General features: G+C 43.1%; 2 protein-coding genes across 2 annotated transcripts; one reads left to right on the top strand and one right to left on the bottom strand.

The window, feature by feature from the left end:
* Positions 1-25,343: 25,343 nt before the first annotated feature.
* gba3 (glucosidase, beta, acid 3) lies at positions 25,344-30,469 on the bottom strand. Its single transcript, XM_026161846.2, has 5 exons — positions 30,269-30,469; positions 28,907-29,131; positions 27,996-28,798; positions 27,180-27,303; positions 25,344-26,443 (listed from the first exon to the last, which is right to left on the bottom strand). The coding sequence occupies exons 1-5, from the start codon at positions 30,321-30,323 to the stop codon at positions 26,241-26,243; spliced, it is 1,410 nt and encodes a 469-aa protein (XP_026017631.1). The 5' UTR covers positions 30,324-30,469; the 3' UTR covers positions 25,344-26,240.
* Positions 30,470-31,670: 1,201 nt separating this feature from the next.
* On the top strand, positions 31,671-60,460 carry adgra3 (adhesion G protein-coupled receptor A3). Its single transcript, XM_026161847.2, has 19 exons — positions 31,671-32,684; positions 40,412-40,483; positions 46,240-46,311; positions 52,661-52,732; positions 52,824-52,895; positions 53,007-53,167; positions 53,682-53,895; positions 53,998-54,162; positions 54,439-54,640; positions 54,740-54,889; positions 55,004-55,162; positions 55,252-55,419; positions 55,591-55,798; positions 55,935-56,143; positions 56,264-56,388; positions 56,481-56,604; positions 57,076-57,221; positions 57,912-58,007; positions 58,668-60,460. The coding sequence occupies exons 1-19, from the start codon at positions 32,470-32,472 to the stop codon at positions 60,124-60,126; spliced, it is 4,089 nt and encodes a 1,362-aa protein (XP_026017632.2). The 5' UTR covers positions 31,671-32,469; the 3' UTR covers positions 60,127-60,460.
* Positions 60,461-60,948: the final 488 nt, after the last annotated feature.

Raw genomic sequence — 60,948 nt, forward strand, 5'->3', positions numbered from 1 at the left:
TTACATTAAGTTTCAGTCACGCTTTTATTGGTTTTCTGCACCAACTTTACCTGGTTAGGTTTAGGAGAAGATCATAGTTTAGCTTTAATGATGTAAGGGCTGGATGAATCCTGTACATTAATAAATGATCCAGTGTGTTAAAATGTAGCCAAAAATTTCTGTCCAAATGTTGATTGGTGATGAGTTGGTAGTGAGACCAATCTTGTTGAGCAACACACAACAAAGTTACCCACTACCTGTTAGATGTAGTGGACCAGCTTTTAAAGATAACTAGGCAGGTTGTTGCATTGCTCCCAAGATGCTAAATGATGAATTAATTTAATAATGCAATTAATGCAGTACACTTGGTATTAAACATGAATGTCTACTTTTTTGGCCCCATTACTCACTGACTGACTAATGTCTCTTTGTAATGTTTATTATTTGTGTCCAAAGATGAGGGAAGGTTTCACTGATGCAGTGTACCAAATTTTTAACAATGACAAGCAACTACCAGTGTGACCTGTTCATCTTCCAGTAGAGCGAGAGGAATGAAATGCAGAAGTATGATGAGGGGGGTTTGTTTCGTTTTTTTGCGTAACACCCATAATTTGCAAGAGAAGTTTCATTCAACACTCTGCAGTCTATCCTATAGTGTGTATACTACTATACTCCAGTCATTTGTCTTATTTAGCTTGCATCTATGTGCACTAAACCTTTTTTTTACTTTTATGTTAACATATACTCACAAGTACAATGTCTTCTACTTTCTTTTCCTGTTTTCCACTCAGATATTTTTTATTGTATTTTAAATTTGAGCTTCTTTTCGGACATGTTCCACTTTGTGATGATTGAATGGACACTGGATTATAAAAGCACTGGATTTTAATCAATATATGCAATGAACTGACCTGAGGACCTTACAAAGTAAGGATTCAGTTATAGAGGAATTGAAGCAGGCTCTTTGGGACTAAAAACTTTTACACCCCCTAGTGGATCTCATAGGAATATCACTCTGTTTCACCCACATGGATTGTACATTATGTTTGTTCCTATTTGCCTATACTTATTGAATCATAATGGAGAGCTCTTTAGTCATCCACATTAAAGACTTTACTTTCTCCGTGGTTCTGTGTGTGTGCGTGTCCGCTGCAATTCCTGCACACAGATTCCTCACAAATGATACTTCCGCTCTTTGCTTGGGCAGGGCGAGAAAATGATCTCATTGGGCAAGACTGCAGTAATTTGATGTCTGTTTTCAAATGAGTTTTCTCTTGTTTCATTTTGCACTATTTCTACGTGCTTTTGTCACTGCTTCATCTTGTTCAATAAAATGAAATAGACATTTCCACGTGCAACACGTAACGCTCGGCTCCCCCAATTTCCCTTTTTGCACAATCGCTGATTATCAAGGAACGACAAGAATTTCATCTGTATGTTGCGGAAGCGCTGATATTCTTTACTTCCAATGAGCACTATTCACCAGATATGATGGACTTTATTCGTAATGGGATGTTTGTTTCAATTATTCTGATGGTGGACACACATGGCTAGATCCATCCTGGTGGTAGTGGGGTGTCCAGTAAAAGCACTTTGCCACCTTAGCGTCACACCACAGGTGGTAGGGTAATGTAACCAAATATATTCACTATATTGCAAGATGCGTGGCAACACTCGCCATGCTTGTGGCAAAGTTAATTTAGAGCTCTAACAGGTATGACAGAGCAAGGGAGGGTGTGCAGGAACAACTCCTCTCATAAGGGGATCACGGGCCAACGTCTACATATGTATATGTCATATCGGCCTCTTCGATTTGGATTGGTATCTTTAATTAGAACACAGTTGCATTGCATGACAGACAAAATCAACCTTATGACTGATTCCTCATGGTCAGACAGAGCCAGTGAGGAAAACCAAGGCTAGAATTTGTCTCACCATCTTGAAGGAACCCTGTGAAAACTTGATACCGCCAACCCAACACCCATCCCTTCACCCTTTCCTTCCCCCCCCTCCTCACGATCCAATAGATGGAACGCTTCTTACGCCCGCAGGAAGCAGCAGAGGCCGTCTCGATAGCATCCGCCATCTATTTTATTTTTTCTTATTCTTATTTTTCAATTTGGTGTCTGGGGAAAGGTCAGGATTAGTTATCGACGTGGCTCTGTCTAAGCCAGAGACAGGGAACCACTGCCGCTGCCATGGGTCCCCTAAAGCCATTTTCCTCAGTCCCAGCAGTAGCCTAATCTGTGTGTAGGTGTGCGAGTGCACGTGTCCGGGACTGTGGGCATCAGTGAGTTTATGGACCTTTCTGTGTGTGCTCTTAATATGTAGAAGCGTATTTAAGTGAACGCTCACTTACGTTCATATTCTACCCTACATTATGTTTCGTAGACAAGTCTTCACATCGTGTACAATGTATATGTATCCCCTCACGAGGGTATATTTGCATGTATTTGCACAAAAATTGAATGAAGCCGCCCAGTGCCTCACTCTGCAACTTAGCATTCCAAATACATTTCAATTCAAGTGCTTCCAAATGCTGTTGTGTACTATTTCAATCAGTCTGTCAACTCACCCGCTGGCTTTGGCCGGTAGTTCTTTAAGTGGCAGAGTCCAGTCCACAAAACTGATTACATTCCACTTTCCTGTAGCATCCTACCTTTCTTCTTTTATCATCTCCCATCCATTCCCAAACTAGCAGTGATTCCCACTGCGAGAGACTGCTGTCTCACAGTCCCAGACCTGTGAAATGATGATAGAGGAGCAGGAGCTCTTTACCCATCAGTCTTTATCTCTCCCTCTTTGCCCTCCCCCACTTCCACGGCCGCCACCACAGTCACCTCTCGTATGCTAGGCCGAGTTCTGGTTGTGGTCAGTCTGATGGTGACGGATGTTCCTGGTCGGACGGGGCTGGAGAGCCCCCCTAAGGTCATCTCAGCCCTCACCTCAGCTTTCTGGCCTGCTGGTCCCCCAGCAATGACTCTGTAGGTTAGAGGTCAGAGAGTGATGGAAAAGGTATAAGAGAGAGAGAGAGAAAAGCGCTGGAATGGGGAAAAAAAAGTTTACTAAATCCTCCTCTTTAAAGGTTTTGTCTCCTCCGTGTTCTTCTCTGGGAGAATTTAAGCTGCGGGAGTGGTGTGATTTGTTTCATGTCATCAATTTATTTTGAGTAGTGCATTGCATTATTTAGATGATGCTTATCTCACCCTCAGAATTACTATCTTGTCTCGACTGGCACAGAATAGCATCCGTATCTCTTGTGCTCATCAAGGCATCTCATTTATTAACCAAAAGGAATTCTGAGCAGAGGAAGATATGCAAGAATGATTAGACGCTCAAAAATTTGATGCTATCTGTCAGCAGTTGGTTTTTCTTCATCTCCCTGTAGCCGCTAGATCTTTAAAAGACATTAGCCACATACTGTAAGAAATAAATCAAACAAATGGATTAGCAGAGCTAAATAGTTGTCAGGAGCCTCACAAGGCCTTATGAAGACAGATCTGCCTCTTATGGAGGCAATCAGGTATGGAACTTATCATAACAGAAATTAGGAGTGAGACCAATTTTTTATTCCACAACCCCAAGGCTATATTTCCATAAAAACTAATGGCCAAGTATATTACTCAACTATGCTGACTTATGTGCTGGCTCCCCTGTACTTTAAACATACATATATGTGTATATAATTTTAAAATTGTGAAGATTAATGCGGTGCTGCATTCAGAGATAAGGTGGAGCCGGGTAATACGATAGGCGTGCTATTAATGTGTGCCGTTGCGGCTTGGCATGGGAATAGCAGTGGAAGCGGCAGTCCGTGTTTGTGCTCTCTGAAGAAGGGCCGCATTACAGTAAAAACAGATGTGCAGTTCACTTCTGGGGACACAAAACTCACTTTAAACACTGACACACTGTAGTTTCCTGTTTAAAAAAAAGAAGAAGAAGCTATTATGATTTTCTTGTTAGTGGAATAGGAGACTTAGTGAGCCAGTAGACACAGCACAGCATCATGAATCCTGGGTTGTGAATCCTGGCAAAGGGCAGAATTCACTACTTTTATTCTTCTTGTGTTTTCCTGGAGGAAATATGTGGCTCAGAAGCTACGGTGCAAAATGCTCCTCTACTTTGTCTGTATCAGCTGCCTTGCTAGTGCTACCTGGTTTGTGAAAGGCAGTAGTAATTAATTAATCATTAGTTATTATTAATCTCAGGCTCTCTCCTCCTTCCTCCCCTAAACCTCAACCGGTTTCAGCAGATGGCCGCCCTTCCCTGAGCCTCGTTCTGCACGAGGTTTCTTCCTGTTAAAAGGGAGTTTTTCCTTCCCACTGTCACCAGGTGCTTTCTCACAGGGTCATGTCTGATTGATGGGGATTTTTTTTGTATAATTGTCGGGTCTTTACCTCACCCTATGGCAAATTTTGTCGTGATTTGGCGCTATATAAATAAAACAGAACGACCAATGAAAGTAGGGAATAGTTGGGAATAGTGGGCTGTAAGAGAAAAAGGCTAAAAAAGTTGTTGCTTTAAACTGAACTACAGAATCAGGCTCAAAGGAACTATTAACCAACTATATCATACACTCTGTAATATTTCACTCATTGCAAGTATGGGAAATATTGATTATTGCAGCTTTGCTAAGATGACAAAGAAATGGAGATGTTGGACATGCAGGAGACCACATTCTCTTAAGGTGCCTAGAGACCACATGAGATTTTAGCAATCTCGTATGACACGACTTTCTTCGTTGTTGGAATCCCAGTCGTTTTGCTTTGTGGATACCTATTAGTTGATGAGGTGTAAGTTGTCACATCGTGAGTCTTATTACAACTTTTGCAAACCCTGTCAAGATTCTGCCAACCTTGAAAAGTGAACTACAGTTTTAGAGCCATGGGCAAGGCAAATTAGCACAATTGTTAGCGATCATTTGTCTATGAAAATCAAGCACTGCATACACGCATTTAGCAAAGTTTCTAAAGACTTTACTATATGTAACTCTTTACTATCCTTTTGATAAATTATCAGCAAGTCTTGCTACGCCAGAGGTTTTGAGGTGGTTATTTGGGCAGTTAATTTGAAGGTCTTCTAAATAAAGTAGAAGAGCACTAGTTGGATCTGGTAAAAATGCCTTAAAAGACACGTTTTTCCCAGTCGTTGTTTCTTTTTTTTTTACTACAGCCAAAACTACTGTGAACTTCTACTGTCCACATGTGTCAGTGCAATAACACGATTGGCTCATAGGTTTCCTGGTTCAGCTGTTGATAGGCTCTTTGGGAACAAGGAAGGATAACAATCACCTTTGCTTTTCTATTTCTATTCACCGCCACGTCTCTCTGTTACATCTCTTGATGCAGCCCTAATTGTAGCCGATAGGACCCGGTGTTGTAAATCATAGAAACGCCTGACTGTAGTAGCAATTGCCTGTTTGTTCCTTTGTGCAAATTCTAGCAGAGCATAATGAAGTAAATTTTAGACTCTTCTCACTCTGTATAATCACCTCCGGAATGGTTGCCGTTGCACAAGCACCCTCATTTGTATAGTTTACGTTTGTGTACTACATGCTTGGATGCAAATTTCATCGAGCCTCGCATCTGTAACTGGAAGAGGGTGATGATTGTTTTAGAGAGTTAAACTTCAAAAGCTAGACAGGTGGCATGTAAAAATGTCATCACTGTAAAACTCCCCGCACGTGAAAATGGGAAGGGGAGGGAGGGGGGGGGGGGATAATGCGGGGTGGGGCACAGCACAGCAAGCCAAAAGGCCATTAAAATCTGCGATCATTTATTTCCACTCCTTTGTCTAATCCATCTCTCTGGGGAATGGTTCTGTCCTTATCCACCCAAGGCTACCAATCTATTCTCCTGTCTGTCTCCATGCATCAGAATTAACCTGTGAAACAGTCAGACATGCTCACTTTCTCTTTTACCCCTTTCTCTTCTTCTGTCGCTGTCTCTCGTCGGCTCAACCTCCTTTCCTGATTTGTTTCCTTTTATCTCTCCTCTTACTCATTCCCACAGTCTGTGATTGCGCCAGTGTCTTCTTGTTCTCACCTTTCCCTTCCCTTCCCTACCCAGCACCTGTTCTTCCTCTCCCCCCCCCCTCGCTCCCTTCCTCTCTCGGTGTCAGAAATGCCTGCACAAATTCAATTCAAATCATATCCAGAAAAGAGCGAGCAACAAGACTTTGTCAATGGCAATTTAATCCATGGTGAGCAAGGTGTATGCAATGCTGTGCATGTTCCAGGAAGCTGTCTGATTGCATTTGGATTTGTGCAGATCTGTCTGCTGCTCGCTTATTGAGAGAGGAAAATTATACAGAAAGAGACACCTGACTCATTTTTCACAATGTACTTTAATTTAGTTCTCTGTGTATTTTTGAGAGGGATGTTTGTTTAAGTTTTTGATAGATTTGTTTTTCCAAAAGAATGGATGGACTTTTGTGCACAGGGAGAGTGGGGTGGGGCACTTCCCTCGCTAACCTTGTGTTTTGGGATAATAAGAATAAGAGGTCTGAAGCATGCAGCTCATCATTCATTGCCTCACTGGTCATGAAAAGCCAGAGAATAAAAGAAGTGCCTCAAACCAAGGTCCAATTCCCCATCAGGCTACATCCCCAAGGTTAGCTACACCATTGCGCTGTCACGTCAAGAAATAAAAAACTCCCGTCTGGCTCCCTGCCCGACACAAACGTCTTTTCCTAATGGCTGCCACAAAGTCCCACTAAACATCAAGTGAATATTTATAGACTATTAATAACCTATGTGTAAACGGCTAGTGTCACCAACCGGCTGAAGCAGATGATGGGGAATCATAGTCAGGGAATTGATATTGGCTCAGACTTCCCCAAAGGTAGATAAATGGGCCTTAGTAACTCAGACTCGTGTGCACATGGGATTGGCTGCCAGGAATCCCAGACGGAGAGGTCTGTGATCTGAGCCCGTCCAAATTCCTGCAATATAATTGGTGTAATCGTGTGATGAATTGCAGCCATTTAGCTTCCCTTTTACTATCTGCAAGCTTCAGCAATTTTTCTTATAAAGGTATAACCAACTGAGTTCATGGGGCATTTTCTTATAGGAGAGTTGGGAAAGGACCGGGGCGACGTTAAATATGTACAATTGGGCAAGTAATTAGATTAATAAGGCCTAAATGAGCAGCAGGCCAGAAAGTGAAACCCAAAATCCCTCATCCTTTGAGAGTCTGGGGTGAAACACATTCTGCTCTAAGTTTAAATGAAGCCTGAAAAAAGTTTCCACGCTGCGGTTGCTTCGCTCATTTTCTCCCCTGGACCGACTTTAATTCCTCCCCCTGTTCATCTCTCTGTTCACGAAAGAGATGTTCAGCAGAAGTAATAATGAAGCAAAACTTGTGAAGCTCTGAGGGGAGAAAGAAGTGTGAGAGAAGACGAGGCACTTTAGGGTTACTTAACTCTATTCATTCGCAGGCTGCATAAGTCTCGTGTCAGATCTCTGATTCAGGTAGTTACAGCATCATATAGATTCTTTTCATACCTGAAGGTTTTATTGATTAAAATGTATGGGCCAGCCATGCTGAATGCACAATCTCAATCAGCAGTGAATGGCCTAGGAAACCCCATAGATGCTTCAGAATTTTCTTCTATGAGCAATATTATAATATAAACTCTTTATATAATTATAAAGAGTTTATGAAAAGATTACGAGACACACACACACTATCACGCAGGTGAGGCCAAAGCTGCATAGTAGCAAATAAGTCCAAAAATGTTGCTGTTCATTGACTCACAATGACAAATTTCAAATGAGCTGCTGGTGGCACTACAGGACAAATCAGAGGATCACTAAAATGATTATAGATTCACCCTTTGGGGCAATGCGAATATATTTGCCAAATTTAATACCAAACCAACAAACAGTCCATAGAGCATATCAGTATTCATGAAGCTAAAAATGTCCATCTGCTAATGTCATAGAAGGTATCATCACAATTATTAGGATGCTTTAGGGGAATGTAGTTATGAAACAAACGGCTGCATAAAACTTTCTGCCTGATTAAACCAATAACTCCCAAGAGCCACAAATAGGGCTGAAAAAGACAAAGATATTTAACTTATATGTGCCTATCACATTAGTAAATGCTTCTACTGGGGGCATCACCAGAACTGGTACTTGGAGTATCTTTCAATACCAAAATTCTAAATGTAATACAGGTATACCTAGTGGGGTTGTCAGGAAAAAAATAGATACTCAGAAACCAATCAATAGGAAAAATGATGGGAAAAATGATCGGATTAGATACTCATTTATTACTGTATGGACACCAAAAAGGCGCTTTCGCACAACTTAATGCAGGACCGCAGAAGACAGGGAGTCATTAGCAGATGAACACATGAACAGTAACACAGCAACCTTGGCGATGCACCTTAAAAACTGACACCCCAGTCTTTATAAAGAATTTTGTTAGGCCGAAGTAGTAAACAGATTTATAATCATAAATGTTAACCTAGGCGTTGCACACGTTCACGCTAGCTATTAGCATCTTTGTAACAGCAGTCTGGCGAGGAAGGAGCGGCTAGCAGGTTCAGCGAGCGTGTGGTATGGAGGTTAGGCGGATAACTCGAAACCAGTTGGTTAAATCAAACAACAGACCTTTATTCGCTGTCAGCAACATTACACCTTACGAGCCAGGTCTCCACGGCTGTACTCGTGCATGCATACATGCGCGGAGATCGGTATTGCCGGCGCCAGCCCGTTACAACAGTACGGTTTTTCCTGAGAATGTAACACGAGCAGCATGGAATGGCTACCGCTAAAAACACACACCCACTAGGAGAGTCCCACAACTATTACAGTAGTAGGGCAAACCCCCCCCCCCCCCAATAGTGCTATAACCCAATAAGGGTTGTTACACTAGCCGTTGCACACGTTCACGCTAGCTATTAGCGTTTACCAGCATTAGCCACTATCATTAAGGTAGCAGCCTGCAGACTGGCTAATAATAATGAAACAACAAGTTTAACGTGGGAGACAGACAATACAAAATTAACACGACAGTTAATTGTGCCTAAAAATTCCTGGTTTGAAGCTGAGAAAAGTCAACCAGCAACTGCTCAGGAACAGTGGCAGCCATTATATCAACCAAAGATAGGAAGGTAATGAACGTTTCACCTCCATTACACCTGAAAATTGGCTGTAGACACTTTTATTCTCCAAACTTAACTTTTTGTAGCAGGGCAGCAGATTCTTAAAAAATTTATTTGGATCACACATTTTAATTTCAGTTATTTCTACACTCATGATTTGATTACCCCAGTTGAAATTAAGGTTATACTGTGGCCATATACTATATGAGCCCAGCAAGCTATAGAGTGAATACAGATATATAAATATTTTGTTCCACCCACACTAAAAGGCCGCTTCTGTTCTATATTGGAGAAAGAGCACAATGGGACAAATGGAGCTTTAGCAGGCTTTAGAAACATGAAAGTACTGTAGGAGGACCCCGGCTCCTTGGGGGTTCCAGATTTCCTTCATGAATGCAAAACAATGTACCACAGCCGTGTGTGTAGCATGAAGTGGAGCGGGATGGGAAGAGGGGTGCTATCATCAAAGGCACCTCATACTTCAGCTCGTTTCCCTTCGTTTTTCCTTCTTCTTCGTCTCTGACCTGACATGGATTAATTACAGCCCTGTGCAATTTACACCCTGCTGTAACTGTGGCGGAGAATAAAGAATGGTTGAAATGTGAGCCCAGTGACAGGGCGTTAGAATGCTGAATTGCTTTGCGCTGCACGTGCCGCGCCTCTATTGCTTTTGCAGGGAGCATGTTTACGAGGCCCGGCTCAGAGGTGAACTCCCAGGCCTTAAAGTGACAAAATGCCCTCACTTAGATCAAGACAGCCAAAGAGGTTTATGTACTACATGGGATCTGTTCCATTTTTGTCTTCTACCAGCTGTGACTTGACCAACCTTATCTAGAAATTACAGCATGTATCTTAAATCATAAATGCAGCTTGTTTCTGCAATCCTCCATAGGCTACATTATTTACATATCCAGTTGACAGTATATTTCAAATACTATCAACTAGTACATATAGAATAGGAAGTAAATGTATTCTTATTGGGAAGGCGGCATCAGCAGACACTTCAACTAGTGCCAGCCTGGCGCTGCCAAGGAGATGTCAGCAACAACTGGCAAAGTGGGCACCCTGCCAGTCCGCCTGGCTGCCCTGACTATGAATGGTGCTTTTGTCAAAGGTGGCAGTGAGGACACTTGAGAGGGCTGCAATTAACACTATCTAAAATTAGAAAGCATAACCCCGTGCATCTGGTTTGGAAGAAAAGCCGCCGTTCCTTTTTTCCCCCATCATTATTTAAGGCAATTTTTAAAAGCAATATTTTCAACAGGGCCATGCACAGAGCTGCCAGAGGGCTAGGGCCCAGGTGGTCACCAAGTGCTCAGGTGAGCAGGGTGGGAGCAAGCAAGACGAAGGAGCCCATCTTGGACTAAAGTGTCCGGTGGATCAATGCACTAAAAGGCAGAGCCAAAGGTCACGCTGTTCAGTCGTAGCTCTGGGATTCAGTGTGACAGCCACCAGGATGAGGGAGAGTCTCCACTTTCATGTGACCACACTCTTAACAGACCACTGTGAAAAAAACTGCCTTAAAAACTATGAATGCACAGGCATAAACATTACTGCAATCACATAACGGTGCATGTATTTTTTTTATTAATCAGGTTTGTAGTATACGGCTGGCCAAAGGCCTCTCACTACCTGTGATTTTAAATTGCTGATTTGCTTCCAAATGGGATGCGTAAAAGCAACAGCTTCTTCTTAGAAATACTCATCTCCCTCCAAAGGTTCTTTTGGCTTGAGGACAAAGCTGTCCATATGCTGGTCTGAATACCTGCTTTGAAAACCACTTCTGTTGAGTGGCATAGTTGGCAGACCACTCCCAAAGCCAAAGTGGGCAAACGGACAAAGGAGCATCTTTTACACAAAACCTAACCCTTCAACTCTGAACAGTTGTTTGGCAGGGTAAGCCTTAATCTTTTATCTCATGTACTGTATATTGCTTAATACTATAACCCTATTCAGCTTCTTTTCATAAGTTTCAGTTCCTCTGTGTATGACTTTGATTGTCCCCTTTTCTTTCTCCCTCTCACGGTCACCCTTTTCCCCACTTTCCTCCTTTAGCAGACTATAACATCAGACTCTCTTTCTCGCTTCCATCTGAATTATGTCGGTGTGGTTGGCAATGAGATGCAGCTTTAAAGCATGAAATAAACAAGATGCACACCAAATTGAGAGGAAGGGAGTCCCCCTGCTGTGCATTCAAATTGGTCTACGCATTTTGACAGGCAACTGTCGAGCACATCTGTGAGATTAGAAGGCCCAAGACGATGTTTGTGTCCGCTTTGTTTCCACTTTCATCCACAGCAGATCAGTCTCTCCCTCGACCACCGCAGTCACTTAATTATACTGCTGCTGGCTACAGGACTTGTATCAGGATCGAGCAGCAAGCTTCGGGACAAAAAACTGCAGTTCTTAAAATTGCCACTTGAATATAGTTTGATAGCAAGTCAATTCCCATAGCCATGTTAAAATATCAAAAAATGACAGCAGAAAGATACAAAACATTGCTTTGCTCCCAATCCGGCCGTTAAGTGATGACGTGACGAATCCTACTTCCGGGCCTAAAGTAGTTTGCGTTTAATATGGCTTTTGTGTTGTTAACATGTTTAATGTTTTGTATTTTCTTCTATTTAATCTCAAAAAGCTCCTAAAACAATCAGTGATCACTGTTGACCTCCCTCGGCTTTTATTACCGCTAATCATTTATTTAAGCTCAGTTTTTAAAACCTTAGGATGTAACTACAGCCCAGCCCATGCAGCAGTATATGAATGACTAACCTCGTATTGTGGATGGATTATCTCAGTTGTTCTCCTGGCTGAAGTTTGGTCCTTTTACAGCATCCTGCCATGCGATTACATTTGTTCCTGACCACCGAGAACACTCACGTTAACTTTTATCGAGTGGAAAAAAAGTTAGCTTGTTTATATTATGCTAACATAGCTATAGCGGTCACGTAGCACATCATTATATACCAGCTAGCCCAACTTCAGTAACCCTACAAACGTCACTGCTTTTTAGTTTTCTGTCTTCATTTATGTTGGAAGTGATAACAGAGCTGTACGTTTTAATTTGTTTCCAGAACCCCGCAGTCAGGACATGCTATATTGTATTTAGATAGAAGCTAGCGAGCTAACTTCCTGCTAACTTCTAACTCCGTTAAATGTCATAAATTCCGTTTTCATGGATGCCTGGATGTTAAACCCAATTGTTACACCTGGTAGAGCAGAACGTTGATCATTTTATTAAAGATGAAAGACTTTAGACAGTTTTTCAACTCAGTAATGCCATAGTGATCGTTTGATATATGGACCTGCAGCGGAGTTTAGGCCCAGACACGGCTAGTGACGTCAGACTTAACGACCAGATAGCTAACTTCATGGCAACTACATTAATGGGATTTTTTATATAATTCACCTGTTTAAATTGTACTAATGCTTAAATTTATGTGTGATTAAGGGTGTGGCATTTTTAATGATACATGATTACAAACAGGCACGGTGGTTAGCACTGTTGCCGCACAGCAAGAAGGTCCTGAGTTCAATTCCAACATCAGGCCGGGGTCTTTCTGTGTGGAGTTTGCATGTTCTCCCCGTGTCTGCGTGGGTTCCCTCCGGGTACTCCGGCTTCCTCCCACCGTCCAAAGACATGCAGCTTGTGGGGATAGGTTAATTGGCTAACCCAAATTGTCACTAGGTGTGAATGTGCAAATGAATGTGAGTGCGAATGGTTGTTTGTCCCTGTGTGTTAGCCTTGCGACAGACTGGCGACCTGTCCAGGGTGTACCCCGCCTCTCGCCCTATGACAGCTGGGATAGGCTCCAGCGCCCCCCGCGACCCTGAAAAGGATAAGCGGAAGTGAATGGATGGATGATTACAAACAGCTGTACTGAGTCACTACACCAGACCAACTGTGTTTATTGGATTAGTACTTTTAAGAGTGTTTTATTGAACTTTTCCTACAAATAATATGATTTCCTGTGTACTAGTCTTAACTCCACTTTTTCCAGTGAGCAAAATCTAAGCATTATTTATTAAATGGAACGGACTCATTCTTATACAGTGCTTTTCTAATCTACTGGAACACACTTCATACAACCTGCTTGTGAGTGCTTTCAACATTCACACACTTATACTCCGATGGACGCATCGGAGAGCAACTTGGGGTTAGTATCTTTCCCAAGGATATTTGGCATGCACTCTGGGGTAGCCAGCGATTGAACGACCAACCTTTTAAACAGGAGATGACCTGCTCTACCTCCTGAGCTACATTATTAGCACTAATTAGAAGATATCTGTGTCTGTACAATGCTCCCATACGGTAATTAGCCAGGCTAGCTTAACTTGGCATTCTACACTCTTGTCCAAGTATTGTCCCTTCTGCCTCCAAAATGGCCAAAACAACTCAAGGCTTCAAAATACTAGTAGGCAGACCAGTGAGTCACTTTCTAGCAGCTACATCTGTATCCTATGGTGGCTTTTACAAAAACAGGCAAGTAAAGAAGAAACCCCACCTCATTTCCAGAGACAATCGCCAACTGTGGCCAGAAGAGGGCAGTAATTTAAAAGATAGGTGCAAATGGGCAAGAAACTTTACTTCTTGAAACTGAAAGAAGCTTAATTACTTTCACTCTGGTTTTAATTAATCTTTATTTTGGATTTTTATTGGGCAAGCATTGCCTTCTTACTTGCCCTCATGGAAAATACAGTAAAATCAAGAAGGAGTGAAAATCAAGTCACCTCAGTTGTGATGTGTTTCTTTTCTATCAGTTTTGCTCCAGACAAACAATGTTGTTGGAGATCTGTCATGATAATTGTAGTGTTATCTATTATTAACTATTTAATGTGGAGCTTTGGGCACTTCCTACTTATTAATGTTTAACTTTATATTTATGGATTTTTGACATTTTGGATTTTTGGAGGAAGATATAACATCCTGTAAAATTGTAAGGCTGTTTTTGTTTTGTTCTTCCCCCCCCCCCCCCCAAAGCTGTTAAATCACAAATAATAGTAAAAAGCATTTCTCTCATCCAGTATTTTGCTATTCCTTCAGCTGTGAATAGTGCTGCACAAACACAGAATCACCCCCCTCTACGCAGCCTCTATTTTCCCTGGGATTGCTGGACGCCAAACAGGCAAGAAAAATGACCAGCGTGCTCTCCTTACTCCCCTGAGAAGTGAGTCCTACACATAGAGATGTGGCTATTACTTATCATCATCAAAAAGTGCTTGTTTGGTGATAATAAGGGCCTGGGATAGATATCTCAGCTAAAGGGAGGGAGGGGACTACCTGAAGTAGCAACCGAGGAATCCTTCCTGTGCTTACCCAAGCAGTTTCTGGCTCTCTGTAAAACGGAGGGCCAGCTCTAAGACCCAGCTTAGCACAGAAATAGAGGAAGATAGGAAAAACTGCTATTAGCCACGGTTAGAAGGACGAAATAAGATAAAGGATAACAGACAACAACTTTAAATGTGCTTACTGCGCAAGAGACAATCGTTGGGGAATACGTCCGAGGAGAGAGTATACTAAAGCTTTGGGTCGTAGTGTCTTGTTATCTAACATTCTTTTACTGGAATGGTAAACATGAAAGTAATATTGCTACAGACAGAGAGGCTGTCAATTTGCGAAGCCCATCTTGAACGATATAAAAGGAAGTGAGCAAAATGCTTTTGACTGGACATGCTTTACTGAGTATTCTGCCCGAGCAATATTCAACACGAAGCGTGGTAACATAGTAGCATTTATTCGAAAGGGAAAGTCACAGCCCGCAAATTTCCAGTTACCTTTTTTTTCTGCAGTGGATCAAGAGGACTGTGCTCCCAGGGGGAAAGCAGAGCAGTTCCCAGCTGAACATGAAATATAACTGCCATGCTACGCGGGGAGAAAGTTCATGGAATACATAAATTTGGGGTCATATGTTACATTTTCAGCATGGGTCATGCTCGATAAAAGCCCAATTGCAATGCAGGGCTAGCGGGCCTTATCTGTAAAAGTTTTCAACAGTGCGACACACGGCTCCCCGCCTCCCTCTGCAAGCAGTTCACGTTCCTTGTTTGTTTTATCTATTGCCATTCAGCTATTTGAGTTTGACACTAGGTTCATGACCACTTCAATTCACCTCCTGGTATCTGATGATTCCGTCGCTCACACTCCTCTAATGTATTCTGAGGAGAGAGGGGATACGTGGTGGGGGGAAAAAGGCACACGTCCCATCTGATTGCAAGGTCTCCTCTGATGAATCGTGCTGCAATGGACATCTCGGCTATATCAAAGGGTGCTTTCCATCTCGGTGTGATTAATCAAAAAGGGACTTTATTGTTAACATAAAAAGTCACTGCAGATCACAGAAAGACTCATAAAATCAAGCATTTATTCACTCTGTCTGTTGATGAGATGAGACCTCAGCATAGTGGGATGATGCACCAAGGCCAATTTTTTTTTAAGTTAATGTTCGGTGCCTTATTTCTTTTTTCTTTCTTATTTCTTTCTTCTTCTGTTTTTTTTAGCTCTGTTTATATGGAAGAGGAAAATGGAGAAAGACAAAGTAGATAGGTGTTGACAGAACTACCTTCACGCCACCAGCATTTCTCCGTTCTGGGTCGATTTCTCTACTGGTCACAAGGCAGCAAAGCTATACCTGTAGGACAGACGGGAGGGAGGGAAGAAAAATTGAGAAAATGAAATAAATATCTATTTAAAAATAGCCTCTCAGCATGGCAAGGAGAGATTTGAAGATATTATCCTCAAAAGGCTGCTGTGAGTGAGGCCGGGAGAAGGGGAGGCTGTCTGCGGTGAAATATGAAAAGCGCATACTCCCTGACAGCCTATGGCTTTACCTGATACTGCCAACACCAGCCCACTGGAGTGATCCATAGAGTCTTTGTGGAGACTTGTGATATAAATGCTGAGGGCTAGATGTTAAAGATCCTCAGCTCGCTGCCGCCCCACCCTCCCTCGCGCCATCCTTCGCCATCGCCTTGCTCGTCGCATGGGGGGAATTTGTTATGTTCCCTCCCGTACACCCACCTCGGAAACATCAGGACAGCGGACAGTGAGAAAGTCGACTGACTTGTCCTTGTCCCTTTTCAATTTGACAAGGCAAGCAGCCTTGGGGACTTTCCAGTCTATTTTCAAATTGACCATTTATAATCAGTTTTCTAAAGGAGAAAGAGAAAGGGTGGAGGAGTCGAGGCGGCCCCGCGTTGTTGTGGAGGGTATAGAGCTGCGGGTTGGTAGATGATAATACAGCAGCGTGTTGTCAGATGTGTCAGCAGGTAAGATGAATGAAGAATAGGGAGTGGGTGCATAAAAGAGAATGCACAGTGGGGAATTGACCTCTATTCAAAAAAGAAAAGGAGGAGGGAAAAAAGGGAAAGAAATCTATATCCTCAAGCGAATAAACATATACAGCCTCTCTTTGAAATATGCACCACCTCACCATGAACCCAAAGCAGAAGGAAAAGTTGCGCTGGCCACGGCTAGAACCTTCCGCAAAGACAAGGCGCCCATTGTCCGTTTGTTGACGCCAACGTGGCTGCATATATCAGCACCTGCAAGGTCAGGCCGACTCGGGCGTAGCAAGCGTGGCCAGGGCCCCAGCCCAGGAGGCGTTACAGCGTCCTGTCACACTGCTTGCTCCATCGCCACCACACGATGACATTTCCACAAGATGGCTCTTCTGAATTATGCGGCCCAGCAGAAGGGTAAGGAGAGAAAGGGGGGAGGAAAGCTCATTTTCTGGGTGTCTGCTTCCGACCTGAAACCGCCACTTGTTTTCATCAGCGCCTTTTGCAGCTTATGCAAAATGGCGTGCGGGGCAATGGGGGAACAATCAAGCCGGCCCACTGCTCCTGTTCTCCATGCCACAGGCACCTCTGTCTCTCCCTTTTTGAAGTGTAATGACAGTGTCACCTCTACACTGGCCCCCATCTTCCCCAAATTAATCCCAATTTGGCCATCAAATGCGGGCCGTCCAGAGGGGCAGGCGGGAGGTAATTGACATTCTCAGGTGCATGGGTTTTGTTTATGTAGTAACGCTGAGCCAGGGCCTTTCACCGCGGATGACAAGCAGACCCAGTTTGCATACACCACTTGATTTGGGAGCCCTGCATGAGTGACTGCTCAGCAACCCGTGGTCCTGTGGCATTTCAGCAGAGGACATTCCAGTAAAGATCGCCTCAGGTGTCAGGTGGCTCGGAAGGTGCAGGTGGCAGCTGGAGGTCGTTTGTCCAGGGGAATTGATTCCACCATGACCCCATCGCTCTTTCTTACTATTGATCCATCCCCCAAGACCCCTGCACAATGCCCATGCCACACCGCTGAATTACAGCTCAGTCATCAATGTGGCCTAATGTTAAATGAAAGAATGGAAAATTTTCAACTGGATATCACACTTCACTTTATGAAATAGGCAGCACGTTGGCTACTTACCTCCAAGGTCATTCCAGTGGTTCACAAAGTCCATTTTGGTTATTGGGATTGTGTGAATGTAGAGAGAGAGGGAGTTCATAAACCTACAATGACTTACAGTTATTGTAGGGTTGTGCTGAAGTGGGGGTGTTGGCGCTAGTACGTGGAATACCCTTTTCCTAAATGCTTTCCTCGGCAGATCTCCCATGCCTTTTAGCATGTCACCCGGGGCTATGAATCACCATTACAGCGCCTACATTTTTACCTGCGCACCTCAAAGGCTTTTTCATTATGGTAAAAGGGAACCCAAGCCAGGTTGTTTAGGGGGGTTGGATATGTTTCCGAAAGGGAGGGTCTGAGATTTGGGTTGGGCGAGTTAATTACAATAACAATGGGGGCAGCCAAAAAAAAAAGAAAAAAAAAGAAGGCACGCTATGGCAAGGGCTGAGCTGCTCTCATTTGTTTCAATAAGGTAAATTGATTCCTATGTCCTCTGGTGCCATTTGCATCGCATCCATTTAGCGCGCGCCACTCGCCCCACTCTCGTCGCACCCTCCTCCCCCTCCCCCCTCCATTCGCTTCACGTGTAGAGGGCAAGACAACATCGATGGGGACAAATTGATCTTCCCGGACGCCAGACGCATGAAAACACACACCCGCGCGCATATTTATAGTCCACTTGCGCATGAATCTGCATGTACAGTATACATAAATTCATAAGTGGAACACACGAGATGACACTCAGAATTCAAGACTGCGTAAATCTACTCCTGTATTTAGCTGCTTTGTTTTTACTCTGTTTTTCCACTCTGGTGAGATTGTTCTCTGTGTGTATACATGCATAGTGTATGACCTATAGCTTTTAATCATTGACTTGACAAAGTAACAGCGCTCATTTGGGTTACCATAGAACAGTCACATCACTCAAAACTAGTTTGGTACTTTTGAAGTACTACGTAATTGACCTAGAAGAAGAATGTCTTTTGTTTTAGAGCCCTGCTCTCCAACGTTTTTGTCATGTTGCCCTTTAAAAGCAGAAAAAAATGTGTGTGCCAAAGTTTAATGCCAGTGGTATCGACATGTACAAATATCGGTACAGTGTAAGTGATGTAAACTCAGGTGTAGTGGACACACAAGAGTGAAGTGTTCCTACTCTGACAGTGAATCCCAGAGCAAAAATAGACTTTTTCATGATCTTACTTTGAATCGCTTGTTTTGCCTCATATTACTTTTACAAAAATTGGTCCATTCTGCTTAACATTTAATTTGATTTTGGGTTTTGTCAGCCTCGCTAGTGTGGAAGCGCTCCTGCTTTTTTATACTTCCAAGATAAAGCAGATTAATTCAGCTTCCAGCCTCTCGCTATCCCTCAACTCGCCCCCAGTGAAAATCCTCACCACAGCTTGACAACCTCTGTTTGAGAGTAATTCTTCCAATTCTCTGCTCGCATCTTTTTTTTATTAGCCCGCCATGACACACAGCTAAACCGCGCCGTCCACCCAATTGCGACTTTTTTCTTCCAGTGTCACACTACCCATGTGACAACTGATCCATCTCACCGACGCCGCTTTCCTCGTGCCCACTAGCTCCAGTATTACTCATGGGCAAGGTCAGTGAATGCAGCGGCGCTCGCTTGCTTCGAACACCGCCCTCAGCCAGGGTGGTATCTAGCGCGCCTCCTTCACTGCCTGCCTGCTACCCCCTTTGGTGTAACACACTGTGTAACACATACACACTCTCCCATCCCACACTCCCATCATCAGTCAGCGTCAGGGCAGATAGCGGCGGCCGTCAGGCGGATGAGTGACGACTGGACCTGTTACCTGGGCGCCTGCATGACAATGGGCCTGTGGGCTGAGATAGAGAGACAAAAAGCTGGAACTCTGCCACACACATGCATGACACATTACACCGGCAGATCTTTATTTTCTGCTGCACAATTAGGTGACAACTGATGATGTAAAGACATGCCGCACAATGCTCCCAACCTGGTAACATGTAATTGAACGCCGCGTGTACTATAAGCGGGCCTGCGTGAATTACTGTTTTTCACCCGCAATATTCTGACAATGAGTGCTATCACACGCACACACACACACACACACACACACACACACACACACACACACACAGAGGGAACTGATTCAAACTAGCTGAAATCAGGGTAATGTAATATTCATGTACAATAAGGAAAATGAATGAGTTTAATGATTATAGGCTTCCAATCTACTCATTACTGTGGTCTTCTTTCAAGATAGCAGCACTCTCCAAAGGGCTTAGTCCCCAGTTAATAGTACAACTTAGAAATAAACATAGCTGAGGCGAGTTGCTTAAAATAAAAGAGAACGCATCAGAATCGCCTCCTTGAATCGGCAATAAGAAAATCCTATTAAATCCCTTTTAATTGCCCCTCATTCAGGCAAATCCTGAATGCTTTTGAACAGTACAAAAAAATATAGATTCTCATGACAAGAGGGAGGTGGAAAAGCTTTGTATATAAGTCTCATCGATATTTTTTTCTTTCCTGTCTCAACACATTTCTGCTGCTCCTGCGGGTGGCGGGTTGCGGGTGGGGCGGGTGCGGACCGATAGCGTGCTCTTCTGTTTGAAAGTTTGCAAGGTTTACGCGAGCATATACGTCTCACCCATGCTTGAGTTAAGACTCCCCGGCACACACACACACCGGCAGACTCACTCGAACGTACACGTTCCGAGCACGCCACAAGATTTATAACAATAAAAGCCTCCCCAAAAGGCATTGAAACGCACCAACCATTTCACAAGCAGCCTTGAACTCTGGCTGATCTGCTATTTGTTACCTCGAGCACTTGGCAAAACAAAAACGGCTACAGCCCAAACACTTGAAAGGGCTTATTGCTCATGTTGCCCACAAGTTCAGAGCTGTCTGGCTGAAACACACCGTCGCCGTTAAGCTCGCTAGACAACAAACTGAAAATACTTTGATCCAATTAGAAACACAGGCTTATTTGCTCAAGTATAAATGCTTAAATTGGTAATACCAGCAGGTAATTATTAAATTCCCCCAGACCCCCCACTCCCCCCCCCCCACCCCTGCGGAACATCTGTATTGCATCTGGAAACACAGTGAGCACAACAATTGAGTCACAGGTTTGGGCACCAATGGATGATGATTATGGTAATCCAACAATGCCAAGGCTCTATTGTAAGTCGCAGACTTCTGTTGCAAACTCATGACCTTATTAACCTTCTTAATCCTCAACTGGGTTCTCGTGATAAGGGGCTTACACGCACACACTTGCATGCGTGCACGTCGCCACTTTCATTCTGATGCCCGGCAAACACTTTAGAAGCCCTATCCACCTGTTTTATCCTGCACACCTGAGGTTCTCTGCATAATATCAACAGAGGCCCTCGAGTCATCCAAGACAATTAACGCTTTCCCTTAGATCAACAGTGGGGGGAGAAAAAAAAAGTGGATGGCAGCGTTTTGGAGCAGAGGGCCCTCCCAGTGTGGGCACATGAGAAAGCAGGTCTGATTGGTATTAAGTGGTGAGATTAAAAAGCCATCTCATAGGTCAGGTCAGCTGGTGTTCATTTGAATGCATTACCAGGGTCCGAGGCTAGATAATTCTCTCATTAGTGCCACTCAAACCCTGAGTGACAACACGGGTGAGAAGGGAGCATGTCGTACAACACTTAGAGTTAATTAGTCCATGCACACTGTTGCTCAGCACCCCGTGCCTATGCTCTCTCCTCATCTTCTCGCCTTTTTTTTTCTTGTTAAAAGAACCACTTGTTGTTTCAGGAAATAAAGGGATTTCTTTTCAAGTTCTCACGGCTGCTAGTCACCAAACTGTCAGACCGCAAACAAGCCAGCAGCTTAGCCAGGGGTAAACAAGGGATCCTCTAAACCAAAGTTTGGATATCGTTATAGCTGCATTTGCCCATCATATTCTTTAAATCCCACAAAGAAAATGTCAACTTCTTCTACGGTATGAGAGTGCAGCGTCTCTCGAGTTCTCACTTAAATTTACTCCTCACTTGTAATGTCCTGTTTTTGTCAGTCAGTTCAAAGCTTTGTGATTGGTGATGTTTTGCATGGTGTTTTGAGACCGATTTGACAGGTGTCAAAGATCAAGAACCAGAACCATTACATAGTGCAAGCTGGGGTAATCAGAAAATTAAGGCTGGGTCTGTGAGATCAGGATGGATTGTTTTGGGGGTTTTTTATATGTCAGTGTGTTTCCAGATCTAAGCAACACACTCGGTAAAAGGCAATCAGTAATAAAGTGAATGATAACACAGCCAAACTATGAAAATAAGATCCAGGTTGTATAATCCCAAAATAGTTCTTCGGATCGTTGAGTAACATAGGACATGAAATGCCAAATTAAATGTTGAATGAAGCTTAATATGTTTCCCCTTGTACTCATTTCAATAGTTTCTGACAGGTAAGACCTGCTGGTTCTTATTTTATTTCATTTTTTGTCCATTAAGTTTCAAAGAGATTTCGGGCGGAGGAGTTTTTGACTCTTTCTTTGTTGATGACATCATGTTTGCATATTGGGAGCACGAGGTTACATCCACATTGTTAGTCTCCCGGCTTGGATCCATGCCTGAGAACTATATTCACTTTGGTTCTAAAGGTTCTATAAATTGTCTCTTTTTCTTTCTCGCTTATATTCTCTTCTTACTCCCACAACTGTTCCCACGAGACAAGGTACTCGGCTCATTGGCCACCACGCACATGGGGGGTTGGGGGGTCTCTCTTGCCACCACCGCTGGGTTTACCCACCACACACACACACACATACACCCATCCCCACCCCCAGCTGAGCGCACAGGGTTAGCTGAATATTCTAAGAGCTTTCAATTTTTCAGGCAGGTCTGCGAACCCCCTCCCATCATGCAGCGCCATCGCACTCAAGGGAGTCAGAATTTTGACAGACGTTAGCAGGGTCATCTCCAGTCCCTCAGGGAGGGGCTTAAAAGAAATGAGTTGAATTGCCTTTTCTCTCTCTCTCTCTTTCTATTCTCTCTTCATCTCCCTGCTTCAGTTCTCTGTATGGGTCTGTCATAATTCCACTTCCTGTCTTCCAGGCCTAGCAGCATTCATCCCCCTCAATCTCGTCTCCGCCGCCAAATTCATCAATCGCAGACGAGGCCTTCCAAAAGGCGCTTTTTCATAACTTCGATGTCACGCTACTTACGCCACTGTCAAAAGTGGTGACAGGGCTCCAAACCGCCGGTTATGCCACAGTAAGGCGTTTATCCACTTGTATAATGTGCTGCTAGTGCTCACGCAGGATCAAATACGGGACGCGAGGAAAATGGCTTCCAGCTGAAAGAGAGATGAGGGGGGGAAGTGAGAAAACATTTCTTCTTCTAACTCTTTTGCACTAACATGAATTCCCAGTGAAATGTCTGGCGAAGTAGGTCAATGGGATTTAGAAAGTTTGTGATGCTTTTTTTTCTCCCCCCCCCCTTTCTCATACTCACTCGTCAATGGAAAAATGAGCAATGCGATTAGGAGAGGGGAAGATGATGAGCTGGAGAGAGCAAGTGAAAGAAAGGGGTGGGTAGGTGGGTGGATGGAGGAGACATGAAGACAGGCTGAGTGGTGGTTTGGGGCTCTCGCGGGTCCCTCACCAGCTGAGTGTGAGAGACCCAGACAAAGAAAAAGAGGGAAGAGATTTGTATCTGCGCTCCAGAGAAAGGGAGTGGCTCGCGTCTCTTCATCTTGATATTGAAGCAACAATCTAATTATACCATTTCTCCAGGGGGAATATGCATATGAGGGTAATCAGTAAATAGAAAAAGGTAATTATTTGCCAGAAGTCATAGCCTTTGCACCTGTAAGCACTGCGCCGATCCAAGATTGTGCCTCTCCTATAATTCACGATGAAGATAGTTTATTAGGGGGCTAAATTATTTAGCTAATTTATAATAAGTAAATGAATTTCCCAGTTATTGAATATTTCATAGTGTCTGTCAAAACATAATGAGTTAAGTTTGGTCAAATACAAATGGGTCCCACTTGGTAATTTGCCAGAATGTTCCTCGGGGTAAATCTCTGCAAGTGAATGTGATTGAATGTTACAATTAAACGTGCTAATTCATTGTCAAAAGCAACTTATCTACACACATGATATATTTGGCGCCTAATTGGAAGGCACATTTAGAAATGGTTTATTCGGTGACTTTCTACATCACGGCCTAATCAGAATAAATTCCGCTGGCTGTAATGAATTGAAGTTGAATATTCGTAGTTGGGCTATTAAAGAGACTGGAAGTGTGAATTATTTAAATGCAAATGAATGTTTTAAGCTTTCCAAGTAGCAATAGGCACATATTATTCCTCATTCCCCTCCACCCCAACACACACACACACACACACACACACACACACACACACACACACACACACACACAAATGGCTAATTTCAACATTCACTAAGTGCAGAGTAACCTCTTGCTCATACAGTATTCCATTCAATCAATTCGGCAGCAGTGCAGGTTCTTTCAGCCGTGCAGGTAGCTCGACGCCGTGATAAAGGAAGATGGAATCCATCAATACTGGGAGACAGGTGCTGGAATTACTAATCAACTCTTAGCTGGGAATTATGTTGCTCATGGGCTGCAGTGAGGAATCATGGGAAATATGATTCAAACTTCCCTCACTTCTGATTTTGTTTGTTTTTTATTCGGGTGAGAGAAATTTCACCTGGAATCGAGCTGTGTGTTTGCACCTGACGAGTTCAACGTTTTCCGCTCCGTCAAGACCACCGTGCGTGAACTTTGTCAGATGCTATGAAATGTGCTTCAAGCTTGTGCTCAAAAGCAGCCTGCAAAGAAGCTCTAATCCGAGCGGCAGTGGCATTATTCATGTTTCCACAATAGCTTGTTATTCATCAGAAGACAAAGGAGATTCTCATTCGGCTTGACATAGATGGAGGAGGGCCACGAGGGTATTATTCACATCTGTTGAGAACAGTAAGCACAGCCAACTGGATGTCGCGATACACAATGCTTATTAATGCAAACAAAGTCTCCCAACACAGTATATAAATGGCGTTTTCCTTCACGTCGGAGCATAAATATTAATTGTATTAAATATATGATGTATTGTAGTTAAAAAGCTCCTTCACTTGTTTATTGTTAAGCCAACAGCATGCGCTTTATTAATGAGAGCAGCACATCACTGCATGCCACATAAAAAGCCGTACACGCTGAGGTGTGCTGTACTACAACTGTGCACCACGAGGTGGCACTGCAGGCTCACAAACAGATGCTGTTAAACCGCTCTTCTTCTCCGGTTGTCCTCCCCTTCACAGGTGTGTAGCTGGATCAGATACATGTACACACCCGCAGTACAAAACCTGAAATTCAGCAGCGCTCATTAAGCCCCTCATTAAGCTCCATAGCAGTATAGTTTGCTCAATACAGCATCCAAATAATCCTTAACCTTAACCACGGCAATGAATCAGCAGACTGCCTCAGGGTGTTTTCCTTGTTTGGTTTTTCCCTCTAAAAGTAGTTCATTTGCACAGCTGTCCGGGGAACACAAATTGTATTATGCTCACTTCCTGTGGCAGGACATCTGTTGCTTTCAGCTGGCACGCCTTCTGAGTGTGCTGAAATGCTCTTTATGCACCCAGATGACATTATCATAACTAAGATGAGTACTGCATTTTGTCTTATGTCGCATCCTTTCCATTCATAGGGCAGGTGGTTAGAAAAGGGGTTACTAATTATACCTGTTTCCCCCACAGCAGCTAAACTACGGTATTTGTTTAATCTTGTCAAAGAAGTGAAGCATCTGCTCAATCAGTCTTTATTCCAAATAAATGGAAGCTATGGGCTTTGATGTGTCACTGAAAAAGGCTTTATTTCCGCGCGTTCCTTTGTCTCGACACTGTCTTCAGTGAGCTCACTGAGACAATTTGCGGTCATAAAACCACTGCTTTCATTGATATAATCACATTATTGCTCATACTGACACTGCTTATAGCGCTTTAAAATTGCCTGCAATTGTAAGGAATGCAACTGTGGTTTCTCTGTCATTCCTCAGGTACTGTTATCGTCATGTGGGCATGTGCACTGTGTCCGTTACGTCTGTAAACAGGAAACAGCCTTTCACATCACAAAGTGAAACTGCTGAGCATGTTTTCCCATACCTGTGTCACTACAGCTACAGACCTTCAACCTTTTAGTGAATCACAACTATTCAGAGAACAATTCAAGACATTAATGCAAGATATCTCGCAGATTCCAGTCACGTGACTCTTGCTGGTAGATTTAAGCTAAAGATAAGATCTTAAATATGTAAACAGACCGCCAGAACAGGTCAGCTTTCACATAATACATGTACGCACAATAAAGTCATTCACAGTGATAATGCCATTATTATTGTTGGGTTCTTCATAAGTTCTTCTCCAGCCCCATGAAGCAATTGCAGGGCCTTACAGCTCGCTGGTTCTGTATAAACCTTCCTTACCTGCAATGAGTTGGGATTCGGCAGGATAGAATACCGATTTAAATACCACTGAATTAACATAACCTTATTTTGTCCCTGTCTTCACATCATAAAGGCGAGTGAGAAATTATACTCCTGAGACAATTCACCAGCTGTTTTTGTTAAACTACAAAAAAATTCATAGGCAATACTTCAAATCCAAAATAAATCTGGATTCTTGACTCCAGTTCTTGAAAGCAAAAGCATGTTCATAATTCACATAGTAACGCACATTTTTTCCAGCTACTCTTATTTAGACTGGCCAGATCGGGATTTTGAGATGATTTTTGCATATTCCCGTCCAGATTGGTACAGAGTTCGACTCTGCTTCAAATCACTGAAGTCCACGTGGAACAAGCCAAAACGAACGCTGAATCCATCGGCCCATTCAAAGTTATCCATCAGAGACCATGCAAAATATCCACGGACGTTGATCCCATCTTCTTGTATAGCTATACAAGGACAGAAGAAAGGAGTTACATAGAGCCATCTAATTAAACCATGACTAGTATCATGATATGTGACAAAAGGATCATTCTAAAGTACTAGCAAAAACCTGTTTACTAGGTCCACTCATTTATATCTTCATTATAAAAAGTAGATAGAGCAAAAACTGCTGTTCATAAACATCAAACAGATGGATAATAAAGACGCGTGTATTTATCTTTCTCTTTGCAAACGACATATTCATTGCATAAAAGTAATCAGTTGGCGTCGCTGTCGCTGAACACTTACTCACAGATCTGAATCACAACACATTCCCGTGACCCCAAAGTGTTAATGCGCTAAAAATTGATTAGCAGAAGCAACGTATGCGTAAGATACACACAGACGTATGTGTAACGCTTGTATCTATAGTGTCGCTGTCAAAGGCATCTGAAATGAAATGGTAATGAAACAAGTATTAACTTTACCGCACTGGGTACCCCTCTTTGAAAGTGAGGTAAATAAAAACCTTTTGATACAACACAAACAGTCTTTGGAAACCAAATTTATGATAAATGATAGCAAGAAGATTAAAGGTACATCAAACCAATTAAATGTTTTTTGTTTTAAACAAGACTAAATTTGTCAATTTGGAGAAGCTGCAGAATTAAAATGATATTTTAACCATTATTTTCCCGATTCGCATGCTTTTAATTTTTTAAATACGCAGGATTTATGCAGTCCCGATTTACTAGCCATTACCTTTTGCCACTTCTGAGATGGTGTCCTTGTAATACATACAGCGCTGGGCATCCTCGATCTGCAGTGGCCCCACCTGAGAGAAACCATTCTCTGTAATGTAGATCGCCGGGTTGTTAAAAGTGTCCTGCAAAGTCATAGGGCAAATATTATTGTCAAACAAGGCATCACAGCCTGTCAGACATTCCAGGGGGAGACAGATTGGTCTACAGTGTGCCGTTCAGCTGCGTTTCAACGGTGCCAGGCTCAGACTAATGGCGTGTGACAAGTCACAACAGCAGGAAATTGCTCGTTTGCAAACACTTTTCAGCAAAGTAACTGTTTCATTCAATGTGACAGCACTAATGAAGCATCAGTGTGTTTCTGGAGGTGTCGAAAAGAGATTGCTGCATGCAAAATCAATAGTGAGACACTAAACAAATGCCAGTGTTCTCCTCGTACGGTTGAAGGTGATCTATCTTGTTGCTGGTCAATTCATTTTGAGCACCGACTTTACTTTTCCGCAAGGTGAATCCAAACTGCAATGAAAAGATTTGGTCGGCCCTTGGTTTGGGTTATTTTTAGTGTAATATATTAGCGTAAAATTGTGCATTTTTACATTTTTGGACTCTACTGCAGTAGCTGTGCATGGCTCACAGTTTAAAATAATCCTTATTTATGTTATGCTGGGACTGGTGAATTATCTTAGTCAATCATTTATCTGAAACAAGCGCTTTATACTCCCTCCCCCCACTTTTTAAGGAAACTTTCTTCTGATTGGCTGCCCCACACAGACTGTAACCAAAAGAAAAAAAAAAGATTTTTAGGAAAAAGTTTTACCTTAATGTACTTTAGGAGTTTCCTCAAGCCATCTGGCACTACAGCCAGCCAGGACAGTCCACTGATGGGCCAGGATGAATCCAAAACTTCCTCTGTATCTTGGTCTCCCTTTATACACAACATCTTTTCACAACCTCCTCCTGGTTTGACTTTGCGAGACGTGTAGTAGTTCAACGCAAAGAAGTCGGCAGTTCCCAGAATGGCAGATTCATCCTTGGAGAAACTGGGGAGCCTTGAGGCTGCATTGTATCCTAGCTTCCTACTTTGAGCGTCTATAGCAGATCTCATTATTTCTGGATAATCACCGGTAACAAACACGGGCCAGGCGAACCATCCCAGTTTAAATGCAAGGTCACGTTCAGTAGCAGCAATGTCCTTGGGGCAACCTTGGTTTAATGGCTCACACCAGTCGCTGTTGAGGGCAATAGACACGGCACCTTTCTGCTCTGACCTGTAGCGAGAATTGTAGCTGTGCCAGGCCATGGCGTGGGCCCGCAGCATGTTGTGTCCTACCAGGTAGGCAGCAGTGCCTTTCTCTTTTAACCCTGGGGCATGGATGCCGTCTTCGTGTCCCAGTTTGGCGCACACTTGTGGCTCATTGATAGTGATCCAAAGTTTGACACGGTCCCCAAATGTTTGGAAACAAAACTGAGCGTAATTGTCAAAGAGACTGGCTATACCAGGTGATTTCCAGCCTCCCTGGTCTTGCAGAGCTTGAGGCAGGTCAAAGTGGTAAAGGGTAACCATCGGTGAGACATTTGAGGTTAGCAAATCATCAATCACTTTGTTGTAGTATTGCACACCTGTTGAACAGAGAGTGCCATAAATGGGTAATGAGATACAATTGCCTAAAGCCATCAAATAGGCCTGGATCTAATTCCAGCATGTGTGTTTCAGGTCTATGAAAATACCTTTCTGATTGACATGTTGCGTGGTCCCATCAGGCAGGAGGCGGGCCCAGGAGAAAGACAGGCGATAGTGCGTCAGCCCAAGCTGCTGGATACACTCCAGGTCTTTCTCCCACAGCTCATAGCTGTTGCAGGCCACGTCTCCATTCTGGTCCCCAAACACTCTGCCTTTCTCATGACAAAATGTGTCCCAGATACTCGGTCCCTTGCCATCCGATTGCCAGCCACCTGAACGACCGCGTAAAGGTTGTTCAGAAAAACAGGTAAAGTGTTGACATATAGAAATATCACTCTGTGAATTTATTGTGACAGCATCTAAGACGTCATCTACTCTAGCGGTTATTTACATTCATCTAATTACATAAGTGTGTTAAAGACTGTATTAGTCTGCCAATATTTTTTTATGTGTACCAAATGAGTGACAAATGTAAGGAACAACTCAAAAAAATGTGGGGAGAAATACAAGTAAATGTCGGAAACAGTGTTCAGAAGAACACATTCAACTTAGTTTTATTTATATACCACCAAATCACAACAACAGTCGCGTGTAGCTGCTTTATATCGTAAGGTAAAGGTCCTACAATACTAAAAAGAAATGTCCAAGAATCAGACAACCCCCTATGAGCAAGTACATGGTGACAGTAGGAAGGAAAAACTGCCTTTTAACAGGAAGAAACCTCTGACAGAACCAGGCTCAGGGATGCGCAGCTATCTGCTGCAACCGGTCAGGGGTTAGGAGAAGGAAACAGGCGGCAGGGTTTTTTGTTGCATTCGAGTTTTGAAAACCAGAAAAGGAGCCATTCTTCCTCGGGTGACTGACAATAGCATTATGGGATATGATCAGACTGTGTCACAGAAAACAAAAAGTAATATGGTGGTGAGAGATGAGCCAGCTTTAACCATATTCTTCAGTCCACATGGGCATGAAAGCGTCATGGGGGGTTGTTGGCTTCCATGATGACAGTGCATAGATGCATGGGCCATACAGGTCACCGAATGGTTTGGTGAATAAGAAAATCATATGAATCACAGACTTAAGGCCCGTTTAGTCACCAGATCTCCATTAGACCAAATGCCCTGTTACACTAATGTCAAAACAACAAATGAGGAAATGATGAATACATTTTCATTTATCTGTATCTCCATCAATATATTCAGTGCAATGGCTACTATTTCTTTACACATGCTTAAGTTTCACCAAACACTCATTTAAAGCATGTTACAGAGTCAATAGCGCCAATATTTACCAAGTAAAGTATTCACGGTAAAGCGAATTACATTAGAGGTTCTCGGAGTGTAAAAACCCCCTCTCTCTCCCGCTCCATAACAGTTATCACTGCTCCATTCAAAAACTTGTTTACATACCTTCTATTTGATACGCAGACGTCGCCGCTCCCCATGCAAAGTCACGTGGGAACATGTTTTGTGCATTAGGACGCTGAAACAAAGGTGTTCCTATATCTTAGCGCGTTATGCTTTTATCTCTCTTACATTTAATACACAAAGCGATTTGTCTCCCTACAAAGCGGACGTTTTTTTGTTTTGTTTTGTTTTTGTTTCATGTGGCATCGCAGCCATTAACGTCCACAGACCAGGAACTACTGCGAGATGTGACGTTTCGTAAGTCACGTACAGAAGATTTCATCCAGTACGGGAAACTCCGAGGATAATTATCTCGCTGGATTTTGCTTTTTTCGACAATGCCACTACTGTAATACTAGCTTAATTCTGTTATTAAATAATAATAAATCAAAAACACATTAGTTCACGGGATTCGGTCTTTTCATGTTCAAAATTTAGGGCAGGAATGTGGGGTTAAGAAATGAGGAAATGAAATCCGAGGTGCACCTGAAAGCACCGCAAGAATGAGTCGAGGGTTGCGATAAAATCAAAGGCTGTTGCCAGCTTGGTAAATTAGTAAAAGTCTATTTTGCAGTCAAGCAGAGCAACTAAGTGAGTTTCTGCTGTGAGTTTATGGTATTAACTTTTTTTTTTTAAATTATAAAACAAATAACATAAATTCAAATTGTAAAGACCCAAATATTACGATGCTATTAACAATTTGGACAGAAGTATTTCTCTAGATAGTATAAGAAATGCAAAAATGAACTATAGTTATAACACATATGGTATGATACTTCCGTATCATATACAGTCTATCGTTAAGCCTCGCACGGGTTCTAATAATGCTGTAGTCTAGTTTTCTATATGATGAAGTGAATCATTTGATCTCATCAAAATGAACACAATGGACTGCGACAAGAGGGCAAACAAATACTATCAGATTATCAAGAGTATTACATTCTCAACTCGGTGGAGTGGAAAGATTCAAACGTCTGTATCAGGGCAAAAACAAATCCTTATCATGGCTTTCATGTGAACTGCAAACTAGACCAAACGACCAGAGGTGAAAGTACAGATCCTGTATTACGATAAAATTAGCAAGAAAAACATAAACACTCACTTTTTTTAGTCCTGCAACAGCAGTATTTTTTTATGTCCACCATATTTTTTATCGCATTTTTATATCGCAGGTTTATATTTTAAATGCTATATTACTTATGTTGATAGTTTTACATGTAACTGTGCACTGTTTGGTGATGTGCAACAGGTACATATCCAGAAAAGACACTTTTAACAGTTCCTTTGCGTTCAACCAATGAACCTCGTAGACGCAATCATCCCCCAAACTCAAAGGAAGTCATCTCCTGGTGCTTTTATTATGAAATGCGGACCGGATGTGGTTTGGAATCTGCTCGGCCTTGACCGCCCCTGACTTTAGTGGCTCCCGGGGCAGGACCATGGGACTAGTAGGACTTCTCAATGGAAATAAGGCTAGTTTTAAATCTTTTCTAAAGACACCGGTTAACAAAACGGACACGCCGACTACTCTGGATACGTTATTATACAGTTTTTAGTGTATTTTTCCCACATTGGTAGCACAGTTTGAGCTAAAACTGTTGTTGTTTTTGCGCTCTGTTTTTTTTCCCTCAAAGTAATTTCCTGTTCATGACCGGGGGCGAGAGTTTGCACGCTTGTTTCTCGTCCCGTACGTGTTTCGAAGTAATGGGAAATTTAAAGTGAGCGTTAAAAAAGCCCGACCGCGTTTCCTGAAGTTGGGAGCGGATAACCTGGGATGACTGCAGCCGCCTCCTTTGGATAAGACAACACACTGACTTGGACCCACGCTATGGGCAACAAAGGGAACCTCTCAACAACTGGGCTAGTTATTTAGCTACCAGGGAGGATACTCGGCATTTGAAATGTGGTAGATTTGCAGAGCTGGGAGGAAATGGAAGCCGATGCCAACATGGAAAGGGAATTCTAAATGAGTCGTTTTCCAAACAAAGAAGGACACCTCCGTCGGACTGAACACCGCCGAGCAAAGGGAAAGCCTTGCGAGAAATGGAGGAGGAAGGCTCGCTTGAGCCAAACAACATACTTGCAAAGGTCTCATTCTTCTTTGCCCGGTTCTAGCAACATCTACCCGCCCGCCTGTTCTGTTATCAAAACATTGTTTCCTTCGCCGGTGCTGCAGTGCTTTTCTGGCCGCGTGTGAATTAAAAATGAGGGTGGATCGTTTGCAGTTGTTTGGGATTTTGCTGCTGCTGAGCGGCTGCTGTGGCTCAGCGGCATCATCCGCGTGCAAATCGTTTGATGAAAACTCGAAAAGCGGTGGGAAAATCGTGCCGTCCTACAAGAAAGTGGTCTGCAGCAACATGGAGCTCCATCAGGTGTTGCCCCCGGACTCTCTCTCTTTCCCGAACAGAACAGTGACACTGTGAGTACACGCATACAGATGCATGCTGTGAAAACACATCCCATCAGTCACTAGATTCACTTTATTCTCAGTAAGGACTGTTTCTTTCCTGAAAGTTAATGTTACTGGAACTGTTTGCGACGTCTTAATAACCATCTTATCCCCCTTATTCATACTGCACAAACATGGAAAGATAAATATATCTTGATAAGCCGACCACAAACTATCATTTCACAGCTATATACTGTAAATAGCAGTGTAAATACTAACCTTGTGTAACAGTAACCCCTTCCTGTTATGCAGTGATTTATGCAGAGGCTGCTAAATTGCACACATGCCATTATAAATGTAAGAGCTCATAGGTTATGGATGTGATTCTTTTTCCACCTGGTTTTACTCTGGCATGGTTAGATCCTGACAGCACACCTGGCTAACACTAGCCAGATGCCTTTTTTTTCTTCAAGAATTACACTTTTAAAGTTTAGTTTTAGGTTGTTGGTATGTAGCCACTACAGTAATATGGCCTTACATCAGAAGCAGGCTTTGAGGCTGTGCAACCACTGCCTCTCCATCAGTGTCATTGATTAAAGTTGCTGGTCTTTGTGTGGCAGTCTGCAGGGATGAAACGCACACCGAGACACAAGCTGCTGATTGATTGAGGCCTTTGTGTTGTGTCAAGTCAGAGCAGATTTAACCAATTGACACTCTGGTTTTGGTCCATCACTGAGCATTTGACAGGGAAAAATAAATAAAAAGGAATTTGAATAATCTTGACAGTAAGTCGAAGCTGCGTGCACCCCAGAGCTCTTGTACTTTGTGGTGGTGGTGTGCAATGGAGGAAATATGAGAATACCAGGGCAGGGTGCAGGAGTGGAAAGCAAATAATGGACTCCCAGGAGGGAAAGAAAGGCAGAGGATTAGCTGGTAATAAAGAGTTGTAAGACAATTGCAGTGCATGTTTTTAAGAGCTTTACTATAAGCCACTTGTTAGATTTGAGGCACTTTCCAAAGGCGCACATTTTTAAAAAATGTTAGTTTGTATTTCAAAACAGGACTCGACTGCATTTGCAGATATTTGAAACTTTCTTGTGTCATATGAGACTTGAAAATCAGCCCATGCGCATAGTTTCTGCAAGGATGTTGTTAAGTTTGGAGTTTGGGTTTATGTCCAGAGTAATTTTATCAAGTAACTGGAGCCCAAAAAACATCCAAATTAGGCCTGTATAGTCTATCCTGGGTGGAGCTCCACACCTGGCAGTCATTCAACCAAGTGTTATTACCAAAAGCACTGATCCAAAAACACAGACTGTACGCTTGTCCTTATGATTAAATGTCCCATTAAACGAAGCATTCATATTGTGCGTCAGTTGTTTTCTTTACTGTACGGCATCAAGAAGCCACGAGGAGTCCAAATTTACTCCAGCACATGCCTGCTGTGATGTTATTGGTGGGTAGAATCAAACCGCATATTCAAGCTTCTCGCTAACACAGGAATAGATCATATGGGTGAGTTTACTGTGTGCGAATTATTACTGTTAGGGCAGATTTACCATTACCTGCACAGACTATGGGATGTCTCATTGCAGTTTAGCTTAAAGGATGGTGAGCAGAATGGACAAGTAGACAAGATCCGTCGTAAACTGGAATAAAACACTTGTATGGCTCTTGAATAAAAAAGAAAAAGATAAATTCCACTGCTTTTATTTTTATTTTCAGGAAGGATTTATGGAATTAGTGCTAGGTATGGTGTGCTCTGAAGTAATGTAGTGGGCCCTCCCTTCTGTTTGCTTTGTCTTTATGTCTACAGTGAGCTTGTAGTCTCTCATCACGCTCTGACAGTGATGGATCGGAGGTTGAGCCTGGTTGCTCATGATTTAGCGCTGAGCTCCAAAGAACAAGAGCAGTGTAATTTGAGAGCTCGACCAAAAACAGCCATGAACGCGAAAGATTTTATTCAGTCGCCCACGTTTGTTTTTCTGGGAAGCAGTTGTCGTTTATTGTTGGAAAACAGTAGAACTACCCTGTACTTGTGGAACTGTCTTCATAGCTCCCTGCAGACATGAGTGGCAGTGAAATGACAGTCTATGCTGACTGCAAAGTTTTTTGGGTGGCAATTTATAACCTGTAAAATCAGCGACCCCTCTCGGGAGACGCAGCTGGCCTCGCAGGAGTCCCAGCTGGTGTGAGAACCCTTTCCCAGTCTTGAAAATGATCATCCCCCGTTTCTCCTTGTTAAGCCAAAGCTAATCCCAACATTTTCAGCTGCTCTTACTTTGTCTGTTCATGCAGCGATAATACTGGGAATAATGTCCGGAAATTCACAGATGAGATTCCTCGAGGTGTGCGAAGCTAATAGATCTGTATCTAAATGGCCCTTTAGCAGGCTTTCCTGCCAAATCTCTCGCTTTGGATTAATTTTTTTGGAATATTAAAAATTTCATCATTTTCAGTGCCCCTCTGAGGTTAATACACAGTAATATCCTTCACCTACTCTGGCCCTTTGGGCGTCAGTTACGGTATATTGTCAAGGAAGTGATTGATGGCATGGTGTCTTTCTTGTCGGAAACAGCACGTTAAGCTAGATATGATTAGAAACCCATCTGTCATACTAATTCCACCCCTTTATACTTCTGATTTACCTCTTTGGGAGGTCTTCTAACAAATAAAAAATGTAATCCAAGCTTTTCACGTGAGAAAAAAGAAAGAAAGCTTTGACCTGTAAGCACATTTCTTTTGGAAGTTTGTCAAAAACTCTTTAGACTTTGAACTCGCTGAACTACAGTGATAATTGGCTTGACTTCATTCCAGAAAAGTTACCATGCGTAAGAGTAGAACAACCAGAAGTCTAACTTTAATCGTCGCTGTTTACACATGAGCAGTTGTACAGCTAAATTAGCTATCGTCTTACCCTACTTGAATGCTTGGTGTTATTGGCCTCGTCCTCAAACTGAGTTTGTGTAGTTACCCGGTTTAGTCCTGCTCTCAATGCCTCTCGGCAGAGAAAAAAAAAAGAGTAATACATTCCTCACATTTGTGCTCTCCCAGTGATACCACATGCCTAAGTAATCCGAGAGGAAATGACACAAATGTGTTTACAGCTGGCCTGTCCTCCCGTGTCAGTGTGGGCCCTCGGCTAATATACGAGTGGTTGAATTTAACTTTTATTTTAAGGGTTGTCTGAGTAGTATGCATGGGTGTGAGCATTTATTTCTGTGTACCTGTATAAGTTTCAGCCTCTGCATCCACACAGACAGGAAGAAACTAGACGTGAAGTATTCACCAAGCTCATATTTCTTTACAATCCTTGTTTAGTGCATATATATATTTTAAAAAAGGATCCATTCACAGGAGCACCTGGATCAGACTGTAAAAATGCGTGCACCTGGTTTTGGCCGCTGCAGAGCAGCGCGGGATTAATGTCTGGAGAAAAGCAGGGATTTCCTCCCTCATGGCAGAAAAAAATCACTCTGATTTGATGACACATTTGAGTGCAATAAACTGTCTTGTTTCGCAGTAGTGCAGACCTGGATGCTGTAGGCTCATCTGGTGATTTCATTTCCTTTAAGTCGAGCTCCGTGGAGTTGTTTCCCCTTTGGATTTTAGATCTTTAAACTTTTTTCAGCGTGATTGTAAATTCTGGTCCAAAGCGCAATCTCTGTGCTTACGTCAGTCGTCTCATCAATTTTTCCATGTCATGCTGAGAGATTTTAAAGTGCTTGTGCGAGGAGAGTGCAGGTGCTTGCTGTCATGCATGTCCTAAGAGGGTTTGTTTTTGGTGCTTTCCGAGCAAACCGTTGGTCTCAAGGAATGCTCCTGTTTTGTTTTTTTTAAATAGTAGTTCTGAAGTGTTTGCAGAAGAGGGTAAAATCCCAAAGGCGAGGCATTCACTGACAGCTGCGCAGAAAGTCAGTCTGCAGGCTTTCATTTCGCAGACCAGTTGAGCTTTGACTTTGTCAGGTTGCCTCAAGTATCGCTTAATCCCAGACAAGCAATTCAGTTCGGTGTGTAAACACGAGCTACGTGCTGTGCGGTGCCTACACGTCTGTGTTCATTTTCCTGCTCGCCCCCCCTTTTTTTTTTCCTTTACCCCGGTGTTTGAACGGCGGATCATTTTTCCATTCAGCTGCAGAGCTATAAGGTGAATACCGCACTCTAATGGTTTGTCCTGTTGAAAGCTGAAAGAAGATATTTTAATACCAATGACTTACAAGGATGAATTTGTAAAAAGAGGGTGTATGACATGTGCCTTTTTGAGCTTGCCAGTTCGGATGAATCACTGCACCTTTATGTTTTCTACATTTTTCTTTTTTTCACTCTTTTGTCGTCCATTTTTCTCACACAATATTCCTGAAAAAAGTCTTCATACTTTGATTTTTTTTTTGTAGAATAATAAAGAGCTGAAAATCTTTACATTGGCACATGAGAGCACCTCAGCCACTGGACCAGGTCCTTTCCCCACCTGAACTCAGACCTACTTTTCCATGCACTATATTCAGAGGAAGTCACTCTAGAAGGGTTTTTATGAACCCATCTGCAGCCTGAATCTTATTTGAAAACCTGCTGAAGGGTTACAGATCTCCACGCTGTGAAGTTCTTTGTCCAAAAGCCTCTTGAGCATAAAGAACCTGTAGGGAGAACTCCAGGGCTTTGTCCTTGAAACACTACGTGGCTGCTTGCACACTTAGCAGTGGCTGGCCATTTTGTGTGTTTCACTCCCTCGCTGCACAATGTAAAAATTGCCTTTCACTAGTGTAGTTTTTACTCACATAGAGAATGAGATTTAATCTAGACAAGTGCATTTTATACTACTTGTGACTAAGAGTGGAAATTCTGTTTTTAGAGAAGGTTTTTCCATAAATGTCATTGAGATTTATACCATCTGTATCAGTAGACAGGATGTGAGATTTCGTAGACTCCCCTAGCAGCTTGTTCCTGGCTTGAGCTCAAGCAGGTCTTATCTATGCATCAAGATAAGCAAGACTCCCTCATGTGTTGTTAGAAGCACAGACTGAAGAAATTCCACAGACTGGTCCTTTGTCTGGCGACCTCAGGCTGATTTCATGAGACAGACAGCAGGGAAGCAGACGATCTAACTACACATGTCCTGAGGCCAGTGAAGACACTAGTATTTAAATGGCCGTGATCTCTATGGAGACTCGAGGCTTTGCTCTATACATATTATTTACCTAGTCTGCAGTGGTAAGGCTTTCACATGAATGCAAGAGTGCAGAGAGGACTTTGCAGCCCAAGCGGTTTCTAATGTGGCGAGGTCACACTCCTGTCATGAGGAAGAGGGTGGGACAAAGCTAGCAAAAGAGCCAAAGAAGGGAGGAATGAAGAGAGGCCAAGAAAAGTGTGCATGGCTCTCAGGAGAACTCTCTTTTATAGGTTTATTTGGATGACTTGAGACTTACAGGGCTTTAAATGTGCAGTTTTGTAGCCAAACCTAATTCTTGATGCTTTACATAACCTCTGATGATGTCGGTGATGGTGAAGGTTTTCTTTTGCCTGCACTGAAGTTGTTTTCACACATGGACTTGGGGACAGTATTGGGTTTCAGGTTTGGGCATTGTTTGAGTAGCCATGCACACACAATTGCATGTTTACCCTTTAAATTTATTTATTTATCACGTATTTAGAATTTCATGCCTAAAATCCTACTTTTCTCAAATGCCCAACTCAGGTTTAGGTTTTACCCCCAACCCTTTTGTCAAGATTCTCATCAGGGAATTCTCCATCCACCCATTTCCTTCCATTTATCCAGTTCAGGGTCACTGGTGGGCTGGAGCCTATCCCAGCCCTGGACAGGTTGCCAATTTGTCATAGGGCTAACACAGAAAGACAAACAACCATTCTTTCAGCCAATGTAGATTAGCCAATTACCTAACCTATGCATATCTTTGGACTTTGGAAGGAAGCTGGAGTACAGTGAAAGATATGTATGTGCATTACATGCAGACTCCCCAAAGAAAGGGCAGCCGACTGGTAGATTTGAAGCCAGGACCTTCTTGCTGTTAGTGAATACCAATGGGAGACTTTAAATATAGTGTTTTTTCAAAGGCTTTTCTACAAACCTGAAAAGCTCTAACTAAAAGCATCGCTGATCCACCCTAGCGACTGGTTGAGGTTGAGGTGGGTTAGTGTATACTTGGAAGGTTATGACTTTGATTTTTGCATTGCAGATTTGTTTGTTTATTGCTCCAAGTTTTGAATGAATCTTCAACTTCAGCTCTTTTCAGTTTTATTATTATTCCTTTAAAAAAATGTATTAAAGGAATAAAATCTTGCGTATGCTCTTTTTGTAGTGTGACGATCCAGCCAACATGAGAAATGCTACAAAGAAGTAGCCAAACATAATAAATTCCCCCAGCCTTGCATTTATTGGAGTGCTAGTGTACTGAAAGGTGTTTTTGTCCATCCCCTGTATTCTGCTGATTAAGCCCCACATTGCTAAAGCTGGATTTCATCCATTTGGTATTCCATGCATTTCACGTATGAATTAGACTTTTGTGACGAGAGACCCAACATCTGCGGCTGTATCATCGGACCATGTGCACACAGGCAGTGAACAGAGTTTGCAGTCTTGTACATCATCGAGTCTTAACATTTGCCATTTCAGCGTTCAGAAGCCTGGAAAACAGGAACTCTTTATGTGCGTACTTTCTCTGAACGGCAGGGAGCCAAACAGCAAATCTCCAGAGAGTCTCCTCTGTCCAACCCTGTAATAAAACGGCCCCTCAACGCCCCGTAATGACTCCAATTTGGCCCCGGGTTGTGGGTGCCACTAAGCATGTATGTCACCCACCATTTCCCCTCCATGCTAACCACACGTCCTTGCTCCCGCACTCTTTGGGAGTACTTTTAAAGAAGGACCATAACTGGGAGGGACACACGGGAGCAGAAAGCGGGCAATTAGCTTGGAGCTTTCCTTGCTGTGGGTTAGCTCTGCTGGGAAAATAAACTAGATAATAAAATGCTGTTTATTACCCCGAGAGGAAGCTATCAAGAATTCACACTTAGGTTAGATTTAGGTTTTAGACTTTCTCAGGCTCTCTCTTCCTCTATTTTTTCCCGTTTTGTTTTAGTAAACAACTAAATGGCAAAGTTGCATTTAAATTGGACCACTGTTAACTCTAACCACATTGCTTTTAATACAGTGTTAGCTGTAAATATGAGATGAATATTTGGGTGTTCCTTCTATAAACAGGGATTTCTTCTCATAAGGACGACTCCCCGCACTGTCTAATTGTGTGACAGCTTTGAGGCGAGTATGCCACCAATGAGTCATCGTGGCTGCCGATCAGATTGCGATACATTTACCTATAAAGTCAAGCCAGCTTACTCCTAATCCCACTTTGGCTACCAGACACTGCCAATTTGACATGAAAGAAGCACTCAGCTAAAGTTGGAGTTGTTTTTCTTCAGCTCTCCCTGGCAGAAAGCAACCTGGTGTGACTGGATGCTAAGCGTGTCTAGAGCAAAAAGAAGTTGGGTTAATATTGTTATCTGTCAACAAGTAGCACTCTGTCATGAATCCATTTGCTTCTGAAAAAGACACTCGATCCTTTTGATTCCACCTTTGCATTTCATTAGCACACATTCCTCGCTGATGTTTTGGCACCGCGGCTGCTTTACTGACATTGCACAGTAAAATGTTTTTATTTCAACAGCCTGGAAATCGTTATGCAGTCTTTTGTGTGAGTCAATATCTGTTGCTTTGCGTTCACACTTTTTTTTTTTCTCTGCAGAATTTTAAGCAACAACAAGATTCAAGATCTCAGAAATGGATCCTTCTTTGGATTATTTGCTTTGGAAAAATTGTGAGTATCGTTATTTCCTCAGCCTGTGATTTAAGAGAGCATTAATGTGTCAATATTAATGCTCTGTTTATAGCACATTGAAAGAAAGCTTTTTTTTTTCTTATGCTTAGGTTGTACAGAAACATAAATCGTCACTAATGCACCTCACATATGTTAGTCTCAAGCTAAAAAAAACCCTCATAGTATTTCATGTTATATCTGACAGTGCATTAGCAGGAGCCATTCATCACTTCCCAAGTGAAGTTTTGGCTTGTGCAGCAGGAGGTTTGTTAAACACACACTGGCATCGTGTCGGCAAAACATCCGAGTCGCCTAAAATGTGACGTTTTGCACACCTAACTTCAATACAGGAAATCTGTCTAAAGTGAAAGACTAAAGATGGTACTAGAAAGGCCTAATTATAGGCATAGCCACTAGGGTTGGTTGTTATCTGCCTGGCAATATACTCTCAGCACACAGCTGCTGGAGTATTCTGGGATGGTTAAAGAGACACCGCGGCAATGAAGTATTGATGGCCGTTGAAATCTGTAAAGAGGAAAGTTTTATAGATGTGTTAAGGCATTTCCACATACAGTGGCTTGCAAAAGTATTCGGCCCCCTTGAACTTTTCCACATTTTGTCACATTACAGCCACAAACATGAATCAAGTTTATTGGAATTCCACGTGAAAGACCAACACAAAGTGGTGTACACGTGAGAAGTGGAGCGAAAATCATACATGATTCCAAACATTTTTTTACAAATAAATAACTGCAAAGTGGGGTGTGTGTAGTTATTCAGCCCCCTGAGTCAGCACTTTGTAGAACCACCTTTTGCTGCAATTACAGCTGCCAGTCTTTTAGGGTCTGTCTCTACCAGCTTTGCACATCTAGAGACTGAAATCCTTGCCCATTCTTCTTTGCAAACAGCTCCAGCTCAGTCAGATTAGATGGACAGCGTTTGTGAACAGCAGTCGGCTGGTACCTGATGTTACCAGCCAATGTTGGCTATCTGCTGATCTGTCTGCATCAGTATTGGCAGTTGTGACAGCCGACGAATGAAAATTTTAAAAGTAAAGTAGAGACGAGAAAAACGCCTTCATCCAGCCGTCCTCTCCTGTTGAAACATGTGTTTGGAACGCCACAAACGCATCAAGCAGCTGATCAGAGCAGAGTCAAGTGAAAGCAAGTAAATACTTACACAAAATAAATGTTACGAAAATCTGTTTATGCTTTATTTGTCCCCCCAAAAAATTACCCATGTACAAAACATATTAAATTGCCAAATTCAGAATAGATTTTCAACCTTGACACTAGTGTACAGAATTCTGAATATGACTTTATGTACTGACTGCTGCCTGCGTACACACATTTTAAGAATGTATTGCTGGCATCAAAACATTTTTTTTCCGTTTCAGAATTTAGTTTCAGGTTATTATTTATAATTATATATGAGATTTGACTAACTGGAAATTCACTGCACTCTTTTCTTTTGGAGAGGATACCAGATTTTTGGAAAAGAAGTTTTAATTTGTTATTTGAAACAGTCCTGGGACTTTCATATATCTGGATTCTTTATAGATTCACAGGCGAAGTCTCTATGGACTATTGAATTGGGTCACTTGTTAGTTTTAGTGCTCAGGCCTCGAGGATAAACAGGAGGCTGCATGTTTAATGCTTTAAAAAAATCTTTGATCTTTCTCTACCAAGAAAGCCTTAAAGGCTCTTGTGTATTTTGTCTGTGAGCTTGCAGTTGCCTTGGTTGTAAAATCTGTACTGCCTGACTGTCGCGCTGTGAAACTACAGGCGGGTTTACCTGAAAACTGAGCTTTCATTGCTCCTCACAGACCCCACCTCCTCCAGTCCACTCTCAGCCAGCAAGGTGAGATCACTAAAAGGCTTACTTGCTTTTGTCATTATAAAAGGGCAAGCCAAGGCCAAAGGTGTTAGCAGTGTAATTCCTACACGCTACACCGCTCTGAAATAGTCCTATACTTTACCTCTTACCTTAAGTTGCACTCATTTTTCCTCAAACTCTCAAAGCAGGAAAAAAATGCAGCACAAATCTGTCTGAATGCACTGAGGCTCTCCATCTTGCCAGCCACCCCTCCTTCCTCCCGCCTTCACGGCTTTTCTTTTCCCTTCTTTTTTCACTTTACAAAGGGACTCTCCCTCATTTGGACGGCCTTAATGCAGTGGTGACGACTGAGACAGCAGCTGGCTGTGAGTGCCAGAGAGGGGTAGAGAATCCATTATGCCTCTCAGGCAAACTGCGTGAAATTGCAAAGTAACTGTGGAGACCGCTGTGTTTTGTTGGGGCCAAAGGTGTCTCTGCATGGGAATAAGCCACACAGAATCCCCATTATCTCCCCTCATAGAAATAGGAGCCAACTTGGGCGACCGTCACATGCTAATTCCTTTCTAAATCCAGTGCTGTGGGGGAATTATTGTGGGAAAATGGAGCTAGTATGTGGCGTTTCCTGAAAAACTGTTTGTGAATTCATCAATGGTATTCTGCAAGCAAGCATCACATTCATATAAAGGTAGATATAAATGGGTATTGGAACACAGCCTTTACTTAATAGACTTCAGAAAAGAGGATTCTGCTCATACGGCTCTAATTTGCTTAACCCGTAGGATTCATGTTAGACTATGTAACATTTTAAAATATTGAAAAATTATTACACAAATGAAAGGTTAAGTTATACGATTTTAAATGACTCATTGCTGAGTTCAGCATGCTTCTAAATCCTAAAAAGTTGCAAATATTTTTACAAACTGGGCATTTTAATAGTAGTATAAAGATTTGAAGATACAGGTTTTGTAGTTTTAAAAGCCTAGTTCCAATTTTTGGTTGAGTTCAGACTCGCCCTTGTACTTTCTTAATAATATGGTACATATTTTTGATGGCTGATATTTTTCAGTTGCATGCAAACACACTAATACACACAGTGTGTTTTGGCACTGTCTTGCTGGAATAGTCAGTGCATCTTTGGATGGCAACAGAAAGTCATATATATATATATATATATATATATAGATAGATAGATAGATAGATAGATAGATAGATAGATAGATATAAAATATAAAAAAAATTGGCATTAATGGTGCCTTCATAGAACTGTAAGTTACCCATGTGATGTGCAATAATTCCCCTTGCATTTACCTTGTGACCTGCCTTAATTCTCTGTGGTATAGCTTCAACAAGTTTCTCGAAACATTCCTCAGAGACTTTGATCCACATCGACATGATAGATGATCACAGAGTTGCTGCAGATTTGTTCAAATAATGCAAAATTCCTATTCCAGCACATCCCAAAGGTGCACTGAGATCTGGTGACTGCATTTAAGTACAATGAGCTCACTGTCATGATCAAGAAACCAGTTTAAGATGTTCAAAGATGCCCTGATGCAGACCCCTTCTGTCAGCTCAAAGCAGTCTGGCCATTCTCCTCTAACCTCTGCCATCAATAGAACTGCCAATTTCTGGATATTTCCTCTTTTTCAGACCATTCTAAACCTTACAGATGGCTGTGTGGAAAAATCCCAATAGATTAGTTTCTAAAATGCCACGTCACATTCAGAGTCCCCTAAATCACCTTTCTTCCCCTTTTTCAGGGCTCGGTTTGAAGTTCAGCAGGTCATCTTGAGCATGTTTACATCTTCTTCCTGAATGATCAAACTCCTCACAGTCTCTCTAAGGGAACGCCCAGCTCCCTCGACAATTTCACAGCCCCGTTAACACAAAAAGCTTTATAGTCTCACTTTCAAATATGCCCTTTTGGCAACAGGAAATATGACATACATGTTTGTGTCTCTGCCACTCCAAAGTGTCAGTCCAGTGCTGCTGTTAAACTGTTAAACCGTGTTCCATAATGTAAGGAAAAGAGTGGGAATCATTCTAGTTTGTATTTATAGTATCACATCAGTGCAGAAGCCGACTGAAATGAGTGTGGTGATAAATAATGTGAGCGACATGGCAGTATGCAGCTCAGTATTGGCAGGTATTGAACCCCAAAAGCGATCATGTTCTAAAAATGATGCTGGTGGTTGGTTGAATAGCGCGAGCTTCTCTCTCTTCAGTGGAAATGCGAGTCTAATGCCAGAAACCTTCCATATTCAATATATAACCCACCATGCCAAAAACAAACTTGGAAAAGAGGCTTTCATTAATCTTATATTTACATGACACATTTTTAATTTGTTTTAACGTGCATATGAGTAACACCTTTGGAAGACAGCATACACGTGCCCTGAAATATTGGCAGCAGCTGCAGATCCACCCTTCAGTTTGTTGCCAGTTCAAGACCAGTGCTGGAGAACACTTAGAAGTATTCAGCCAGCTCTTTCTGAGCATGACAAAAGAAGAAACCTGGCGTTTTTCGCCTTGCAAATAGATTTAAAAGGTACCAGGTCATGTGTGGTTGGATGTCTGTGGAATGAGAAGTGTATTTATATTTGGCTAATCCACATACTGGAATAACAGAGAGCTATGGTGTTCTTTTTTTGCTATTAGTAGTAGTGGTTACACCAGCAGATCTAGAGCTCAGACCTCCAGCAGACATTATTTTGTAATTCTCCTGGTTAAAAGCACTCAACACTGAGCTTGACATTAGTCTTTTTGGCAGCTATGCGTTTTGATCATTGAGCCAGATGGAGGGAAAGCGTTCTTTTCTGGCTTCTCTTGGACCCAGTTGAGGTTGCCAGATTGTGTTTGTGTCCTCCAACTGTAAACACTGAAACTCTAAGCAAAGTTTACACAAAAAATAAATTAGCTTCAGCAACAAGCAAATTACCAGACTCAACACGCCTGTTTATGCACCCAGTACACTCTCCAATCTGGCTCTTCCTGGCTGCGACGGCTCTGCAAGGATATTTTTGATTTCTTTGTCCTGCCTTCTCATTTTTCTCTCAACACAACTTCACAGAGAAGCCAGCACATCAAAAGTTTTTAACAAGCAGTAGTTTTGTGTGTGTGTGTTGTTGTTTTTTCAGTCTCTGACTTATCTGTGGCCACATACCCGCCTTCAGATGACAGTTCATTGACATCAAACAGGCAGAGTTACCCAGAGGCCTTTTGTGTGGGTTCAGGTGGCGACTAGAAAGCCTCCTGAACCTCGACTGTAATGAGTGACTTGGCAGTGCCAGCACAGGTGAGCACCGCAGGAAATCTCTGACCGCGAGCCTTTGAACCTCAGGTTTGGGAGGTTTGTGTGCTTGTGTGTGAAGAGAAAGAGAGCAGCTTTGAGGCTCAGGTTGTCCTTGACAACAGCTATGTGGTGACAAAGGGTGTTAAGTTTGAAGAAGGGATCTTGTCACTGGGTTAAACAAAAATGCATGCATAAAAAGTTTTCCTAGCAGGAACCATGTTATTATGGGTGCTGAATGTTGCACAATGAAATGTTAATTTCAGATGATGGCAATGGAGTCTAGTGGTTACACTGACTGTTCTCAAAGTAGAAAACTGGAAAGATTTCAAACTACTGAGCACAAATCTGGAGGTATCTCACAAGCGCAAATGCAAATCCTTTTCTCAAAGCCATATCAAGAAATTTCAAGAAAATTTGCAGCAACCAGATATATACAGAACGATGTTTTATTTCAAGCCGAGAGTGTTCGCAGATGTTCTTTCTGATCAGCAGTGTTCCTCGCTTTAACTAAAGAACGGTAAACATAACTGTTTTGTTAAGGAGACTTGGATGATTGATTAGCAACACCGTTGCAGTTGTGCTGTCTTGTTGCTGTTTGCACTGCTCAAATCTTTTCATTTTTCCACAGGGACCTGCGGAGTAACATGATCAGTCATATTGAACCAGGAGCTTTTCTTGGCTTGCCAGCACTAAAGCGACTGTGAGTATTTCTGTAGCTCTGCTGTCTCTTTAATGTGGTTTCTCTATGTGTGTGTGTGTGTGTGTGTACTCCATATTCCCACATTCAGGCCCTCAGGGATTGCCGAGGTGTTCTTGTTTTTAAACCTTTCAAAGGATTGCCTTAGTTATATTTCAGTTGAGAACAGAATCTTGTTAGGAGACAGATTTTGTTCAGCTTGTCTTCTCTTAAACTATTAATTGAAATTGTGTTTTGTTGGTCACATGTTATTTTAACCCTTTAAAGCCGGTCGGAGCGGGCACGCTCGGTTTTGCGTAACTATTTTTAAATCCCGGTAGCTCTGCAACCATGTAAGCTAGCGCAATAATTTTTTTGCATATGAAACCGGAGGAGTTGTACTTACATCTTATGCCATCAGCTTGTCCTAGGTCACGGTTTCCTTCCACATATAGCTTTGCAAAAATTGCATAAAAAGCGCTTGCAGCAACAAAAACATAATATTCAAGAAACACGCTTTGCCGATCCGATCAGCTGTTTGTAACACTTCCTACGTCCATCAGCGCGAACTATCGCATATCCGCCATGACCTGCCCGACACCGGAAGTGACATCATTTTCGTAGAAATGTAGTTTTTTACCATCAGGGCCTTGTAAGGCTATACTGGTGTTTTTAAAAGTTATGTTTGACTTTATGACTTTCTGTGTCGTTTCTGGGATGCTTAGAAGTCAAATTGCACTGCTGGAAATAGTTTATTTTGATGCATATGCTTTTTTTTTTTGCTAATTTGCATTATAATACTTATTTTAGTTTTTCCTGCAGTATATAAAAATTGCTGAATTTCAAAAATAAAACTATGAAGACACTCAAAATAAATTTCCTGTGGTGGGATACTACCGTATTTCCCGGACTACAGAGCACCTGAATATTAGCCGCACAAGCTAAAATCAGGGGAAAATCCTGTTTTGTACATACATTAGCCGCACCTGACCAAAAGCCGCAGGTGTTTCAATGTTGACTTATCATATGTAAGAGAATATGCACAAAGGGAATTGTCAGGAAAGAGATGGCTGTTTGGAGACATCACTTTTATTAATATTTTGAAAAACAAGTTATAGGTACATATTTGCATAACTTTTTAGGTATATGTACAAGTAGCGGTAATTACAAGTACGAAACATGTACTGTGCTTCATAAATGAGTAACAAATGTAGTACATAACAATAACCTACAGCACACCAGAAAAATAGATTCGGACTACCTTTTAGGCTCAGGTGCAGTGACACGGCTTTAACAAGAAGAAAAGTCAGTCATTCACCACCATCTTTCTCTTCTTCCTGCGCACTAAAACCACCAAAGTCCTCTTCTCCAGTGTCGGATACGAACAGGCTCAGGATGGCTTCGTCATCCACTCTCAGCTTCTTTCCTTCGTTGTCACTTTCAAAACCAAAGAAATTTTGTAGTTTATTGCACTTTTTTGCAATTTATGTAATTACTATATACTTAATGCAGACATATTATTAAAATTTGGGCTATAATGGTTGTATTGATGTATAGCAACTTGAAATGCTCCCAAAAATGGCCCTACAGCATGTAAATATATAATATAAGCTCTGGCGGACTTGGTTCTATGGTAGGTCTTAAAGGGTTAAACTATTTTCTCCTAGTGATTTGAAAAACAATGTTATTGCTTGAAATCCACAGATTTTTTACTAGGAGTTGGTCAGAGTCCAATTCTGGTGCTTTCTCTCTGCATTTGTTCTCTCAAGAGCAGTTGTTCTAGCACCTATAATGGTTAAGAAGCTACTGGCACAAGTCTTTCTGAGTTTCTTAACCAGTAAAACATAGTATTTCAAAGAACTTTGAATTTCAGTCTATGTGGGAGTTACTTAACAGCAAAGATGTGTAACTTCGTGTGAAAAAAGCTTTTTGAAAACCTGATTTTTAGGTAAAGTCAGCAGGAAGTTTCAGGTTATCTTTTCTTCTTGAAGATCAGTTATGTAACCTCAGATTGAGCTTTTTGTTCTTTAAAATAAAGTGTTTTGATGTGAACTGATGAATTCACGAACACGGGAGACGTGCGTCATCATCTCGTGCCTGCCATGTTGTTAATGCCACTGCACGCAGTTCAGACTTGTGCCGTGCTGGAAATGTTATGTAAATGTTACTGGGAATGACCCTGTTAGGCTGCCTTCACAACAAATTAACGGGAAAAAAAAGTTCTCGTCTGAATCGGGCTTATTGCTACTGGGTTGCTTTGTCTGGCCAGAGATCACAGCACACACCATGCAGACTTATATTTTTTCGCACTCAGACGTCTTTTAGCACGTATGCATGTGTGATGTCTATGAATATCTACGGAGGATAACTCTGATATGCAGAAAACGTAACTCTCAAATCCATCTGGGTGCCGCGTGCTTGTTTAGGGCGTCGAACGTAAGCGCGTCGCCGCGTGTTTCCCTTTTTGTGGATGTGCGCGCATGAGAGCGAGAGCAAGAACACAGCATGAATTGGAATGATCCGACAGCACCCAGTCCCTGCCAACACAAACTTGAGCTTGGCTGCTGCTGTAGAGCAATAAGAACGAGACAGGAAGGCAGTCAGCTCCTCGGATCAGAATTGGCCCCGTTTCCTCCTCGATGCATATTCTCTGATGGATACGTGCCTGTCTATATGTCCTCTGCATATTAAAATCTAAAACACACACAGATATCGTTAAAGGCCTTTCTTATCGCCACAGAGATCATCGTGGAAACACGTGCTCCAGTTTACAGTTTGGCTTTGTAGCAAAGTTTAATTGGCCCCACCGCCTGTCTCAGTTCATTTCAAAGGGTAACAATCACTCGGCTGTGAAAGGGAGGGAGCACAGAAGAGCAAAGGAGACGATGAGGTAGTACTGGACTCTGGGAATGTAAACACAGAAGCCCTACATCAAGGCTTGGCATTACAAGCGACACATTCGCTCGGCTTTTTTAATATACATTTTTTATTTATTTATTTTTTGTGAAAAATAGGAGTGGAGTTAATTTGCAGACTTTGCCAGTTTTTATGGCTCATTCATATGTCATAAGTTTTGCCAGGGTTTGTAATGTCATGAAACGCCTCAGAAACTTGGCACGTAATGCTTTAGCCCTTATCTTTGACTTTACTGTAGCCCCCTCCCCAATCGCCTAATTAGAGTTTTCCCATCCTCACTTCAAGATGTGCCATTTGGAGGCCTCATTTATCTTGCGTGCCATGTCACAGAGCACAGGAGCATTTAAAGCGAAGGCTGCAGATTGAAGGCCACAATAAAAAGCTCACATTTACACATCTTAAAGGAAAGATTGTGCTGCAGAGAAGAGAAACAAGTTTCCAAACTCCTTGAGAGTGTCCCCACTTTTCACTCGTGCCAGAATATTTACACTGTTGTACACCACACGCAGATCAACTTCAGGGCTCCAAAACCCTGCATTAAAAATGGTCCAAAGCATTCATTACTCAGTATTTATTAGGCTCCAGAAACACTTGTTTCAAAGCCCACAGCTCTTCACTGTAGCTTCAGTGCAGGTTTTTCCATTAGAGTGCACACTGAGACGACTTCCAGCATCACTACAACATCATTACGGTTGTGTGTGTGTTTTTCGGGCTTAGGAACGTTCGCTCCAAATCAAAGAGAGACGTTATATAACTGTTTTGACAGGCGATGCGGCGCTCGTGTCGATGAGAAGACAGAATGCGTAAAAACTGGCGCATGTCTCCACTGAATTTGTGTTCAGCCCGCACCAGTGACAAGTTTAAAAAGAAAAAAAGATGTTAAGATGGGTATAATAATGATCTCTCTTACAAGAGAGCTAACATCTGATCTAGACGTAGTCAGCTGCTCCCAGCTGGGTTTCTTTATTCACGCTGAGAGCTTGGGTATAGGCCGCGCTGCTGGTTACAACCCCGTGGGCCAAGATAAGTATATCCCTTACCTGACTTTACACACAGTTCACACACTCAATTTCTCCACACTAAAACATTTAAGCAGACTTCTCCCAACACTACAGCATTCTCAGACCCTATGGATTCCTTTAGGCTCGGCGCTCCTTACTCGGCATTCCTCCCAACAGCTGAACGATTCCCACTCGAACCTTATCACATCGGGCTATTTTTGCTTCAGCTCCTCAAATGTGCTGCTCTGGAGCGCTCCTCTGTGCTGTTAATTTGCTGCGTGCCTGTGGCCAAAAGACATGCATGTGACTTCACTCAGTAACAAAGTGACACTTTTTTTTTTTGGTTTTTAGCTATTTTAACAAATATTCTCGAGGCTCCTGGTGTAGCTGTAACTTTAGCAGTTGAATCCAGGCGATAACCGGAGATGAAAGTACGCCCGCCTCACTTCTATATCCTTCCCATGACACACAAATTTGGCAGGCCCGCAAAAGGAGGCTTTTTCTTTACTTCCAAGTGAAACTAATAACCTCACACCGTAAAAGTCCACGGCCGGCACCTTAAGGCGCAACACCAATAATTACATAAATTCTGGGATGCTAGGATATACCTGCCAGCTGTTTTTCAGGTATCATTTTTGCATTAGTATCACCTTCCTCAAGCACCCGAACATATAGTTTTGCTGGCGGCAAGCTGAGGTAACGATCTGCCTTTTCTCACTGGCTCTTGTTTCATTTCTTGCCACTTTGCAACAATTGGTTTCCTCGCACAGAGGTTTATATGTTACAGCTATAACAAGGGTTTGATTCAATGCTGTCTCCCTGGAAACTGAAAAATTGCCACCTAGCTTTCTTGTTTTGAAGTAGGTTTTTGGATAATGTTAAAAGCTTAAATTAATGTTATTATTGAACCAAAGACCTACAGTCTACATCTAGTAGATTATAAGGATATACCATTCCCCTCTTCTCAGTATTATATTTTAGTGCCATTGTTTTGGGTTTCTGGGTCGCAGCATTAATTCAGAGGTTTTGGTCTCACCTCCATCATTAGCCTTGGTCCCAGTCACAGCTGTATTTGGAAAAAATACAAATCTTGTTAGACGCCACAATGTGGCAACTAAGTCAGTTTCCCTCTGACAGGATGCCAGAAACACAGCTTAACCAGAATGCTAACAGTGCTTAGTTGCACTACTGTTACTAGATTTATGTGTTAATGAAAGAAGTAGTTAATCCACTGAAACATTTTACTTTTTATTATTTTAGTTTATTGAGGTCTTTGGACATCAGAAAATATTCAGTACTTGCGCAATAAAATGCATCTTTATTATTGTAATTATTAGCTGTAGTAGTATTGAGGTTGTATAAACATCTTTATGTATATCCCTTGATGATGATTATATCTGCTGAAGGCGGTGTGCTCCAGCTGACCTGGACCTTCCTTCGGTGAATATTTCTGAATGTTGGTAGAGTCAGTGTAATTCACAGAGGCAGCCTCCATCTTTTCCCCGTTAAGCCCCTGAACCGTCTCCGAGTTTCCTTTTTGAAAGAGTCTCTGACACTTCCATCTGATGTTTGCAAGAGACATCATGTCAGGTCACATGAAGGGGAGAAACACACACTTTTCCTGCATTTGACATTAATCACGGGTGATTAATCACCTACCACAGTGTTGCTGTGCCTTTGATGTGTAGGTTCCCCCCGCAGGCCCACACAGACATTATCTAAAATCACCTTGGAAGTTGTAAGCCTGTCGGCTGAATTTGGAGATCTCTGTCTCGACCTGCCTCTGTTGAACTTGGCTTTTTTCTTTTAAACCTACTGTTTTTTTTATCTCAGCAACTCAGCAGCGTTTCTCGAGGTGTTCATTTATGTTCTAATACATTTGCAGCTCAGATGAAGACAACTCGATGATCTTTTAGCCCAGTGGTCCCCAACCTTTTTTTTTTTTCTGGCATACTTTTCAAGTAACTTTAGTAAAACTCATTTAAACTGGATGCGGACGACTTTCAGCTTACGGCTTCTCAGTTATTGTTACCATTGAGGTTGAAAGACCTCAGAGGAGGAGATTCAAGTAGTCAAGGATGGTAATGTGACAGTGAAGGATACCAGGGATAGGGTGATCTTCTGTAGCGACTCTTAAAGGCATCAGCTGAAAGAAGAAAGAGAAGATCTGTTATGTTCAGTCTGATTTCTTTATCTATACAATTAGCTAGTGAACTCCTAGGGATTTAAATTATTTGTTTATTTTTTGATCATTACTTATCTACTGTAATACAATTTGTCTGCTGTTTTGTGCCAATTAACTTTTCTGTCTCACTTCATTAAACGTAGTAGTACAGCTAATCTCTGACTACCCCTGGTTAAGAGTCACCGTGGTAGAACAACACGGCTCTTAGATTGGTTTATTTTTTCAGCTGTCAAACAAATAAAATGTCATTCTTCTTCTGTGTGCACTGCAGAGACCTGGCCAACAACAGCATCAGCTGTCTGAACAGCGACATCTTTAAAGGTCTATCCAGTCTGATCCGACTGTAAGTCATTTGCACTGCTGTGAATGTGATCTAGTCATGTCTTTATAGTACATCCCAAATAAAACCTCTTTTTTTTTTTCTCCCCTCTCAGAAACCTTACAGGGAACATGTTCTCTTCATTGGCTCAGGGGACCTTTGACAGCTTGGTGTCTCTGAAGGCGCTGTGAGTATGCTCAGCTTGAAAAGAAACTTCATGCACGTGGCCATTGTCAGTCTGTTTGATGGTGCTCGATCACCTAAACTGACCCCAGGTGTTGTTTTTGTCCATCTCCAGGGACTTCAAGACACCTTACCTGCTGTGTGACTGCAACCTTCTCTGGCTGCTGCGCTGGATCAAAGACAGGAAAATCTCTGTAAGGAACACAGAGTGCTCCTACCCACAGTCTCTACAGGGTCAGTCAGTTACCTCCATCAGGCCGGAGCTCTTTACATGCGGTACGGAGACACACACGCACACGTTAAAATATAATCGTTTGAACATCCTGCAACAGAACTGCATCATTTTAATTGCCGCTGACTCGGATCTGCCATTTGTCCTGTCTTAAACATGTCTAAATAACTGAGCAGCAGCTCAGACGACTGTACAGTCAAAATGCTGCGCTGTCCCTTTAACGTCTCTGTTTTGGTATCAGTGAGGTTAGTGTTTGGGTAACAGGGGCTTGTGCAATGACACGGGAGATAAGACAAGGGCTGCCCAGGCCAGCGCTGCCTTTGTTTGTACTTGCTCATGTCTTATCGGTTTGGCACTCATCTCAGTGAGGGATTATGAAATGTATGGCGTAGATTTAGCAGAAGCTGCTGGCCTGACATGAATTACAAGTGGCACTAAAAGTACTGAGAATTTAAAGATGCAGTTTTAAGTTGTATAGTAAACAGAACTGGAAAAATGAGCGACGCTTCATTTTTATTTTGAGAAATACCGCCTGACTCGCCTGCTTGTTTTCCTCAGACGCTCCACTCGAGCTGCCCTCCTTCCAGCTGACCCCATCCCAGCGGCAGGTCGTCTTTCAGGGGGACAGCCTGCCGTTCCAGTGTCAGGCCTCCCTCGTGGCAGAGGACATGCAGGTGCTGTGGTACCACAGGGGCCACATGGTCAAGCCTGATGCCACTCAAGGCATCTTCATTGAAAAGCGCATTGTGCAGAACTGCTCGCTGATTGCCAGGTATGAAGATAGGTGTTCGTGTATTCTGCAGTTCATAGGAATTTATATAGCCACCTTGACCAATTAACATAAAATATATTATATTTTCATGGTTTCCATCAGTGCATTGACCATCTCAAACATCCAACCTGGTTTTACGGGCAACTGGGAGTGTCGGGTCAGGACAAGCAGGGGAAACACCACCAGGACGGTCCACATTGTGGTGCTGCAAAGTTCAGCCAAGTACTGCGTCCCTGAACGTGTCTCCAACAACAAGGGAGAGTTCAGGTGGATACTTATTCCTTTTTTTTCTCTTTTTAAACTTAAAACCACTTAAAACTCAAAAATCCAGTGTGATGGAATATACCAAAGGTGAAGTAATAAATAATTTCCTTTGTGATTGAAGTGTATTCTTGCTGTGTTGGAGCAGTTGCGTTATTGTGCAAGCAGCACCCCCTTGTGGCCAAACGGTGTTACTCCTTCAGTTACCAGATTGGACCTATTTTGGCTCACATGACACAGCCTGAAGAGGAAATAAACAGCAATTTATTTAAATCCTCCCAGGTGGCCACGCACCTTAGCAGGGATCAGAGCCTACCTGCCCTGCAACCGACTGCCATCGAGCGGAAGCACGTACTCGGGCAGCTCCAGTGAAGAGCAGCGGGCTTGGCGTTACTGTGATCGCGAGGGCCAATGGGCAGAAGAGGATTATTCCCGCTGCCAGTTTCAGAAGGATGTCACAAGATTCCTCAATGTCATCAACCAGGTTTGTATCTGGCCATTCAGGCTGTGATTTGATGGTTTTGAGCTTCCTCGTACCTGTGGCCCACAGCTCTCTATTCATGCCCAGTTTTGTTTTTCCTAGATGCCTCTAAATGAGAGCAATGTGGTGACTATAGCTCAACGCCTGTTTGTCTACACGAAGGATGCTGCCAACTTCTCAGACAAGATGGATATCATCTTTGTGGCTGAGATGATCGAGAAGTTTGGGAAGTTTGTTGAGAAGTTTAAAGACGTAAGTGGATGTGCTTATGTGTTCACATTTAATTGTTTCTCTTTTAAAAACTTGGAGTATGCACTGCTGAGTTGGATGTAGTTGGAAATCTTGTTGTGTCTCTTTGTCTCCTAGCTGGGTCAGGTGATGGTCAGCATGGCCAGTAACCTGATGCTGGCCGACGAGAGGGTGTTGTCGATGGCTCAGCGTGAAGCCATGGCCTGCTCCCGCATCATCGCCTGCCTCCAGAAGATTGCCGCTTACCGCCCAGCTACACCTCAGGCCTTCCCCCTGGTTAGCCTCACCAACAGCATTTAGACATGTTGCACTACAGATTATGTGTAACGCAGAGCTGCATTTGACTCTTTCTGTTGTCCTTCCAGACCTCCCCTAACATTGCACTGGACGTCCACTTTGTCAAGGTCAGCGACTGGAATGGTATGTCCTGCGTGTTACTGCAGAGGGCCATCCCTGAGCGCCCCATCGGCCAGGACCGCCAGCTCACCTTCAAATGTAACACAAGCAGCTCGTTTTCCAGCATCTTTTACAAGGTCAGCTCCTGCCAGGAAAAAAAACTAGTTTGCAGTTTCATTAGGCGGAACTTTTATTTGTGGACAGCTTCTGAATTTATAAATGAATTCATCAGATTTTAGTCGTAACAGCGTCTTTTGAGTAGTTTAACATGACAAGTTGTTCTTTCATTGTGTTTTTTGTCTTTATAGAGCACTGCAGCGGAGGCTTCCCTGCAGTTTCCCCAGTCTCTCCTTACTGAGGCTGTACCTCCTGGGCAGCCAGAGGACACGGTCTACAAGCTCCACCTACTTGGCTTCCACAATGGCAAGTTTTTTCCATCCACTGGCAACTCCTCCCAACTTGCTGATGGAGGGCGGAGGAGAAGTGTAGCCACACCTGTCATCATGGCCAAGATAGGTGAGTCGTGATGTTGCAGGCATAGTGGTAAACCCTAACCTGACAAAAGGTCAGCTCTTCTAATCAACAAGGACACATTATCAGGAAACAAACTGAAAACTTAAAGTGCTTTACCCCACTGTGTACTTGGCATCAGATGGCATGACTCCACGCGTCCTGAAGACCCCCGTTAATGTCACCCTGCGCCTGTTTGCCCGCGGCTCAGATGCTGTGTCCGCCTGCTGGAACTTGAGCCAGGCGGGAGGTCAGGGAGGATGGCAGAGCGACGGCTGCCGCATATTAGACCATCACGACAATTTCACAACCATATCATGCAACTCTCTGGGCAACTATGGCCTGCTTATGGTAGGTTGGGCTGCCTCTTTATGTTCACTGGGGAGTTTGTGAGGCGATCAGCACCCGTGTGCACAGTATGACCTCACTGGCCCTCTAGTATATCTCTTTATGATCTCATTCTTGTTTCAGGATCTCAGCGCTATGGAATATTCCTCGCCAAGCATTAAGCCACTGCACCCGGTTATCTACGCCACCACTGTCATACTCCTCCTGTGCCTGGCCACCATTATTATAAGCTATATCTACCATCACAGGTAAGAGAATAAACCAGTGGTATTGAACGGCTTTCCCATTAGCCCCCTTGTCTCATTCATAGCTCTGCAATCTGTTGTTTCTGCGACTGCAGGTCTGTCCGAGTGAGCCGGAAGTTTTGGCACATGTTGATCAACCTCTGCTTCCACATCTCCCTCACCTGTGGGGTTTTTATAGGTGGCATCAATCAGACGCGATTCTCAAGCGTCTGTCAAGCAGTGAGTATACAGCGCCCGCACACTCCGAGCCTCTCCCAGCCTCCCCGCCGCATTTGCTTCCACTTTGAATGTTTTCTAGGGATAAGAAGTTGAAAAAGTTGCCTTTGGCTAAAATCACTGCACTTGTGAAACTCTGAGGGTGGGGTGGCATAGAAAGATACTGTAGCTCGTTTCATGGCTTGAGGCAACCCTGCACCTCTCCTCAAGGTGTGCTGGAGTGGGACGCACTACTTTTTCTTCTTTCTTTTTCTTTTTTAAATTGCACCAATCTGGATGCAAGACCTTGTTGATTTATTGAATGTGCTTTGATGTAAAATGATATTTTCTAATGTTAATATCCAACTCAATGTGATGATGTCTTAAGCAGAAGATGCACTAAACAAAAATATCTACAGTGTGCTCCGTTCTCTTACTTTTATCGATTAAAGAATAGAGCTGAAGAGGCTACTATAATGGTCCATTCTCTCCTAGGTGGGCATTTTGCTGCACTACTCCACTCTCGCTACCACTCTCTGGGTGGGTGTGACTGCAAGGAACATTTACAAGCAAGTGACGCGCAAGGCCAAACGCTACGAGGAGCTGGACGAGCCACCGCCACCGCCGCGGCCAATGCTGAGGTTTGACTCTCTCACCGCAGCAGATGTGTGGCAAAAGTGGTGCCTTTTTAAACTACACCCTCCAAATGATAGCCTTGTCAACCGTCTGAACATGTAGTAATTCTACTAATGGCTTCAGAGCTTTTGTTTCACCCAGTTCTATCTTTTTATTATCCTGGAAGTGAAGAAATGAACCAGAGCTTCACTTATTTTGTGCCTGCTTCCTTTGCAGCATGTGTGGATCGCACAGGCGCAGTTGAATTAATAGCAGTACAGCAAAATCCGTATGCTTGTAAATACCACATAAACTAGACTCAGGCTCTTTAACTGTTCAGATAAACAGGACTGTGCATTTTGTCCGTTGAGATGTGTGCGTGTGATTCTTCCTGTGCATAAATCTGTAGCAGCAGGCAGCTTTTATAATGTGAACCAAGCTTGAGCTGTCGTGTGTTTTTTACACAAATTACAGACGTAGCGCAGGACACGCTACGCTGTGTCATAAAACTTATCTGTATATATACTCAGCATACCTTCCCTTAAATGTGTATATGACATTTCTGTTGTTATATGTGGCCACATTTTAGTGAGGCTGCCACCACACGGTGTCACTGTAGAAGCCCGAAGCATCACCTGATCTCTTTTATTTCCTTCATGCCTATTTTATCATTCAAAGACTGAAACAGAACTACCTCTCTTTCCTTTCTCCAAAAGGTTCTACTTAATTGGCGGAGGGATACCCATCATAGTCTGTGGGATCACTGCTGCAGCAAACATCAAAAACTACGGCAGCCAGATCAATGCGCCACAGTAAGTAGAACTTTAGTCATTAAAGTTTCCTTCTCTTGGTTTGATTTCATGGAAACGCCGTGCCATTTTATCTGGTCAACAGATTCACATATTTTTCTACCTTCTGTCTTTAAGAGAAATTGACTTTGTGGTTGTCCAGGCCAGACTGCACTGCATTAGCTCGAATATTTTTATGAGGGAAGGTTTATTCCCTCCAGTTCTGATTATAGATGCCTTTTAATGATATGCGCATCCAAGCAACGAGAAACTGCTGCCAGTTTACAGCGAGCTCCCCCGCCCCGCTCTCTACGGCGGCAGCTGTTTAGATTGTGTAGCGTGGCTGACTAATTGAGAAATCTGGAGCCGTATCTGTCTTGGAGTCTTTGGAGCTTAATTAATTTCTTGCAACCAAAACAAATTCAGCCTGTGTTATTAAATGTAATGGGACAGTAACTGTAAGAATGAGACGCAAAACTTTTTCCAGAGTAATTTCGAGTTTCTCGGGTTAATAATCACAGCGACAGATTAAGACGGGGAGACGAGGTATTGTTTTAATGAGGGAAAACTTTACCATTAGCATGTTCGGTAAATTTAAATGAATGCTAAACGTTGAGCCTGATATAGAGTTGGAAAAAAAAGCCACATCTGATGTCTGAATCGTCTTATCTCTGTCTTCATTAGTTGCTGGATGGCGTGGGAGCCGAGCATCGGAGCATTTTATGGCCCGGTAGTTTTTATCATCTTTGTGGACTGCATGTACTTCCTCAGCATCCTGCTGCAGCTGCGCCGGCACCCTGAGCGCCGTTACGAGCTCAAAGAGCCAACCGAAGAGCAGCAGCATCTGGCTCCGGCCAACACTGAGGTTGGGCCCGATGCTCCCGGCAGCCACTGCCACCCCCTCACCCTCCAGCTTCAGCCACATGAGGCGTCCTCTTCATTAGTGTTTCCCCCCCACACTGTGCCACTGTCGGCTCTGGAGAACGAGCACACCTTCGCTGGGCAGTTGATGGGTGCAGCGGGGGCATTGGGGCTGTACGCAGCCCTGTGGGTGTTCGGCGCCATGGCGGTATCACAGGACCACCCTTTTGATTTAGCTTTCACCTGCTTGTTTGGGGTGGCGGCGCTGGCGCTCGGGGCCTTCATGGTTGCTCATCACTGCGTCAACAGACAAGATATGAGGCGCCACTGGTCCCAGGTCTGTTGCTCCGGGAGACGAGCGTACTCCGCACAGGAGGACACCCTTCTGCCTCAGCCAGGCGTGGCGATGATATCCACGACAGGATCTGACAACAAGGCAGATGGGGAGTCAGCCAAGTGCGGCCACAGCAGCGCGGACTCTTCCTATACAAACAAGAGCGCCCCGAGCATGCGCAACTCCGCCCACGGCAGCAAGCTGACCAATCTCCACGCGGAGGCTGCACAGTGCAAGTCAGCCTCAGCATCAGCGGCAGCCAATGGCGCTGCTATTTTGGACAACAGCCTGACCGAGCATTCACTAGACAATGAAATCAAAATGCACGTGTCACCGCTCGAGGTCCAGTTCCACCCCGTGAACAACGCGAGCAACCCGGCCGCCACCGTCGCCGCCACCGCCAACGGCCACATAAGCAGGCATCACAAAAACAGAGCGCGCACGCACAGGGCGAGTCGGCTCACCGTGCTGCGAGAGTACGCCTACGACGTGCCTACCAGCGTGGAGGGCAGCGTGCAGAGCGCCCCACACAGGAGACACCATCACTACGACATGGCAGCTCGCAACAGCAGACGAGCGGCCTACATGGCGTACAGGGAGCGGCATCAGAGCCAGCTGCAACAGGACAGCAGCGACAGCGCCAGCCTGCCGCGGCGCTCCCGCTACTCAGATAAAGGAGGCGGCAGCACGCTGGGGAAAGGATCTGTGGTAACCGTAGAGACTGAGCAGTCGGTTACTGCGGCAGGGTCGAGCTCAAGTAGAGACTCTGCTTCTGCAAAGCAGCCTGGCAGCACGGGACTGGAAAGCCACCCTAAGTCTTATGGGCTGAACCTTATCACTCACAACGGTGGCGCGCTTAAAGAGAATGGACAGGCAGTGGCTGTAATTAAAGCGGACAGTGCAGCCGCAGTAAAGACCGGCTTGTGGAAACATGAAACTACTGTGTAGCAACCGTTTCTGTGCTAAAGACTGCATAATAATGTGCTCACAACTTTAAGCTGTGAATGTCTGGTTTAGTTGTTTGATTGTACTTTTTTTTTCCTTGAAAAAAGAAAAAAATTGGAAAATAGTAGCCGAATTATGGCCAATGAACTGACTTTGTAGATATGTTTCTGTAAATGTTCTATTTTTATAACTTTTAATCCACCACTTTGAGAGTTTTGTACATGAAACCGCATGGTCTGAGCTGTGTGGCCCTGTGCGTACCGTTAACCTGGAGCCTTTCCCCCCCGTTTTCTAGTTTGTTCCAACAATAATTAAAACAAAAGTTCCATTTACCTAATTTAGAGATTTGTTTCTTGCACTTGCACCCACGATCTCATCTTTTGCTCTCTGCAGCCACTGCAAAGGTGAGTCAGAGCTGTTTTGTTTCCAGGAATTACTCTCCCTGACAATATATGACATGCTGGTAATTGGGTTTTTCGCTGACCTTCAGGTGGCCTCGGGTTCCTTTCTCTACAGTGGTGCAGCACTTTAATTGCAGCTGGCTGTGGCTGTGGGCTCTATGGGTGTTTTCTTGCTGCCTGCTGGCAGATTTGATGAGTGCGCCTTACTTTCGGGGCACCCGCTGTCTTAATGCGCCCGGCTGTGATTGACAGCTGACTCTCAGGGCAAGTGAAGCTGCCATGAGAAGAAAGGATAATGAGAGAAGTGTCTTCTTCTCCTTGCAGCGCTTTCCATTCTCCATCTCCTCCACAGCTGACAGCTGAACTGGAGTTCCACTCGCTGCTTGACATCGCTGTTGGGGCAGAGCGTGTAAGAGACTCAAAG

Source organism: Astatotilapia calliptera, chromosome 3, assembly GCF_964374335.1.
Source record: "Astatotilapia calliptera chromosome 3, fAstCal68.1, whole genome shotgun sequence".
NCBI classification, from domain to species: Eukaryota; Metazoa; Chordata; class Actinopteri; order Cichliformes; family Cichlidae; genus Astatotilapia; species Astatotilapia calliptera.

Coding starts and splice junctions, on each gene's coding strand:
- adgra3 (XM_026161847.2), top strand. CDS start 32,470: ATGAGGGTGGATCGTTTGCAGTTGTTTGGGATTTTGCTGCTGCTGAGC. Junction 40,484..46,239: donor TTATTTGCTTTGGAAAAATT/GTGAGTATCGTT, acceptor ATTTTTCCACAG/GGACCTGCGGAGTAACATGA. Junction 56,389..56,480: donor AGCTATATCTACCATCACAG/GTAAGAGAATAA, acceptor CTGCGACTGCAG/GTCTGTCCGAGTGAGCCGGA.
- gba3 (XM_026161846.2), bottom strand. CDS start 30,323: ATGTTCCCACGTGACTTTGCATGGGGAGCGGCGACGTCTGCGTATCAA. Junction 29,132..30,268: donor GTCTGCGTATCAAATAGAAG/GTATGTAAACAA, acceptor GCGGTCGTTCAG/GTGGCTGGCAATCGGATGGC. Junction 28,799..28,906: donor GCAACATGTCAATCAGAAAG/GTATTTTCATAG, acceptor TCTGTTCAACAG/GTGTGCAATACTACAACAAA.